General features: G+C 35.4%; 1 long non-coding RNA gene across 1 annotated transcript; it reads left to right on the top strand.

Moving 5' to 3' along the window:
* The first annotated feature begins 32,019 nt into the window (after nucleotides 1-32,019).
* LOC110743244 lies at nucleotides 32,020-41,193 on the top strand. Its single transcript, XR_002521994.2, has 3 exons — nucleotides 32,020-32,389; nucleotides 39,460-39,579; nucleotides 41,153-41,193. It is a non-coding gene; the product is annotated as an uncharacterized LOC110743244 (long non-coding RNA).
* Nucleotides 41,194-64,135: the final 22,942 nt, after the last annotated feature.

Here is a 64,135-nt window from a genome sequence, read left to right as displayed (position 1 = left end):
TCACATAGTTCAAAATGACATAAAATTGTATAATGTGTGTATTTGAGGTGTTACAAATTTAGGCATGCTATTTTCAGTAAGTTATTGTTAGGTTTTATAAGCGTATTTCTTCAATTCATTTTTGTATCACACAAGTTACCTTTTGGTAGACTTGTTTTAAGTATTGTCATAGAGTACAATAAAATTGGGTCAGCTATAAGAGGACAGATTACTGAATTTGTCATTCCATCCTACTGATAATAATATTAAACACTCCAAATACTGTAGTTCTTAGAATTTCGTCAAAACTTAGTGGGAAGTTGTCAGGGCCTCTCAGTCAAGAGCTCCTAAAAGGTAAATAATTTTCAGTTGATTGGGAAGTGACTGTGAATAAAATGGAAATAATTTTATATTTTTGTCATAGCATGTGAATTTTTTTTTTTTTTTTGAAATGGAGTTTCGCTCTTGTTGCCCAGGCTGGAGTGCAATGGCATGATCTTGGCTCACTGCAACCTCCGCCTCCCAGATTCAAGCAATTCTCCTGCCTCAACCTTCTGAGTAGCTGATATGACAGGTGTCCTCCACCACATCTGGCTAATTTTTGTATTTTTCTAAGTAGAGACAAGGTTTTGCCATGTTGTTCAGGCTGGGATTACAGGCATGCGCCACCATGTCTGACTAATTTTGCATTTTTATTAGAGACGGAGTTTCTCCATGTTGGTCAGACTGGTCTCGAACTCCTGACTTCAGGTGATCCACCCACCTTGGCCTCTCAAAGTGCTGGGATTATAGGCATGAGCCACCGCACCAGCCAGCATGTGATATTTAAGTAGGAAACTATACTTTAATTCTAGAGGAATTTACTATAAAAGATGCTTTCATGATTTGCATAAATCTTACAAAACACTGTATTCAAAAATCATGACAAAAGACTGGCAAAAGAGAAAGTCTATTTCATGTGTCAGCAACCACCTGTAATTCTTTCCCAGACAAAATATTCACATCTTATTAATTTATATACTTACTTATTTACCTTCTTTTCTTCATAATCTTCTCTTTCTCAAACGGCAGGTGTATTAAACAGTAGGGCTTCACATAGAAAGATTACACCTTAATGTGATCTTTGCCTCACTACTGGATTTCTTTTCTTAAGTGGTACATTTTATTGGATCTTATGACTTAAAACGATTCCAGTATTATTTCCTGCAATTTTATACAAAGTGGTCCACCTGAGACCTCAAAATCTGCACTCTATTTCCTTTCAGTTTTATCTAGCAAAGTGGAACATTGTTGTCTGAGTCAATCTATTCCATGTAATAACTTGCTAGACATAGTGAAGAGCTAACAATGCACAGTAACATGCTGGTTCTTTCCAATCACTTTCCTTAGAAATATAGACTCAGTAAGGATGGGTTTTGCCTTCCAAAGTAATAGAGTCAAAAGGTTTACATCTTCCCAGCCTGGACCAGTTATTTCCCTGTTGCCTACTACCCAACTAATTACCTAGCCACTGCCAATTGATTTAGATATTACTTTATTCATATAATTTTTTTCAAATTAAAAATTTATATATTGGTTAGTGTAGCACTAGCAACTACAATAAAGAAAATATCGGTGGAATTTTATTTATTTCTAATATTTCTAGCCAGTGGTTACTTTTCCTCCATAAGATGATTTGGGGAATCAGAATGCTTACATTTGCTGGCACTTTTACCAATGTCATGCAATTTTCAGAGAAGGAGAAAAGAGAATAAGATGAAAACACATTCACATCTTAAATGCCTTAACATTAACGTGTCCCATTTCACACATCTCACATCTCATTGGTAATAACTCATCACATGACCCATCCATATGCAAGGGGCTGAGAAATACAGAAAGTGACTCGTCAATTACTTTGCAGTAAGATGCTTATTTATGGATAGAGAAGCAAAATGTTAGTAAATATGTAATTCTTCTGAGGAGATAAGTGATGCAGCAGGTGGGAGGGAAGTTTATTTTATGTTGGTCAGGGAAGAATTGAGAGAATATTACACATGCTATTTGGAAAAAAACAGATACACTTTGAATGAGAAAACTTTGTATTTCTTCCATACAGACAAAAAGTATTTATGAGGGAAAACAAATTTCATATGGCTGTTAAATGTTTATGAAGGAATTTTACATATGTGAGCTATGATTCTGTTCTATTTTTTTCTTATTAATATAAACAAATGTTTTACATATGCAAAAGTATTGAAATATCAGCAATCACTTGTCAAGTTGATCAAATGTAGCAGACAGGATATTTTGGTTCCTATGAATTTTGCCCTTTCTTTTTACCACTGTAAATGTAACATTTATATAACAAAACAGGTGTGGTAAACAGGATTAAAGTTGGTAGTCAGCTGACCTTAAAATAGGGAGGTTATCCCAGATTATCCATGTAGGTCCAATGTAAACACGTGGGCCCTTAAATTCAGAGGAAGAAGACAAAACCATCAGAGAAAGAGAGGTGGCAAAAGAGAGGCATAAGCCAGAAGTCATGTGAAGGACTTGATTTGCCTTTGCTGGCTTTGCAAACAAAGGGGCTAGAAGCCAAGGAATGCAGGTGGACTTGAGAAGCTGAGAACAACCCTTGGCACACAGACAGCAAGAAAACCAGGACCTCAGTTCTGCAACCATATGGAACTGAATTCTGTCAATAACCTGCTTGAGCCTGGAAGAGAATTCTTTCCTAGAGACTCCAATCAAGAACTCACTTCTTCTGACATTATGACTGTAGTCCAGTGAGACTCATATCCAACTTCTGACTTAAATTAAAAAAAAAAAAATACTGTGATATTATAGATTTGCATTAAGTCCCTAAACTTGTAATTTGTAGGACAATAATAGAAAACTAATACATTCAACTTCATAATACATTCTGAGACTAAACTTTGACCCCATCATTTCCCTGTGTAACAGTCACTGTTCACCTTGCTCTTGCACTGCCACGGAGTGAAAGCACTTTTCCATCTGGTAGGCTGGATATTTCCTTAAAAATACGAATCCAATGCTGTCATTCTCCTATCCCAGCTTCTCCACTGGTTTTCATCATAGTTCTTATGTGAATCTAAAATTCTCTTCTTCATCTATAAAACCTTACATTTTCCACCAATGAACAAGGTAATCCAAACACAACACCATTTTTCCTGCTTCTCAAGCATGCTGAGCACATTTCCATCTCAAGAAATTTTCACATGCTCTTCCTATTTTCTCTCTCCAAATATTCAGGATTTTGTTCAAACAGCACACATTCAAAGGTGCCTTTCACATCATTACCATGAAATAATACCTTTTTCACCCTTATTCTGCTCCTACTCATCCTGCTTTATTTTCCTTTAGAGTGCTTATCACTCCCTAACATTATTTTATATGTTTGTTTATTATTTACTTACTGAACTCCATAAGAGCAAAAATTGCATTTATTGCATGTAGCAATGTATCCACAAATCCCAGAAAAAGTCCTAAAAATATAATGGTGTTCAATAAATATGTAATAAGTCAAGGTTGGCTTATGAAACTATAATCTGGATGAAGCATTCTGTATCACATTCACCTTAAAATCCAAAGAGTCAATATGGTGAAATATTGATTAGATAGTATGATATTATTCTGCAAGCTGGAAAACAGCAGCAGAATCATTAGATATGTCTTCTGTCAGATATCTCGTCAAATCTTCGATTTATCTGTAAACCTCTACATTTATATTTTTAGTCGTTGAGTCATTTTATCTACTCTCACTGCGTTCTCTCTTTGAATGATCTCGTGTACAATCAATTTGCAGTGACTTCCCAAACCCACAATTCTTCTTCCTGATTTAGATCTTTGTGCACAAGGTCTCATCATTGATAACTGTACTATAAAAACAACATTGCTTCTTACTTTACGATAGAAAGTAGCCCAAAGGAAAGTCAAAACTCAATATTCTTTTCAACACTTCCTCTACAAACATGACTGCATATACATTCTACCTCAGTGACTGCACCAGAATCCATCCAGAATCCCAATCATAAACTGGTCGCCCACCCTTCATTGTTTCATTACATACTCCACCCTACATCAGCACCCTATCATGTGTTAGTTTTTGTCCAATAAAACTATTTATGTTCTCTGAACTCTGTCTATTTGTTTCCACAACTACCATTTTATTCCAAACCTTTATCTTTCACAGGCATAGCAAGCTATGAATGGACAACCTGTGTATGGGCCTGAGTTTAATCACTACAGTTCATGAAGTCCTAGTATAATTATTTTAGCACTTAAATACAATACAGAAGCATTAGTAAAGCTACATAAATATTATCCTCCTATAATATTAGAATCTTTAGTATTACCATATACATTGTGGGTGCACACATATTACTATTGTTGGATTCGTATTACTATTGGTAGTCATGCTTTGTTTTAAAGATAACTTTGTGCTTATTCTTAATAATGACAGCTTACAATTGGAAATATTTTTAATACAACCCTTTTTTCCTTCAAGCCAACCTACTACTTATGCAAATATTTTTAATGCAACCATAAAATCAAGTTGCAACTATCTAGTTTCATAGAATTTCTCCATCATAATGACAACATTTTCAATACAGATCATCACAGGAATGTTTATTGCTTTTGAATCATCTACTTCATACACTCTTTTCATCATATTCCAAATCCGACTCTTTATAACACAGAAGGCACGCAGCTCTAACATTTTGGAATTTTTCCAAAATTATTTTAACCTTATCTCTCAATTTTTGTCCTTCCCCTTATAGTCTCCCTGCTCCCAGCAGACTCACTTGACTGATTTTGACTATGTATCACTTGCTCATTCCCACCTGCAACTAATTCAACAAACAGATGGCATTTGTGAGACAGTGCTAGACACCATTGTGCATGTGAATTTTGCACACTTGATATTCTTCTATCTCTTTTAAAATCCAGTTTCCCTTCAAATTTCTTCAATATATATTTTTTTAAATCAAATGTTGCTAACTCTTCACACACTCCTTCTGGATGCTTCAGGCAATCATGAGTGTGGTTTTCACCTTGTATATTTGCACTTGTTTGTATTCTGCTTTGTGAGCATGTGGCAAAAGCTCGAGAGCCCCTAGTCTTTATGTACAACTACTTCCCATGGTCCTCAAAACAAATAACTTGCCCCGTATCTTCTATCCATGACCCCTGCACATGGTTCCATATATTGCACAATTGGTAAAGAGTAGTTCACTATCTCTTAAAAGGATATTAAAATAGAGTACGTTTTTCAATATGTGTAATAAATGATGCAGGAAAATAAAGCAGAAATTCAAGAGGTGAAAGAAGAATAGATACTTAAAACAGTAAAGAAGATCATATAGAAGAGAGTGGATTGTACAGTCATGACATGTATACTGTTCATAGCCTTAGTTAAATAGGATTATACATGAATTATGAACCCTGCAAAATTATTAATCACACAAATTATAGAGAAACTGCTTCTTATTTATGTAGATAACAAGTCAGGCTAACTTCATAAGTGGATACTGATTTCCACCTTCTTAAAAAATGGCGGGCGGGTGGGCAGTAAGCATTCTATGTAGAAAGTTTTTGGCTATTCTCAAATACATTTTATAACATTTTAAAGTACTTGAAGGTACTTCTGAGCTTAATAAACTTATGTTGTGCCAAAGTCAAACTAAGATATACTCAAAGTTTAATTTAGAGGCTAATTTAATAACTCAGCATGCCCCTTAGTCTTACAGATTTACATCATTATCAAAACCCCATAGGACATTTCATAATAGAGTAAACAAAATTTAGAAATTATTTAAAACATCTAAGAAGACTGAAAAATCTGTCATATCTAGATCATTTTATCTTTGCCAGTGTTTACATAAACATTGTTATTTCATGTTTTATTGATAAAGAAGTAGGTATAAAACAAGTTGAAAATCAATTTTTAAGCATTCAAATTCACATTGATCTACTGAGAATCATTGTATAATATGCAAAAAAATTATTTATTGAAAAACTAAGTACAGAAAACTGCCAGTTCTCTAAAATAAGAAATTCACATTTAATTAATTTTTATATTTTGTATATTTCAAATTTTACATTATATAAAAGGAATATGATGCTTACTTAAGATTAACACTTGAATATTATATAATTCATAACATCCAAATTAGCATACTAAAAACTAACGGTGATCTTTCTGATTTTACTCTTGACTTTGCTATCCTGGTGGTGGAGCCATAAACCTGTAAGTCATGAAGACCTTTAGTGTTATCATTTCATAACATCATCATTTCATTTTAATTATTTTTCCTGCTCTTCTGGCATTTTTTTCACTTTTAGTCTACACTGGAAATTAAACCAGAAATTATAATTAGCAAAATGGACTTTAGTAAGAGTCTCAAAATAGATTAACTATACCAAACCAAATTATGACATACATCATAGACTGAGTACCAGCTCCTTTTACACCACGTTGTTCAGAACCATATTTGTAAAAATAGACTACAGAAAACTTGAATTAACAGTAATTCAGCATTCACTCAACTATTTTAAAGATAAGTCCACTGACTTCACCAACAAATTTGTTAGTATATAAATTCTGCCTAATACTTGCTAAAACTAAAAATCCTATAAACTAAGGACCTTCTTCTATTGAGAAGCTTTAGACTTCTTTTTTTACTATGTTGTCCTTTGCTGCAGCAAAAAGAATCTTTTTTATTTCCTCCCTACCACAGGCATGTTAGTCATGTCTTTGGTTGGTGTTGTTTAGTTCTAGAATTTTCAAAATTATTTTATTTTTCAATTCGGGTTCTCTGATAACATTTGTTAATTTGTTATCTGATCATGTATTTTCTTGAACCTATTAATCACCATTATTTAAAACTCTGTGTCTTATACTTCCAAAATTGAATTTATCTGTGGAGCTACATTAATTTTTAAAGCATGTTTTCATTTATTTTTATTTTCCATATTTTATATTTATATGTTGTTTCTTTAAATACTTGGCAATTGTTGATAAAGATGTAAGAGATTTTTGCAGAAAAAAAAATGTAGATGGTTTGAATCACATTATTTTCCTTCAGAGTATGTTCAACAAGCATATAAGGCAGAAAGATCATTACAATCTAGTTAGGGATTGAGCTACCTAGATTGTGCTTTGCAGTTTTTGTAAGATTCTATTTACCTTTTTTTTTATTCTTCTTACTAGAATGTATCTACCCAGGATTTCAATTGAAAACATCAGGTGTTTAATTTTACTTCTCTTCATTAACAGATCTTTAACTATGATTTTTGTCTCTTCAGTATAGTGAAACTATCCAGAAGCCTGCTCTGTGTTTGAAAGACTTTCTTCTTAGATTTTTATCCTCTTTATCTGAAGAACTTCAGAAATCAACAAATACCTATCATACGCAGTGAAACCAACACTGAAGATCTCAGTTTGAAGCACTGGAGCAGGCTGATCTGAAGGGTTCACCAGGAAGCTGAAGAAATTCTCAGTTATAGTAAATGCCTTAAGTAGACAAATGTATGCATACTTTATTTGTCCACCAAATTTCAAAGAAGAGAGAAGAAGAAAGATGTGAAAACAATGATGTAACCTATGAAAAACAGAAAAAGGAATATACTATTTTTAATATTTTTATTTAAGATTAGAGATAGAGAAAATGTACTGCCTCCTTGTGTATCCATAAGGAATGTGAATTTTTCCTGTACTCTACAGTCTCACTGCAGCCTCTTAAATTGATTCTCTAGAAATGAGGAGGAATATGTAATTGATAAGAAGCTGAATTTAACCTGGGTATGTACTTATCCTTTGGTGGTGTGGATTTATTAAATATAAAGACACAAGAAAAGAGGTCTAGCCTCATAGTCCTGAATGTTAGTTTTCACATCAAGCTGATGGTCAATCTGAGACTATACTTAGGGTTACATGGCCCACTTTAGCAATCCAACTTAAGTGAGCCAGAAGAGACTTTCCCCACATCACATGTTAGGCCTCACTACTAAAGCAGAAACAGTTCATTCAGCATTCCATAAATTTTCATTCTTTCGGATTTTCTGCTTAACTAATGGGAAAATCAAGTTAGGTATGGAATGTGAGCCTGTCTTCAATTCTGAGGATGACCACTGCAAGCCCCTACTCAATGGTGAACCACAGTGATATTTTGAGATTTATAGAATTAGTATCAGTTCAGAGCTGGTGATCCTCTCCACTTGAGTATTAGTAGAACTATGACTTGCTTCTAGCCAGTCAAATATGACAATGGTAATGGGATGAATTTGCCAGGACTATGTCAAACAGTATAAAACTCAAATTTAGCCAACTGGGTAAGGCTTACTCTTCTGCTGTCTTTGAAGAAACATAATTGGCTCACACAATGATGGAGGCTGGCAAATCCAAAATCTTTATGGAAAGCCAGCAGGCTTGAGGCCCAGTGAAGAACTAATGCTTCTGCTGAAATCCAAAGGCCATCAGGAGGGTAGAATTCTATCTTGCTCAGGAGAGGTCATTATTTTGTTCTATTTAGGTCTTCAGCTAAAAGGATGAGGCCCATCACATTATGGAGCGCAATCTGCTTTATTCAAAGATCACTGATATGTTAATCTCATCCAAAAATATTTTCACAGAAACATTCTGGATAATGTTTGACCAAATATCTGGGCACCTTGGCCAAGCAAGTTGACACACAGAATTAAAGATCACAGCAGAGAACTATGGGCAGCCTCTCAGCTATTTGCCAGCAACCTTGGGAACTGGCAAGAGAACCTTGAGCCTTAGATGAGATTGTAGCCCTAGCAAAATGGTGTCCAATTTATGGACCCAAGGAAACTGGGTGATAATAAATGTCTGTTGTTATAAGTCACTAAGTTTGTGGTAATTGTCACACAGTAAATTAAAACTAATATAATATCTAATCTGAATTAGTCATTCAGATCATTTGATCTAATGACTAATGATCATTGACTAATCATTCAGATGATTAGTCAAACATCTAAAAGAGTTTAGATCAAGCAGATGGTTTGAAAGTAAAATCTAGCTCTAAAATTCATGAATTGTATGATCTGACAATAAATGGGTTTTAAGTACTAAACTAATAAGTAGATCATTCTAAAATGCATTGAATTCCAGGATATTTATTTAGTCTATATTGAAACAAATAAATTTCAGAGTAACAAGTTACAGATACGTTAGCTGAGTTATAGATGAATACAATGTATTATGAATAAAAAATACATTAATATTTTTAATTCACATTTGGAACAAGGCAACCAAAAGGATCATAAGCCAATCAAATCAGAGTTTGAATAAATTTTTATGAGAATAAAGTATGTATCACTCCCTGTGCTCAACACAGATATTTCCACAAAACTGGAATCTTGTTATGCAATTTTCAAAGCTCATTTCAATGATTGTGAGAGTATAAAATCAAGATAGAAATGTTGTAATTTAGAAAGCAGGCTTGTAAACTATTACTGTGTCATTTTTAAATATTTAATTTGATTTTCAGATTATTACTATGATTCCTTTTTATAGTAAGAAATTGCTCCTGTAAAATAACCCTGATAATCAGTCATAATTCTACATATTCACAAATTAAAACTAATTTTCTGAGAAAAAATTATGTAAGAAAAGCAGGCACAAATTGTTTTTCTTTTAGAGAGTTTCAGGAAAATAGTTACATTCTATTTCTAGCAAACTCTTTTAGAAAACTGCATTATTATCGCTTTATTATATATTGTAAACTGTATGTAAGTAACTTAATATGGCTCATTATGTGTGTGTGTATGTATATAAAATACGTATCTATACCTATAGATAGCCTTTCCCTTCCCTTCCCCTTCTTTCCCCTCCCTTCCCCTCCCCTCCCTCCTTCCCCTTCCCTCCCCTCCCCTCTCCTTTCCTCTCCTTTCCTCTCCTTTCCTTTCCCTCTTTCTTGGAGTCTTGCTCTGTCGCCCAGGCTGGAGTGCAGTGGCGCAATCTCGGCTCACTGCAAGCTCTGCCTCCGGGGTTCACGCCATTCTCCTGCCTCAGCCTCCCAAGTAGCTGGGACTGCAGGTGCCCGCCACCACGCCTAGCTAGTATTTTCTTTATATATATCTTTAGTAGAGATGGGGTTTCACTGTGTTAGCCAGCATGCTCTGGCTCTCCTGACCTCGTGATTCGCCTGCCTCGCCCTCCCAAAGTGCTGGGATTACAGGCGTGAGCCACTGCGCCTGGCCTCTTCTCTTTTTTCTTTTTTCTTTTCTTTTCTTTTCTTTTCTTTTCTTTTCTTTTCTTTTCTTTTTTCTTTTCTTTTCCTTTCTTTTCTCTTCTGTCTTCTCTTCTCTTTTCTCTTCTTTTCTTTTCTTTTTCTTTTTCTTTTTTTTTGGATCTCCCTACTTTGCCCAGACTGATCTTGGACTCCTGGGCTAAGATAGATAGATGGATAGATAGATAGATAGATAGATAGATAGATAGACAGACAGACAGACAGACAGACAGACAGATAGATAGATAGATAGATAGATATAGATATAGCTATGTAAAGAAATTTCTTTCTCTTTACACACACATATATATTATATATATATATATATGTATATATATATATATATAAAATCTACCTATCCATATATAGAGAGACTTTTCTATAGAATATGTGGAATAACAAATGAAGGTTAGAGTGTTTATGAAATAATAAACAAATACTTTTAAATTTTCATACCAATAATATTCAAATATATTGGCCCGGCGAAGTGGCTCATGCCTATAATCCCAGCACTTTGGGAGGCCAAGGCAGGCGGATCACGAGGTCAGGAGATCGAGACCATCCTGGCTAACATGGTGAAACCCCATCTCTACTAAATATACAAAAAAATTAGCTAAGGTGTGGTGGCAGGCACCTGTAGTCCCAGCTACTCGGGAGGCTGAGGCAGGAGAATGGCCTGAACCCAGGAGGCAGAGCTTGCAGTGAGCTGAGATTGCGCCACTGCATTCCAGCCTGGAATGTATTTATATGTCATCTTATTATCCTTTTAAAGATTAGTGGAATCAGAAGGCATAAAGTTACACTACCAAAAACTTTGGTGTCTATGAGTTCCCCTCTCCAATTCTCTTTTTGGACAATAATAAGATGGATCTATTTTAATATTTTACTTGATTTTCAAGATATCACTATGAAGAGTCTGTGATTTTATAGGATTTTTGGATCACATGCAGAACCATCTGAAGAGTCCCAGGATGGAAAAATGAGGAACTAAAATTTTTCATGGGCTCTTACCTAAGTTCTCATGTTCTAAGTAGAATTTAAGCTCCTTGGATTCTTCTTAAGAATGTAATCCATCATTTACAATGTAGGCTTAAATCTCCTGGCATCTACACCTCTGGAAGATCTTATGCATCTTAGTAGCCACCTCAGTGCTTAGCATATAGTGAACAGTGAAAATATTCAGGAAAACTAATTCTTGTTTTACATTTTCACTATATTACATTTCATTAAATTTATATATAATACAAACATGGTCGATTTTGTCCCCTGGAGGACATGTGACAATTCTTTAGACTGTTCTGAATATCATAAATATGCAGGTGCCACTGACATGTAGTGGAGACCACGAATAATGTTAAACACCCTACAATGTATAAAATTGTCCTCTAATGCAAAATTATCTGGTCCAAAATGACAAGAGCGCCATGGTTGGGAAACTGCTAAAAACAAAGAAAATTATAAAATTATTTAATAGCTTGCAAAAGATAGACAGGATTGGGCAAAATATTTATTAAATGATGATAAAAATGCATTTGGTTCATTAGGCATTCTTTTATTGAATTAGACAGACAATTTTGTATCAACACTGCTTGATTTCCTCAAGTCCCTGAATCTGTTCAGCTGTAGATATATCATTTCACAAAAAAAAGGTTAAATGTAAGGCTGATGAAAATGTAGTGGGAATGGAGAATGCATTGGCAAATCCTCTAATTCTAGAATGACAAAACAGTTCTGATTGCCCTGATGAGAGATTAATTGAAAACGATTTGGGTCGAAAAATAAGATAATTTATTGATATGAATATGCTAATATGAATAATTTGGTATTCACAGCAATAATTTGAGTGCTGTGGCTTTTATGCTGAAAGTTTCCCATTAAAATGTGAATCTAAAATTTTGAATGGCTTATAATGTAGTGAGAACTCGTGACTACATGACGCAGATAAGCTATTCTAAGGGGTCTTTTCAGGGACTCCAAATAAAATTAGACTCAGCAGGATTCAAGCTAGAAATTTGATTAGAAATATAAATAGCCCAACCCAAACTCCTTTTATTTGAAATAGTTGCATAGTATTACACAACCATGGAGCACTTCTACTTAGTTATAGGCAGGATCAAGGAAATTCCAATGTTAATACTTTTCATTTATTCAAGGACAAGATTCAAAATACAAATTTAAACAGGCATTTCTTATCTCCTTCGTCTCTTATTTTAAAGGAAGAAATAGTAAGCTTATGTTTAATATTTTATTTGAAACATGAATTGCTGCAATTTGAATGTTAAGATGAGGTTATACTGAAGTCAGAAGTGGTGTCACTTGTTACTTTATCCCTGGTAGGTAACACACTGCCTGACACAGTGTCAAATATTTAAATTAATGATGATAATCATGTTCATTCTGCAAAGATTCATCTGCAACTGATATACTTTATACATTTAGAGTTTTTTTAAGTGCTATTGTATTTTATTTTTTAAGACAGTGTCTCGCTCTGTCACTCCCACTGAGCACAGTGATGTAACCACGGCTCACTGCAGCCTTGATCTCCTGGGCTCAAGCAATGCTTTCACCTCTGCCTCCCGAGAAGCTGAGACCATAGGAGTGCTTTACTACGCCCAGATAAGTTCTTTGTTTGTTTTGTTTGTTGTTTTGTTTTGTTTTTAAGAGACAGGGTTTCCCTATTTGGCCCAGCTGATCTTAAACTCTTGGGCTAAAATGATCTTTCTGCATCAGACTCTCAAAGTGCAAGTGCTGAGATTATATGTGTGAGCCACCACACCTGGTCTAATTTTGTTAGTATGTTTGCTTGTTTACTGACTCACAGTAGCCTTAGCAATGACTAATGTTATTTGTACTTTTCTCCTTGGTTTATGGTAGGCCAAAGCTGGTAACTGATCGTCTGTCTAGTTCATTTATTCCATGATTTTCTTGCTAGATATATGTGGTTATAACAAGCTACAATAAACAGATTCCCAATAATTTTGTTTTACATTATGGAGTCATTTACTTTATTCAATTTTAGAGTGCCTGGCATGTTTATAATACATATGAATATAAATATGAGTAGAATAACCCTAGGATCATAATAAGGTTCACTGGTATACCCAATGTCAGAATGTTTCAAGTACTATTTCAGCCATCATATTTTACTATATGGTTCTTGAAACCAAACATCAAAATCAAAAGTTGAATCTGCTCTAGGACCTTGTGAAGACTGCATGAATAACTACCTCTTGGAGTGGTTAACTGCTCTATAAAGAAAACAGTAGGAAAAAACATTATGACTAACATTATGCCTTTTGCTTTAGACATGCCTGTATATACAGACACACACATATATATATACACAGAGATAAAATGATTGTCATAGAGTCTTAGGTGGAAGGTCTATAATTTTTATTGCTATTATCTCCTGCCATTTGGAAAAGAGAGAAAAGAGAGAGAGGATACATTATAACCCCTTTCTTTTTCTCGCTCCCTAGTTTTGGAAAGGATTTTTGAGAATGCTACTGGTTCAGAAATTTTGCTAATGTTTGTTCCTAATAACCTAATTGAAAGAAAAATACAGCCAACTGAAAATTATAATTGAGGAACAACAGAGGCATTCCAATGACATGACACAAACTAGATACTTCGCAACTCATTGGGGATCAATGGGATAAGAGATTAACTTTGCTTGCCATGACATATCAAAAGAGAAATGGGTTATAGTGTTACAGTATTAGAAATTAACTGACACAATTTTTATCACTAGTCAAGAGTGATAAAAAGGATATTTATCATAAAATCTCTGCCATTTGTATGGGGAGAGGTATGTAAGATTTTCTGGAAGGCCAGACACCAGATGAGAGGGAGTAGTTAATTATAAGTGCATTGGACATTGTTCTCTTTTTGATGTTGTCCTCCCATAAGAAATCTATTATACATTTAGAGCAAAAGGAGATGATAGGAAGGGGAATTTCTTTGCAGTCCAATAACCACATGGAGACTCAAATGAATGCTGATAGAAAAGAACATTGAGTAATTATATCTACATTTTCATCATCCCTAAACCCTAATGAAAAATTGTTTATGTTTCTCATTCATGTTATGAAACCTCTTGGAAGTGTCTTGAAGCCTTGAAACTGTGAGACAAAACTATAATAATATAAACGTGTAACATATAAAAATTGGTAAAAATTTGTGGATCTCTTAACAGAAGAGTATTCTCTGGTTCTAAAGGCTGGAATACGAATGTATAAATGAGAGTAGATTCAAAAGTCACAATAGAAAAGACTGCTTGATAAAAATTGAAAAATTGAAGGGGTAGCTGATTCAGGTTAGTCAGTCATGATGACTTGGGGTCTTCAAGCTGCACTTATAAGAAAGTTTTTCTGTACATAAAATGGACATAAAGAAGGGAGTTATAAGAGGAGTGAAATCTCTTTTGAATTGACCGGGATTTGAGCCAGTAGGAAGGGAGTTCAAGGGAGTTTCTGGGCATGAGACACAGGCACAAAGAAATAAACCTTATTAAGGGTGTCAGGTGGCTTTCGGGAGTACAGGAAGTTTTGACCTTGAACTATAGCCGATATACCTGGGAATAATGCCAGACGGACTTTGTTTCACCAAAGATCAATGCAGCAAAAGAATGGCGTTAACTTCAACAGGGGTTGGATGCAAAGGTGAACTCAGTATATATAACCTGAAACCCCGATCAATGTGTGTAGTTGAGTCAAGTTGAAAAACAAAATGCTATCATGCATTCTTCAGCATTTTGTAGCTCCCAGTGTAGAAGAACAATATCTCTCTAACCTAAACGTTTTGCTAGAAACACTGCCAAGGCAATATATTAAATTACATGTATTAGAGACTAGGCTCTGTTCCCATTATAAGGTTCCTACTTTTAGAGAGAAGACTTTCAAAAGGTGAGAGTAGAAAAGTGCTAGGGTTACAACAGCAGCCTTAATTGAATTCTTCCTATATTTTAGACACTGTGTTAAGTGTATTACATACATTATCTTATTTAATCATGTCTACAGGATTGTATTTGATGTATGACAAAAATAAGGTTTAGAACAACGCAGTATATGTCCAAAATCTCAAATACTTTTAATGACAAAGATGAGATTAAAAACAAGATACATCTGACAAAGTTGGCTAACCTCCAGTTTACAGTAACAAAAGATAAACTGTATGAATTTATGGGGCACTGATCTGTAGAAAATGTCAGCTAAGCAATGTACCTGTCAAAGTATAAGATGGAGATATTTCATGACCAAAACAACTCCCTTCTGTATAGAGTGATTGGACATAGAACTTGTTTGCATTTGTAGTTTACACCTTCCTCTGCTTTGTTAGTGTTTCATAATTAATTGCATCCTTCATCTAGTTAGTAAAGCTTACTGGGAAAGATCTCTGATTTTCTGACTCTCTAACAATCTGATCTTTGGTATGAACGCATACACTGCTTATTGTCAAAATTTTTCATGTATGAAAATGTAATGGTGTGATGCTTTGATAGACTAACTAAAGAGTGAATATGAAAAACAGCAAACTTGAGCACTTAGGATCCTGTTCAGGATACTCTTGCCAGGAAAAGGAAATGGTGATATTGCTTAAATGGCTATGTCAGTGTTAACGTAGGAAACACACAGGATGATAATGCTGTCTAGAATGACATCCTCCAAGCAAACACTGAACACATAAAAGTGGATGTTTTACACATTACAATAATTGGTATTATTTTTCTCTGACTTCACGTGGAAGGCAAAATTTAGGTCGTCAGTGCTTGGTGTCAGTCTAAGAAGCAGTGAGCCATCAACCTTATGTGTCAGAGAATGAGATGCAGTGTTTAACTGTACTTCATCTTCAACATCCTTTTAAAAAAATGATGACTGGTAACTATCATTTGTTTTTAAGTTGCTTATAGTTTTTTTGAAATAATACCAAAGAGCTTTTAAAATGGTCTAGGTTTTACAGTTTAAAATGTTTCAGCCAATTTTTGAAAATTTAAACTGATATTTCTGTATAGCGTGTTATTTTTGTTTTTTATAAAAATAGTCTTAGCTGTTTCTTTATCTCACTGTTTATCAGTGTTTTACTCTGACCCTCAATTAATCAATGTCTTCTTTCTGGATGTTAATGACACTATCACAATCCACTGTCCTGTCCACTAACTTGAAAATACTTTACTTTCATCTTTATAAATTGTTGAGAACTCTTAAAATCTTTCAAATATTCTTTATAGATCTTATGCCAAAATTCATTAAAATGTTCAGACTTGATTTTATTTATTGTCATTTTAATATAAAGAGGCAAAGATTAATATTTAAAGACTGGCAATATTCTATCACTTTCAGATTCATAGCATAGTAGTGTAGAATCTAGAGACTACAATCCATAAACATCTGACTTTGAAAACTAAAATCAGACTTTGTTGGAAAACATAGAAAGTGAAGGTGATAATTTCCAGCTAGATGTGTAAAGAAAGTATCAACCTCTTGGCTGGGCAACGTGACTCATGCCTATAATCCCAACACTTTAGGAAGTTGAGGAGGGTGGATCCCCTGAGGTCAGGAGTTCAAGACCAGCCTGGCCAACATGGAGAAACCCTGTCTCTACTAAAAAATAAAAAATAAAAAATTAGCTGGGCATGGTGGCGGGTGCCTGTAATCTCAGCTACTCTGGAGGCTGAGGCAGGAGAATCGCTTGACTCTAGAAGGCAGACGTTGCCGTGAGCAGAGATCGCACCACTGCACTCCAGCCTGACTCTGGAGACAGACTCTGTCTCAAAAAAAATCAATAAATAAATAACATGAAAGAAGGTATCAACCTCTTTACATGCATATTTTAGTTTTTCAGGGGGCCAGAAGCATTCTATAAGACTAGTGATATTTTTAACTGTAACCGTTTCTCTTCTAGCATACCTAATGAGACATTATAGCACCAATGTAGATGTAAAACTGCTGTCATTATAGTTTTTGTTTGTTTGACCACAAGCGCAGAATGCACATTTTTAAAATGACAACATAATTTGTTTTCTTTCCCTGCATATATGTATGCATTTATTTATTTGTTTTTGGTGCACATCTAGTCATATTTGAGTAAGTTGAAATAATATAATTTTACAGCAAAATAGATACACTTTTCTTAAATTCATTTTTAAAGTTTTTAAAAACTTTTTAAGGAAAATTGTTACTGTTTTAAGCTATACTACTTAATTGTTTACTTGCATCATAATGGAGCTCCAAGTGTTCAGGTGATTAAATACATTGTCCTTTGAGGAACAGAAAACCTGAAACACAGTTGTGCCACTTCCTTAGACTCCTAACCATACAGTGAGGGGGAAGAAATGAAACAAACAAAAGAAGACTACCTTCATAAAATCACCAAAGCCAACCGAAGACAAATAAATTCAGAAGGAAAAGAAAAAGAAACATCTTCAGTATTTGGATAGGGTTAGGATTCGAAAGCTTGCTATGAAATAAATGTTGATTCTCACTGGATACTTTTTACATTAGGCTGGGTGGCTTCAGGCTTCGTTGTAGGCTCCACTTTTTTTTTTTTTTTTTTTTTTAATCTTCTGAAATTCCAGTAGACAGATTTATGCTAATTATAAACTTGTATTTTTATATTTTCAATATACATATTTCAGTATATATTTATTGAGAACTATTTTACGCCAGGGAATTGGGCTTGAAAATAACATTAAAAACTAATATTAAAGAAACACTCAATATGTGTCAAGCTTCTATTTTACTGGCATTAATTCGTACCCTTATTGTGAAAAGCTTCAGAGGTAAATGCCATTATAATTCATTTTAAAGATAATAAAACTGATTATCGGATCATTTATAAATTATTTGTTCATCAAGACAGTGAAATCTTGGCAGGAACAAGTTTCAAACCCATGCATGTTATTTTGGAACTTTGCTCTTAACTAGAGAGCAAGACACAGTCGTCAAAAGAAGGCTCTAGTTCGGGCGCAGTGACTCACGTTCACTTTGGGAGGCTGATGCAGGTTGATCACCTGAGGTCAGGAGTTCAAGACCAGCCTGGCCAACATGGTGAAACCTCTTTACTAAAAATACAAAAATTAGCCGTGTGTGGTGGCAGGTGCCTGTAATCCCAGCTACTCAGGAGCTTGAGGAAGGAGAATCACTTGAACACAGGAGAAGAAGGTTGCAGCGAGCTGAGGTCGCGCCACTGCACTCCAGCCTGGCTACAAGAGTAAAACTCTGTCTCAAAAGAAAAAAAAAAAAAGAAGAAAAAATAAAAAAAAAGAGATAGCTCTAAAAGAATATAACACAAAAAATATAACAAACGATCAGCTCTGGTAGAGAAAGTGTCTACTCGGGTAATAATTACTTAGAATAAAAGAGTAGGATTTTGCCAGGAAAGAAATTTGAATACTCCAGACAGATAAAGCACCAAGGTGCCAACAGTGTGCAAAGGCCACACAAAATTAACTTGGCTTGAAAAGGGAAGGTAGGAAATTGTATGGGAAGAGTAGTGTGACTGACGTTGAAAGGATGTGTGCACAAGAAAGCCAGGGCTCAGTCATTTGTGTGAGAATGTCGTTGTGACCATCTGGGCCATGTCTTTCTCCTACATTAAACTTGAAGTGCCATGATGGCAGAGAATATTTCTGTAATATTTATATTTGTTTCTCAATGTCGATTTCAATGCCTTTTGCTACCCAATAAATATATGTTAAATGAATGAATGAATGATTTAAATATGGTTTGATGGGTAGGTTGGAGTTAGATTTTGTAGGACCATTAAGGTTCTTTGGATGTTTATGGAGGAAAGTGACAGACTGCACATTTTGTGTTTCTCGGAACAACTCTGGCATTCATTTAGCCTTCTGTGGAGACAAATGATAATTTATAAATAAGGGGTAAGTTGCTAAAGCACTTCTGTTGCTGATTTATTATGTCATTCTGAGGAAACAATGAGAACTTTCTATTTTCTTCTCTGTAAGATGGGAAGATGAGACCATCAGCCATCCTGCCCAGAAAGTGTGTATAATGTTTTAGAGCCTGAGAGCCTGGGTAGTACTGCACGGACATTTATGCAGTGGAAAAATGTGCATGGTAGGGCTGGAGTGTAGAAAGTATGGGGAGTTGAAGTAGAGGTCGTTTCTAATAAAAACCACAAAAAGAACTTCAGAGCTGTTATACCTGGCTTATTTCCGCCACCTAAATAAAAAGCTTGAGATAAGGGGAGAGGATGAGTTTTGTACATTGGATACATTTTAGAAAAGAATTTCCCTGAGGGAAATATCACTAACTAAAAATCTTTGAAAATAGAATTTGTAGTCTGAGCTGTAGGCCTCTTTATTCTAGCAGTTCACTGATATATTGCATGATAACCCTAGTTTGTCCAACTGGCATACTTACCCTGTCACAGCTCGCAATTATTTCAATACACAGAAGTGGTTATTAAATAGCTAAGGAAACTAGAGCCCCCAGAAGACAATAGAGGAGTTAACATTGAGAGAAGTCAGAATGGTTTCAACGGTGTGAGTTATAAGATTATAATGGTTATGATTCAAAACACAAATTGTTTTCCAATAAGTAAATCTTTCCTAAGCGAATTTAAAATAGTTAATTCCTGAATATATAAGAAAAAAAATGAGTAAAATTGACAATAATATTAATTCTAGAAAAGTACAATGTGGTTTATAGAATACCTACCATTACGTTATTTTCACAGACAGCCTGTAAGAGGGCAGGTTCTGTATTTATTTTCTCATTGTATAAAAGACTACACTGATAAATTATTCAGAGTTTTGCCTTAAGTTACAAAGACACAATAAATTTCAGAACTAAATACAAAATTTACAACGTCTCTCAAAGAACTAAAATATCATTTCTGTCTGTCTAACTCTAGTTTCTACTTCTTATCAATACATTTTTTAAAAATATTGGTATTCCCCTTGAGTTGTGATACATATTCAGAATGTGAAGCCTTTGGCATTGCTCACAGAACCAGCAGCTGGAGTGCCTCTGGCCTGATATATCTCAGCAGCTGCTTTCAGAACTATTGAAGCCAGACTCCTTTTCCTCTCTACTTCTGCTTTTCTTTGGAACTGTTGATGGGATGTTATCTTTTCTGCAAAAGCTGCAATGCATCTTTCCATAAATAATGCATTTATGGTAAGGCTTCCACTTGACTTTTCCTTAATCTTCTTGTTTATTCTCTTCTCCTTCCCCAGTGACACCTAGTGGTATTGTATTTACTTCTGACTGCCCCAGGGATCAAATGATTCTCCTGCTTCAGCCTCCCGAGTAGCTGGGATTACAGGCACCCACCACTTCTAGCTGCATATTCTTGCCATCTATAATTTTTTTAAGACCTTAATTATTTCAGTCTACAACCTGCATCTAGCAGGGCTACACAGACAGCAGTTGTAAAACTTCTTTTAGCTACTTGAAATATTAAATATTTCACATGTATTAACAGTTCTATATCCCAGCAATGAATTCCAAAGTAGTGGCATTGCTACCACTCAGTACTTTTGATTGTAAGTAAAATTACAATAGAAAATTTCTGGAAGTATTCTTAGTTGAGTGTTAACTACAGGTATCATGATGTATTTTTTAACCTAACTTGAGTTGTTCAGTTGAATATCTTTTATATTATTTTAACATTTTTTCACTAATCATTTTCACATATTTTTATAATTCTTATTAGATGTATTGAAACAAATAATTATTAAAATTAAGAATTTTTTTTTTACTTATTGATGTATCCTTCAAATATACGTAATATGCCAATGTAATGGACTCTACATTGGTTATCTACTGCTACAATAATGTGTAATCAACAACCTCACATCTCAGTGCTTAAGACAATAAGCTCTTTTAAACTCACACGTGTGTGGGTTGGCTAGGGGATAATCTGGCCTCAGTGACCTATGATGCTCATGTGTACATCTGTGATTAGTAGTAGGCAGGTAGGTGGCTTCGGTTAGCTGGTTTCTCACAGGTCTGGCTTCAACTAACATTTGGTCTCTCATTCTCCAGTAAGCTAACCTGAGTTTGTTCTCAAAGTCTAGTCAGAGAAACAAGGAAGAGAAGGACATAAGCATTCAAGGGTTCTTGAACTCTGATTTGGAAATAAAATACTGTCACTTGTTTCATATTCTATTTTCTCAAAGTAAGTCACAAAGCCATTCCAAATTCAAGATTCAGGAAATAAGATCCAATACTTTCAAAGGACCTACAATGTCATTTGTCAAGGGCATGAACATAGGAAAGAAGGGTATGGAGTCTGGGACATTTTTACAATGAATCATTTTTTTCTGTTGTTAATTTTACAAGTTTTAAATGTACACTCTTTGAAAAGGAAAAAAAAATAAGCTTCTTTCTGACAGTTTTTATGGTTACATGTCTGTGCGCAGATTTTGTTAATTTCTACTCTATTTTAAAATTATTTGCATTCCGCCATTTTTGAGGCATTATTTTAATAATAGTTTACAAGTGTCCAGTTAGATGCTTAGTTCTTAAATTTTTGTTACTTTTTCTTATATAGAAGCAAATATTTAAATTCCTTATATAATAACAATTTATTTTTATCTGCAAGTTTTGAATATTTGAAGACTAATCATTTTAAATTCTTTAATTATAAATATTAATTCTAACCAATGGTTCTTTTTATTTATATATATTATCAATGTGTTTTAAATTAAAAAGATTTTATAAAAATGTTAACTTTTAGATAGTGTTTTTTAACATAATAACATTGTGTTCGGGGAATGTAGACTGATTCACGACATGGATGACCTTCACAATCATACTGTGGAACAAAGGAAAACAGACACAAAAAGAATACGGACATATGACTTCAGTCGTATAAAGTTCAAAAACAATAAAACTGTTATTTATCCTTCAGAAGTGTGTAGCAATAAGATGGGGGCATGAAGTGATTTCAAGAACACCTGGTAATACATATTTTTCTTGATCTAGGAGTTAGTTACATGACTTTTGGTGAATTAGGATATTTCCCTGACCCCTTTACGAGATTCGTGACCAGGGTGTATTAACTCAGCCCTTCACTCTCAACTCCTCATGGGAGGGAGTGCACAAGCAAATGAGGTGGGAACTGGAGTGCAGGAGCATTGGAACCACCAGCTGCTTCAGCACTGGCAGGAGCAAACTCCGTGTGGGTCCCGCAGCAGCGTCCAGGTAGGGGTGCCTGGGACACCGAAGCCCTAGAGGGCGTGTTACGGTGTTCTTTTAGCTCTGCCATCAACAGATGGCTTAAGTGTTAACAGCTCAGTGGGCCCTTTGCCTCATTGTGTGTGGCAGCTGCCCTCCACCAGCGAGGGCAAAGGGCCAGTGTCACAGCCTTTTGTATGTACACTCCTGGCTCTGGAGCTCTTGTCTGGCATCCAGGAAAAATAAGGTCACATGAGCGAATTGAAGGATAGTAAATGCAGGGCATTTTATTGCTGATGAAAGTGCATCTCAGTGGGAAGGGGAGCTGAATAGGGGATGGGACAAAAGTAATCTTCCCCTGAAGTCCAGCCACATCCCACCGGATTCTTTTCCAAAGTTATGCTATCAACCTCTCCCTCTGAAGTCACACCGCTTCTTTCTGACATACAGCTGTGGCCCATCAACTAGCTGAGTGTGGGGTTTTTACACGCACAGGATGGGGTAGGGTGGGGCCATGTGTGGTTTAGGAAAAGGACATTTGAGAGGGAAAACTGGGCTATAAGTTCCCACTTTGGGCTGTGGTTTCAGGCTTTTTGGCTTGTGTGTGGGATTTTTATCTGGGACTCTTTTCTGACTAGAATTTCTCTGCCTCCTGTTCCTATCATTGCTAGTCTGTGAATAAGCATAAAGCTGTATTCTTGTGATGTATGAACATTCCTATATATTTTTGTATATCAGTGAGAAGCTGCAAAATCTTAATGAACCTGCTTAACAGCAGATTACATAGAACTCAAAAGAGAATTCGTAGAATAAGTATAAATTAAGGTAATCACAAGCTCATATGACAGACATCCAAAGAGAGAAATTTATAAATGGGAAGTTATAAGACATGAAGAAAGTGAGATTTCAACTATTACACATACATACCCCTTTCTAATGTGGCATTGTCACTTCTCCCATCAAGACAAAGGCTACCTCATTGCGTGCATCTGGTATAGCTCTGGAACATGCTTTGACCATCAGAATGTGGCAAAAATGGCAGTCTAACCTTTGGAAAGCTTTGCAACTATCAAGTAATTGTGCAGTTCCTAAGCAGCCAGGTTGGTTTACTACACTTTGTTTTGTTTTGTTTTGTTTTGTTTTGTTTTGTTTTTTGAGACGGAGTCTCGATCTGTCGCCCAGGCTGGAGTGCAGTGGCCGGATCTCAGCTCACTGCAAGCTCCGCCTCCCGGGTTTACGCCATTCTCCTGCCTCAGCCTACCGAGTAGCTGGGACTACAGGCGCCCGCCACCTCGCCCAGCTAGTTTTTTGTATATTTTTAGTAGAGACGGGGTTTCACTGGGTTAGCCAGGATGGTCTCGATCTCCTGACTTCGTGATCCGCCCGTCTTGGCCTCCCAAAGTGCTGGGGTTACAGGCTTGAGCCACCGCGCCCGGCCCTAAGCCACCGCGCCCAGCCCGGCTTACTACACTTTGAAAAATTTAGTCAGTAAAGAGACAGCCAAACCAAATGGATTTAGACAGTTAATTATTTCTGGTATTGCAGGCAGCTTGAACTTCATGCTCTCATTGAAATCCCAGGGGGATAATGCAGAATGAGCCCAGGTGAATATTCAGCACACAGCTAATCTGTGTTCAGCTTTGGAGCTCCAAGGTTACGAAACCCCCATTTTTTTTTTCTTATAGGTGCTAAGAACAATAACAAAACTTGCCACATTTTGGTCTAAATGAGACATTGGATTTATTACTCTGGAATGTAAAAAGTTCTTCTTCCAGGAATAGGAGACTTTACTCCCTTTCACCGTCTTATGCAAAAATTCTTAAATTGGTCATAAACGCCTAGCCGTGTAGAAATGTCAGAGATGCATGGAATATTGTCTTTCAACAGCTTCTGTTCCGGTTTCTCAAAATGGGTCTACCAGCAGGGCACAGTGGTTCGTGTCTGTAATCCCAGCACTTTGGGAGGCCAAGGGGGGTTGGATCCCCTGAGGTTAGGAGTTCAAGGCCAGTCTGGTCAACATGACGAAACCCCAACTATACTAAAAATACAAAAATTAGCCACACATGTTAGTGGGACCCTGAAATCCCAGCTACTTGGAAGGCTGAGGCAGGAGAATCACTTGAACCCGGGAGGTGAAAGTTGCAGTGAGCTGAGATTGCACCATTGCACTCCAGCTTCAGCAACAGAACAAGACACCACCTCAAAAAAAAAAGTGTCTACCTTCTTGTAAAAAGGACTGTTCTATAATTTAGAAGATGAAAGGACATGCGGAAATGTCAGAGCCATTCCAACTGAAGACCCTTATAAACAAGTAGAAGAAATACTAATTTGAGTCCAGCCAAAATTGTTGATTTACAGATTGTGACCAAACAAAAACCTAAATTTTGAGACTATTTGTTATAGAACATTAGATACAGAAACAAACATGTTGAGGTAAGAATCATAATAAAAATGTCAAAGCACAGCTGGCTACTTTTAAGAACAGTCATGGGTTGTTTGGTACAAAATGATTTTCCTTCTAGGACTACTTTGGTAAAGACACATTTCTGAAGCTATTTGGGAAAAAAAAATCTGTTCCTGTAAACAAAATATTTTACATCCTGATTGATCAGTGGTTCTTTATGATTAGTATCAACTTATATCTACAGAAACACATTTTTATAGTTATCACCATTTTTTTCAATTTTCTTTTCATTAATAGTTTGAGTCAGTGACAAATGGCATTAGAATATCCCTAACAAGCCAATGCAAATATTTGTGAATAGCACTTGCATTCAGTTGATATGGACCTGGCAAGTCCACCTTTGAGTTTTCCTTTTGTTTTGAGGTAGAATGAAGTGGAATATTGAATATTTTCACTATGGTGTTTATTCTTTTGCTCATTCCACAACCACGCATTGTTTATAGTTAACGAGTTACATTAAGATGAAACCTGAAGAGCCTACAAGATCCTCCCCTACCTTTAAGTTTTTATCTTCATTGTTTCTCCCCTCTGTCACTTTGCTCCAACTATGTTGGCCTACTTCTTGTTCTTTATGTTAGAATTCTGTCCCCTTTCTGGAATGTTCTTCTTTCATATAACTGTATTCTAGTCTTCCTTTTCTCTTTCAGTTCTTCAGTCAAATACCATTGTATTAGGAACTCATTCCTAGACTGTGTAGCCGAACTTCTGCAACTTACTACTACAGTCTCACTCAAGCTTTTTCCTCATGATTTTCATCATTAATAGACTAATTTTGAGACAGGAGATCTCCTTTGACTGCCTCACGGGACTTGCAATAGGGGTTGCTCATGTACTCAACTGCTGTGCTCAAACCCCTGTGGGAAGGGGAGTATGCAGGGTACAGGAGCTGGGAAAAGCACTTTTGGACACTGGCAGCAATGAATCCCATACCAGCCCACGACAGAGTCTAGGGGTTGCCCCCAACCATTGGAACCCTGGAGGGCATATGTTACCAATGATGCTCTTTTATATTTGCAATCCATGAACGACTTAAGTGTTAAATAGCTCAGTGAAGAGTCAGTATTACACTCTTTTTGGGTTCCCACACCCATTGCATCCCAAATTTTTGTCTGACATCCAAGAATAATCAGGTCACATGAATGGACTGAAAGGTGGTGTATGTAGAGGATTTCACTGAGTGAGGGAAGTGGCTCTCAGTGGGATGGGGAGCTGCAAAGGGGATGGAATAGGAACATAACCTTCCCCTAGAGTCCAGCCATCCCCAGTCAGACTCCTCTCTAACCATAGTCTCCAATGTCCAGCTGCCTCTTTCCCTCTCAACGTTCAGATGCTTCTTCTCTTCTCTCCTTCTCTGGCATGCCGCTCAGCTCTTTGCTAGTGGAGCTTAGGGGTTTTATGGTTACAGGGTGCGGAGCTTGTCGGGCAAGACAGGATGGTTTTGGGAAAGGAAACATTAGGGCAGGAAAACAGAAATCAGGTTCTCATTTAGGGCCGTGGTTCTAGGGTTCAGGGTGAAACCCTCACCAGGGACCCTGTCCTCTTCTACCCAGTATTTCCTGCTTCCTGTTTGTATCAATTTGGTTATTACATTTGTGTTGATGTTTTCTAATTACCTTCTTTCTTCCTGTAAATAATCTTTAAAAAGTCACGGACTTGGCCGGGCGCGGTGGCTCAAGCCTGTAACCCCAGCACTTTGGGAGGCCAAGACGGGCGGATCACGAGGTCAGGAGATCGAGACCATCCTGGCTAACCTGGTGAAACCCGTCTCTACTAAAAATACAAAAAACTAGCCGGGCGAGGTGGCGGGCGTCTGTAGTCCCAGCTACTCAGGAGGCTGAGGCAGGAGAATGGCATAAACCCAGGAGGCGGAGCTTGCAGTGAGCCGAGATCCGGCCACTGCACTCCAGCCTGGGTGACAGAGTGAGACTCCGTCTCAAAAAAAAAAAAAAAAAAGTCATGGATTTTTCTTTTGCTCATTGTAATGTTCCTAGCCCTTAGAGCAGTTATTACTATTGGGGAGCATCTAAAAAACAGTTTGTTAAATTAATGAATAAACGTACAATTAATGCCCTGCTTCCTATGTAAAAGAATCCCCAACAACTTAGTGACTTCCAAAAAATGTATTCATCACATTAAGGATTTGATCCATGTCTTCTCACTTGAGGAGTTACTAGAGCCTCCACCATCAGGAAAATTGGCTGTCAGTATGGCAAAGAAAAGTAATTAAGTAGACCCCACACTGACTCTTAAACTTACCCACCCAAAAATGATAAACAGAATGCAGTCACATTACATTGGCCACAGGTAGATTAGCCTGTGCCTACCATGTGTCAAACGATAAGCTGTGAAAGTAACAGAGATCTCTCTAATAAAGTAACATTAATAAACCCAGATCTGATTTATTATTAGAGGCTGAAAACTCAACTATTCTAAAATATGAATTAGATCCCAGATCTCCGTGATCTATCAAAAATTAATACATTGCTCTACTTCAAATGTTGTTGCATTGAAAGAGATAGTTCACATAGAGCACTTAGCAAAGTGTCTGGAAACTAGTTCAAAACTATCATCCATCATTACTATCATTATCACTACCCTTTAAAATCCCTTTGAATTAAATTATAAATCTCCCTTAAACAATGCAATTAAAAACATATCTAAAATGAGTAGACCAATATTAAGTATTTTTTTTTATTCAAATGTCATTTATCAGTGTAGGACCATCTCGTCAGAGGTAATTTTTGAACCATGTTTGATTGAAGCATGGCTACTCACTGATTGGCATGTAAGTGATGCTCTAAATCAGAGCAATGGTGTAAGAGTACATAGGAATACGTTCAAAGCAGTAATTTCTCAAAGACCAAGCAACCAAGTGCTGCAAAAAATATACAAATTTATATCCATAATTAATATTCTATATGTAACCCACTTACTAACCAACTGTTGACTGAGTTAGCACTATGACTGTATTGCTCAGTAATAACAGATAATGCCAGAAACAGAGAAGAACAAAGTGTTGTTCTTGATTACTTTGAGGTGAATTACAAATTAAAAACAGCCCATGGACGTGTACTATAAACTGGAATGTTATGAAAAGAATTTGAAAAGATGCAGATGGTAATTTCAACAATTAGATAATGCCAAGGGTGTTGACTTTACCAACTATTAAAGAAGAAAAATCTGAATTCGAAATCATAGTTTGGAAGTAAGCATTGACAAGGATTCATTTACAACAGAGAAAGGTGACGATGAACTCACACAAAAATAGAAGTAAACTGCTCTATGACATTCTGTATATTCTTTATTGTTTTAACCTCACTAATCAAAGTTTAAGATAATTAGGCATGATGATTAAACACATGCTCCTCATTAATAGAGTAATTACCATCGATTTCCATAGTAAGATAAAAGTGTATACCTTAATGCCTGATTTATTAAGCAAGGACATTACATTGTTTAACTCGTTGTTGTAAGTGATGATAATTGCTAGAATTTAGCTCTTAGAATTACTGGAAAGCCTACTTAAAGTTATCCATACTAAGAAGAATTAAGATGGAAGAATAAAATCCAGTATGGTTGCCTACAATCATATGGAACCAACTAGTGTTTCACTAACACTTATTATTAAGGAGCTCAGTGCAATTTACATTTTCATTTTTATTTAACACATTTAATCTAGGTGTTTAGTTGTTCACAGGTATGAGAATTTATTTCGCTATTCACTGAGATCTCAGCTGTAAGCCTGATATTCCTGACTTGTCTGAGATTTTTTCCACCTCAGGTTTAAGAAGAAAAAAAAGTTACCATGCCTCAAGGCACTAAATTACTTTTAGTATTTCAATTCCTAGTACTTTGTCTCTCCTTGATCCTCTGACATTTTTTCATGTCTCCTCTTGTAGTGTACTTAAGCAGAGCTATGTTGATTAAATAACTCTCCAGAGAATGGAGATTATAATACAATAGTCTTCCAAACAGGTTATTCTTGAGTACATATTGCTATTATGCAGTGTAGATATAAAATCAGTATTTCATAAATGCATGTTTCTATGAAATCTGCCAAGTAGATGAATATCTCTTTCATTGTTCCTGACATCATTGAATTATAAATAATAATATGAAGCTCAAATTGTTTATTTGTAATTGAACAGCTCTGAGAAAATTTTCAGTTATCAATGATATAGTCACCTCTAAAAAAGACAGTAACTTTAAAATTACAGTGAACAGTATCTGAAATAATTTCCCTTAAATTGGGCAATTGCTCAGAATTGCCGTAAATCAATTCTCAAATCCAATAGAGTTAAAACGAGTGGCGAGCCCATTCTTATTCAATTCTTTTTTTTTTTTTTTTTTAGATTCAATCTGCTTCAGTGTTTTGGACTTAAGGTGGCATTAGATAGGCACAGTATTGTTAATTAGCACTGTTACACCCAGGTGAAGTATTACTAATTAGCATGGTTTCACTCAGGCAGAGAACCCTTCTCTACTAGTCAGATTCTTTACTCTTCTCATAAGTTGGTTTGTTCCTCTTTAAAACAGTTCCCAGGAAAAGCACTTTACTTTCTTGATGTCAAAAGATCACTATCATTAAGCAGTTAGAACATTTTAAATATTAAAGTTAAACATAGGACAATTTAATTGAATCTTCAGAACTTGACTTTTTAAGTAAAATACAGTCAAAAATAGAATTTTTATCAGTGTGATTAATTATTCATCTTATTCTATTTTTCATGTAGCTAGCCTTTCAATAAAGACCATTGTATGTTAAATCTTTGGCACACAAAAGTCCCATGAAACCTAATTTCAGCGTTAAAGTTTCCATTTCCCATAGTTATCTCACTCTGCTCAGAAACAAAGATTCTTCACACCATTAAAAAGGAATCAAAATTGTAAATTAGTGACGAAGTAAAAAAAAAAATAGTTTTGGGGGAACAAATCACAAAAAAACAGAATGTCTATTATTAAAAAGCCAAAAGTTAACAAGTGTTGGTGATGATGTGAAGAAAAGGAACCACTGTACACTGTTGGTGGAGATATAAATTAGTACAACTACTATGGAAAACAGTGGGAAATTCAACAAAAAACTAGACATAGTATTACCATAGGATGCAGGAATCCTGCTGCTGGGTATTTATCCAAAACATCTGAAATCAGTATGTCTAAGAGGTGTCTGTATCTGCATGTTCATCATGGGGCTTTTCACAATAACCAAATTCGGAAGGAACCTACACCTGTCCATCAAAGAAAAGGCTAAGGAGTTCAGTACCTTTCACTATCACTAAGAAAGAAAATTTCTAATATTCTCATCACAAAAATATGTGATGTTAAATATTTGAAGTGATGAATATGTTATTTAGCTTAATTCAATCATATTAATTATATGCAAAAATCATAATACCACATATACAACTACGATTTGTCAACATATTAATATAATAAATTTTAAAAAGCTATTTTTTAGTAGATTTTTTTTTAATTGTTTCTTTTGTAAAAAGCAAAAATTCTCCAAGAAATACCTTTTGACACAGCAATCCCATTACTGGGTGTATACCCAAAGGATTTTAAATCATTCTACTATAAAGATACATGCACACGTATGTTTCTTGTGGCACTACTCACAATAGCAAAGTCTTGGAACCAACCCAAATGTTCATCAATAATGGACTGGATAAAGAAAATGTGGCACATATACACCATGGAATACTATGCAGCCATAAGAAGGGGTGAGTTCATGTCCTTTGCAGGGACATGATGAAGCTGGAAACCATCATTCTCAGCAAACTAACACAAGAACAGAAAACAAAAGACCACATGTTCTCACTCATAAGTGGGAGTTGAACAATGAGAACTCATGGATATAGGGAGGGGAACATCACACACCAGGGCTTGTTGGGGGTGGGGGGCTAGGGGAGGGATAACATTAGGAGAAATATCTAATGTAGGTGATGGGTATATGGGTGCAGCAAACCACCATGGCATGTGTATACCTATGTAACAAAACTGCACGTTCCACACATGTATCCCAGAACTTAAAGTATAATAAAAACAAACAAACAAAAAATCTCCATTTTTTTAGTTGATTAATTTGAGTAAGACCCTACTACTAATTTTGATAGATTTAATATACATAAGAGGTTAGAGGCTTAGATTTATTTTATATCTTTTTCTGAAATTAGGGCTATACAACACAAACCAGTGAGAATGATAGCAGAATTGTAGAGCTTGTTGAAATAAAAATGTCCTTTTTAAGATATAGCTAATTTAAGCTAAAAAAAAATTTTGGAGATTTATTTTACTGGTAATTTCTTTTACTTAAATCTACCAAGTTCATCATGGTTGGTGATCTAACTAGGTTTTAGCATGAAATAATATACTTATTAAATTATGTATTTCCAGATTTTTATGAGTTGAGGTTGGGAGGCTGAACGCATTCTGATTTTCCCATTGAAATATATGTCAAGTACATTTACCTAAAAATATTTGAAATGGAGACTTACTTTCTAGAATTTCCTGAGCAGGGAGTTCACATTAACAATGAATAAGATCAATAGTAAGGAGAAAAAAAAAGAAAGTAGTTGCCTCAAGGATAAAATTTTCTGTCTTCCTTTTGGAAAAAAATTTAAAAGAAGAGGCTGCTGTAACCTGATTCATCTCCACTGACAGGCCAATACCAAAACCGATTTACTTCACTTTCACCAATCCTTCATCATTTTTCCTATGATCACACAGCTATTACAATCTCTTTTGACTTGACCAAACAAGAACCCTAAAAAAGGACATTTACTGTATATCTAAATTAATGAACACAGGATTAGCAAAAGAATCATGGTGCCCCTTGAGATATTTTTGCTCTTATAAAAGATAGAGGCCCTCCTGAGGTCAAGAGATCTTTTGGTTATAACTTCCAAGCATTCTAGAAAAAAAAAAAGTTATATATTTTACTGTACTTCTTAAAATTCTTTTTTCTTTTATACTATTATATGTGTAATGCTCTTAAAAATATGCACAAATATCAAGTTTCACTTTTACCTTAGCTGAATAAAAAATTCTGAATATTTTCACATATCTCTTTCTACCATTTTTCATTTTGCTATCTGTCCGGAGCTGCGCGCCCCGGCCATAGCGAATAATAATTAACGATTAAAACGCCTGAGCTCTATTCATTTCCACCTCTCACCTCCTTCCTAGATTTGTCTTTTTCCCCTGTATTAAATACCTCACACAAGATGGCGCTCTTCCTGCTTCTTCTTCACCCATCTTTCCCGCGCGCGTGAAAATTGTTACTTTATAGCGCAGGCGCAACATGACGTCCGACCGATGAAACCAAAACCTGCCTGGCCACGCCCTCCGAAATGAGATCATTTCCGCCTTGGCCCAACCCCTTCCCCTCCAAGTGTATATAAGGCACTGCATTACCGCCATTAAACGAGACTTGATCAGAGCACTGTCTTGTCTCCATTTCTCCTGTCTCTTGTTCCCCAAATTCCCACTCCCTCCTCCAGGGCCTGCATCGAGGATCCCGCAGGCCGGGATAGCTATCAGTCTTGGTAAAACAGATATTATATATTTTGTACATGATAGTATATGTTTTCAGTATATTTTGCCTTTTTTAATGCAAAAATGCTCTTTTTTTTTCTCATTAACTTATTTCACACTAACACAGAAGTATATCAAGAAAATTTAAAGAAAATGAAAATGAAATATACATAGATTAGGAATATGTATCATTTGATATTTCCATTGTCATTGTTATTGCCAAGTTGCTTATAATTTTACCTAAGGCTATTTCTAAAACAAATTGCTCCTCTATATGAAATATGGCATAATCTCATTAATCTTAATGAGAGAATTATTTTAGTTTATTAACACTACAAATCCAGCATATTCAAAATTGTAGGATTTTTATTACAATGTTGTGATTTCAAGTTTTTTATCTATTTGAATTTAAAATAATCTATACCTTTAAATATCAATATGAATATGTTAAGTCAAAATTGAAAATCAAGATCAGAAATAGAACCTCAAGTTATCACAATTTACCCAATTATCAATGGCTATAAGTAAACGAGATTAAAATGTGATTTTTTTAGGGAAAATAATTCAAGTATTTTCAATGAACTTAAGAATGCCATTATTAGGCTGTTTCTAATTCTTTGTCGTTATTTTATTCTCTCTCTATCCATATTTTCATTTTTTTTGATTCTGAATACATTATATGGATATAACTCCAATTAGAGTTATATAAAGTAGTCCTGTTTTCACAATGTTTAAGGTTTTATAAATGACATCTACTTATTTCTGACACAATTCAAATTTTTTCTCCTAAACACTGTAAGTATATAAAAATAGTAAGGCAACACACTTTTATAATATTATCATTGTTATTGTCATTATCATAAAAACACCATATAATAATGCATTATACTTAATTTTTTTTATCACATCACATATGTTTACATCCTAAGCAAAATTATTTTTTTACACATGCTTTTCAGACTCGACACTCCTGAATGCAGATTTTACATTGTTACTTCCCATTGATACTTTTATTTTCATTTTTTGTTTGACCACCATCATATCTTCCCTTTATTTTGATTCCTATACTTGGTGTACTGATTTTTCAGTTTGGATTTGCCCATTAGGAAATCTCATTACCGTCAGACCAGCTGCAGAGTAGCAGCATTTTCTCACAATGTCAATGAGCATTAAAATGCCTTTCCGGCCAGGTGCAGAGGCTCAGGCTGTAATCCCAGAACTTTGGGAGGCTGAGGCAGGCAGATCACAAGGTCAAGCATTCAAGACCAGCTTGGCCAATATGGTGAAATCCCATCTCTACTAAAAATACAAAAATTAGGCGTGGTGGCCAGTGCCTGTCATCCCGGCTACTCAGGAGGCTGAGGCAAGAGAATTGCTTGAACCCAGGAGGTGGAAGTTGCAGTGAGCTGAGATTGTGCCACTGCACTCCAGCCTGGGTGATAGAGTGAGACTCTGTCTCAGAATACAAAAGAAAAATAAAATGTCTTTTCATTTCACATTGATTGCACATTGATATCTATGGGTTAAGTTATTACGTCTACTACTCTGGTATTTACAGTCTTCTGATATTATTTTCAAAGAAATATACAAAAATTAAACCCATTTCTTTATACTGCCAATAAAAACATGCATTGAATTTAAAAGTACCATTTACGATAGCATCAAACTATAAAATACTTAGGGATAAATTTGGTTATATATGTAAATGTGTATGACCTTTATACTGAAAAATGTAAAACAGCTGAGAAAAGTTGAAGACGCTCTAAATAAATGGGGAAACAACCTCGTTTTGTGTTAGTGTTCCCGGACTGAAATGAGAGTCAGGCTACTTGTTCTCGTGGCCCAATTACATGATGCAGGCGAACTGGGAAACAAGAGTGTTTATTTTTCTAAGTGGGTACAGGGAGAAAGCCAGGAAAAGATCACCAGATCAAATGAAAATTCCAGTGTTTTCTAGAGCTTATATACCTTCTAAGCTATATATCTATGTGTAAGTGGGCATTTATCTAAAGACATAAGTGATTAACTTCTAATCTATAACTAAGGTCTGAGCCCTAAAGATCTTCCTCTGGAACCTCAGTAAATTTACTTAATCTAGGCAGGTCCAGGTGTCAAGGGTGACTACCCAATGTTCCCTGCTAAATCATAGAGGTTTGTGGAGTTCCTTTAGATCCCAGTAAAACTTATTTAGACTTAAATGTGGCCTGGTAAGAATTTCTTCATTATCTTGTCATGCTTCGATGCCAAGGAAAGGCCTAGGCAAAACTCTTGGTGGGCTTTTGTTACTTATCAGCCTTTATATAGAGCACTGGCTCTATCAACTTTTAATATTTAACCACTCAGTCAGTGTGGAAACAGTTGTCATGGAGGCCTGCCTGTTCAGCTGTTAGTGAGAACTGGCCTGCCACATTAGGAGACAAAATATTGTTAAGATGCCAGTTCTCCCCACGCTGATGTATAAATCCAAGTCAATCCCAATCGAATTTCTAACAAGCTTTTTTATAGAAATTGAAACTGATTTTAAAATTCTGAATCAGGCAAAATACACAAATTAAAAATCACTAGAATAGTCGAAATTACACTGTAAAGGGATAAAGTGGTTGGGTTAACACAACCTAAGTTTTAGACCTGTTATAAAACAATAGCTATCAAGACAGTGTGATACTGACATCAAGATAAACGAATAGATCAACAGAAAAGGAAGTTTGGAAATAGACTGCCATGAGGGTCTATTTCTGATTTAAAAAAAAAAAAAAAAAAAAAAAACTTTGACAATTGATTTAAGTAAAAAGATAAGTCAGCAAGTAATTCTAGTCTTTTCAATGAACAATGCTTAAATCTTTAAATAATCATTTGCAAAAATGAGAAATTCACACCATATACAAAATTAACTCAAGATAGGTCATAGACCTAAGTGTAAAATATAAAGCTATAAAACTTCTATACAAAAAAAAAAAAGGAGAAAATCTTTGTGATCTTAGATAATGAAAAGATTTTAAAGATATGACACCAAAAGCACAATCCATATTTCACAATATGAAAATAAATGATGTCTGCTCTTTGAAAGCCACTGCTTAAAAGAATGAAAAGAACAGCTACTGACTCCTCAGGAAAAAAAAAAAAAAATTGAAAAGCATATATTGGATAAATAAATGACCCCCAAACTGTATAAAGAACAATCAAAACAAAAATGGCAAAATATTTAAATAGACACTTCACTATAGAACATCTCTTTTATATTTCTTAGGGTTGAATCAAGGAAGCAGTACACTATATTCCTAGAACTTCAGGTGATTTTAATTATTTTCATGTCATTTATATCTAAAAATTAAAACATAATTTTACTTATTTCTTTTTTGTTTTGTCTTGTTGTGAGACAGAGTTTTACTCTGTCGCCCAGACGAGTTCAGTGGTGCAATCTCAGCTCACTGAAACCTCTGCCTCCCGGGTTCAAGTGATACTTGTTCCTCACCTCCGGAGTAGCAGGAATTACAGGTGCATGCCACCATGCCTGGATATTTTTTTTATTTTTAGTAGAGACAGGGTTTTGCCATGTTGGCCAGGCTGGTCTCAAACTCCTGACCTCAAGTGATCCACCTGTCTCAGCCTCCCAAAGTACTAGGATTAAAGGCATGAGCCACTGTGCCCAGCCAATTTTACTTATCTCTTAACGGACTTTTTAAAAGAAAGATCACTCAAGCAGATTAGTCTTCAAAAAGATAACTGGATATTAAAATAAGCTGGCTTATTAGTTAGTAACAGTCTACCAAATTATTAATTCATATAAAATGTCTGTGACTCTATTAAGCTTTCACAGAGACACTGGTCAGCTGGGAAAAAAATACCAAATCAAATCAACCCTACGTTTTCTTGAAACAGTGCAATACCCTATTTACATTGGTTTATATGGTGTAACTATCCTTTCTTAGTTTTATTGGCAATATAGACATTTTAATGTGGCAGTGGCTAAACATAAAGTAAGACATTTGGCAAAGTTACCAAGTGGGAAATAATTTGTTGCTCAAAGTTGTATGTTTGATCAAATCCTTTTAAATTAAATTGGACTAAAAAAAATGCCATTATTGTTTTTGTTCATCATTTTTACTTGGATAAATTTTAGTTATTTAGAAACACAAAATGCTAATGTGTTTCCTAGAGTTTGACTTATCACAGACCTTAACCATTTGGGAGGGATTTGATTCTCTTATTCCAGATATAATTATGTTGATGCTATTTGTCATAGACCAAAACTGGACAGCTTAGTGTTTTAAAACTATCCCTTCCTATCAATCATTTCTAAAAGAGCAATGACATTCACACTACAGGCTTCATGTTACTGATTGTTCTTAAAGTTATAATCCCAAAATTTCATTGTGATAACAAAACCCTTCTTCACCAATAAAAAGGTTGAAGGAGAAAGATTAACACTTTCATCAACTCGCCAATTTTTGGCATAGACAAACTGCATATGTATATTCGTATACTATTTTTAGCATTCATTCGAATAGATTTTGGGATTTGTAAACTGTTAAAATCTAAATTGTATTTAACTTTCTTTTAATAAGTCATTTGGATATGAGGCAGCAATAAGAAGGGATGTCATAATCCTAGTTTATTTTGATTGGTCTAAGATACTCAAAGTTGATTGCACAAAGTTAAATATTTGACTTTTAAGCCATGTTTTGAAAGAATATTTACGTTAGTGGCATTGTCAATAAATTACACGGTTCTTTCTCCCTATTCTACCCCTCTAACATACACAAAATCCAGACAGTCAATTCTCCAGGTATTTTCTTTATTAATAATAAAATTTTAATATTCTGTAACCACAAGATTATGTCTTATCCACTTGTAACACAAGATCTATGAAACATAATCCTTAAACACATATATACAAGCAACAAGGTTACTCTTCGATGAGTTAGATATCAAAACACACCAAATTTCAAGGAAAAAAATGAAAAAGGCCAATGTAAAGTGGCCATCTAGTTTCAAACTTTTGTGAAGGACATTACAGCATACAAACAAAGTACTATTGCCATTGTTTCATAAAATCAACAGGAAATTATTAGACCAAAAAACTGGGAAGAATGCAATATCAGAAAATATAAATTCTATTTAAAACTCAAATAGAATATTTAAATAAAACTCAAACTTATTGTTCTCCTTTTTCATCATACTAAAACAAATAAATAAAAGAAAAGAACAAGTAAGCAAAATGTATTGCCTTTGATTAGCACTAATCTTTAGACTAGCAAAGAAACCAACAGCAGTCATACTCTAATCATGGTTTACAGAGTATAATAATCAAAGCCTGACCCAGGTAAGCCTTTTCCCCACTGCCTTGCTTTTACAGTTCCCAAATTGCATAGCTATCTACTGTAAAGGTATACTATGTGACTCTATTGATTTAATTTGGTTTTCATTGAATGGTTTTAGATTCACAGAAGTACTCATCTTTACTGAATTAGACCATCTTGACCTATCTCTTAAATTTATGTTATTCAGCATAGCTGGAAATAAAAACAATGAAACATGGAAACTCACACCTCTAATAAATAATCACAATACGTATCACGCACTATGTCATCTTCTCCTTGCTTCCATTTCTAATACTGATTTTTATATTCTAGTTATGATTTGCATTTATGAGACCATCTATTCTGAGTATAAGAACTTCTATGAATTTTATACTTTAGAGCTGGAAAGAACTTTATAAACATTAAATAATTAATTCTTACAACACTGAAGGCAAGGTTTGATATCCTTGCTTTATAACCAAGAAAATGACAACAGAATGCTAACGTTATTTGCTGAATGCATGTAAGTGTCTGTCAGGCCTAGGATTAGAACTTAGAGTGTGAACCCAGATTTGAAGATGCTGTAAAAGAAACTAGTGTTGAAGATCTAAAGAATATTGTCTTCAATTAATATGCCCAGAGTTCTTGAAAGCATTGTATCTTGTGCTTTGTTATAAGCTGTTCAACAAAATGGTCTAACTTTTTTGAAAAATTGGAACTTTGGTAAAATTCATTAGTAGGTGACAGAGACCATAAGCTCTTTACACTTTTTCTCTCTCCTTGTATTTTTAACATATGTGTGTGGTTTTTTGAGCTGAGTTTTACATTTCATTGAATTCCAAATTCCATAGTTCATATTTCACATTCATGGAAGTAACTCAAGTTTCTTGCGTAAAGCTCATGCTAGTAATGAGGTTAAAAATAATATAGTAAGCTATATCAATATGTGTGATTAGAATAGGACAAATCTCTTTATAAATCCTATTTTCTTTCTATGCAATGCAGCTATGGTTACAGAAAAAAACACGTAATGTGAAAAATCATCTTAAAAACAACTGACTCAGTGCTGACTTAAGAAGATGGAAATGCTACTGTAAATGAAAAGCTAATATAGGAGGGTAAAGTTTGGAAAGCATTCTTTATCTTATTCTACATACCACACAGCTGATCAGAGGATAGAGATTTCACTAAAGAGAACAAGAACACAAAATTTTAATAAAAAGAATATGGATTTGAAATTACAGTTGGCCTAAATGTCTGGGTTTTCTCAATACAAATGTAACGCACTCCTGATTTCATACTTTTTTTGCATGTGTATTTAGTAATTGAGGGAGGAAGGGAAAAGGAATCCTGAATGTCAGAGAAAATGAAACATAAGCTGAGCTTTGGACTCTAAACTTTGAGAGAAATTTTTCTATTTCTCTTTCCTTTCTAAATTTCCTTCTATTTTTCTGAGACATGAGCATATATCCTTTTGTTGATGAGTATAGGCATATCTAGATTATCATGATGCATTAAACTAATTTATGTGCAAGGATTTAAGTACGGGCTCTTCTTTGCAGGCATTGTCTGAGCTTTTAGAGATTAACAAAAACTTTTTTTCTTAGTTACAGTAAAAAATACAGTAAATATAAGGCTCTTAGTAAGAGCCTTATTTTCAGTATTGTTTTTTGCTTCAGATACAGAACACTTGCTGTCATTTAACTTTAAAGACTATTTGAGAGTTTTTCTAGAGTTATGTTCTTGCACTACTGAATTTTTTTTTTTTTTTTTATCTCTAGGCTTCCATCATTTTGTTACATGAAGAGGCATCTTCAAAGAGCAAACTGATACAACTTTAAATTGAAAAGGACAAAGTTTGAAATGAAATATTTGCCCAAAGATTTGTTGTGTTTTGCAAGGTAAAACAGCTCAATTCTATCCTGACCTTTGGTTACATTTCTAGATAATTTTATAGGCACCTTCAAATTCAGATATCCTAAGATTTAAACAATACTAGATTTATAGCTCTTATATATTGACAGTGCTTACCAAAAAAACCTCTTTAAAATTAGTTAAATTTACGTTAAAAGCTGATATTCCGAGTTTTTATTCCAACTATACTGCATTAGTCAGGGTTCTTTAGAGAAAGAACCAATATATACAAATAGATAGAAGATGATAGATAGATAGACAGACAGATAGATACAAGTATAGATAGATAGATACATAGATAGACAGATAGATACATACATACATACATAGATACATAGGTAGATATAGATAGATAGATAGATAGATAGATAGATAGATAGATAGATAGATAGATAATTTATTAGAGGAATTGCCTCACAGGATCACAGAAACTGACAGACCACACAATAGATCATCTGCAAGCTGGAAAACTAGGGAAGCTGGTAGTGTGGTCATTTTCAGTGGGACAGGGGAAATAAATTAATTAACCAGCAATTTAGATTATCTTCTCTGTAGTCTATGCTCCTGATAATTAACGGGTGACATCTTATGAGGTAAATAATATTGTTTACGAATATCCAATCTCAAATTAAAATATTTGCAATTGATTTAGTAAAATAATTAGTAAAAATAATTTATTTCTCAGTTAAAATAGGTAAAATAAGTAGTAGTTGATATATTTTAAAACTGCACTGGATAAATTATATTTCATTCCAATCCCAAAGCATTGGCAAAATTTTCTGGCAGCATTATTTTGAGAAGACCATGAAACTTTTATTTGCTCAGTGTAACAGAACAACCTGATAGAAGTGATTGCTATCTTTCCAAAATAAAAGAAAAAAAAACAATGAAATCAATTCAACTATCAAGAGTTCATGGTTTAAAAAATGAAGCTAATATATCACTACAAATGGCAGCCTATCCTTTGATTATATGATATTTGCCCAATTGCTTGGATATTAAAACTTGCCACATAAGAAATTGATAATAATTGTTTTCTGTAAAGTTGCATCTATAGTAGCATATCCTTAAATATTGGTTTCTGCTATAGTATGAGTTTTGCAAGGAGTGAGATAAAAGCATGTCACTGAAACACCAGGGGTTTGGTCTAGGTCCTGTTGCTCACAGAAAGCCAATTTGCTGAGATGGACATTGCCAAGGAAGAAGGATTTATTCAGGTGCTGCAGCTAAGGAGATGAGAGATCAGTCTCAAATCTATCTCTCTGATTAATTAAAATTAGAGATTTATATAGCAGGGAAGAAATATAACTATGTGCGGAATAACGGGAACTCAGAAGGGGTATGGAAGCAATCATGATGAATGAGGGGTCTGTCATCTTATTGTCTGGATATGGTTTTAGCTGTTTGATACTTTTAAAGAGGCCTGGGGGTCCATTCCTGAGAAATAAACTCAGATAAAACAAATGTAAGTTTCAGGTTTAAGACCAGTGGGGTCAATTTATTTATTTTTTTTCTTTACTTTTTTTTTTTTTTGATATTGGGTCTCCTTCTGTCACCCAGGCTGGAGTACAGCGGTTTGCTCTTAGCTCACTGCAACCTCTACCTCTCAGACTGAAGCCATCCTCCCACTTCAGCCTTCCCAGTAGCTGGGACTTACAGGTACCAGACACAAAGTTATTTATTTATTTATTTATTTATTTATTTTGTATTTTTTGTAGAGATGAAGTTTTACTGTGTTGTTCAGGTTGGTCTCCAACTCCTGAGCTCAAGCAATCTGTCACCTTGGCCTTCCAAAGTGTTGGGATTACAGGTGTGAGCCACTATGTCTGGCCCACAAGGGTCAATTCTATGTTTATCCAAAAGTGACAGATAAAAATGATAACAACAACCAAATAAATACCAGTTCCCCATAAGCAGTTAATTCATCAGTTCACGTGCTTCTGCCTCTAAAATATCCAATTCAAAAATTCTGGGTGGGTGAGGGGGAGCAAGTAGAGAATAGAGAAGGCCTTTTTATCTTTTTCTCACAAAAATAAAAATACAGAATTCAATGACACATCAATTTTATATTTATGGGTAAATAATGTTAAGTGTGAGTAAGTGCAACCTCTTTTTATCAATTTAATTTAGTTGTATCCACTGTCCGCGATTAATCATAAGAAAAAGTATGTATTTAGGGGTTGATCTGTATAAAATGTTTTAAAAAATGTTTCCTAAGACATACGTTAAGCAAACTCCATTAGTGACCTGTGTTGAGCTCAAGCCCATCAAACTTTGTAAAATATTTTAAATGTTCTGGGATGTGAGAAGGCCATTATATGTTAATTTAGTATGCAATATTTTTGCAAATCCATACAACTTCTATTATTTTCAGGAATTAAAAATCATTCATAAAAGTGGTTTACATAAAACAAGTTTAATTAAGTTATTTGTTCTTCCCCTGTGACATTCTTCACACATGAATGAAGACACAGGCTGAATAAGAATAATCATTTTTAACAATTTCAACATGTTCTGCTAAATGCAAAAAAACCCATATGTAATTGTGATAAAATATTACAAAAGTTTCTGTGACATAGTATTATTGAAATACGGTATTAAAAATTAAATACACACTTGATGAGTGATGTCAGGTAGACACATTTCATAGTTTAAAACCAGAGTCAATAAAAGACCAAAACGTTCAGGGTGTGTAAGCATGGACTACATTGGGTTTCTCATAAAAGGGACATGATTTCTCCAGTGCAGCAATAATTATGACCACTTAGACAAAATATGAATATTGAAAACAAATTTACCAAAGACATCCTTTTTTAATAATGTTTTTGAATATTAAACATGTGTTACTAAAGTCTCAAAAAGAAAAGTTTTAGCCAAATAGCCTCCAGATGAACTAAGCATAAAATAAAGGCATACTCTTTTTATGATTAATATAGGTTAATGTGTAGTTATGCAAATAAACAAATAAATTAAATATTAGTCCAATGCTGAGACCAGTTTGGTAGGGGAGACCCTAACCCAGGGGCACTAGAAGAATTAAAGACACACACACAGAAATATAGATGTGTGAAGTGGGACATTAGGGATCTCACAGCCTTCAGAGCTGAGAGCCCTGAACAGAGATTTACCCCCATATTTATTAACAGCATGCCAGTCATTAGCGTTGTTTCTATAGGTAGTCGGTTAACTAAAAGTATCCCTTATGGGAAAGGAAGGGATGAGCCGAAATAAAGGGGTGGCTCTAGCTAGTTATCTGTAGCAGGAACATGCCTTTAAGGCACAGATCACTCATACTATTGTTTGTGGTTTAAGAATGCCTTTAAGCGGTTTTTTGCCCTGGGCGGGCCAGGTATTCTTTGCCCTCATTTTGGTAAACCCACAACCTTCCAGCGTGGGTGTTATGGCCATCATGAACATGTCACAGTGCTGCAGAGATTTTGTTTATGGCCAGCTTTGGGGCCAGTTTATGGCCAGATTTTGGGGGGCTAGTTCCCAACATGTCCCCCTTCTTTGATTTGCAAATTGATAAATGCAAAGGCAGCTTTATGACGGTGAGCTACTTCTCACAAGAGTCAGGATCCACATCTGCAGACTATGCAAAGACAAACAACACAGATTAAAAGCACAATCATCATTGAAATCACAGAGCTTCCAAGTGTTTTTATCCATTTTAATGGGTTACTAGTTGCTAATCTGTCTGCAGCTCCTTTAAGTACTACAGTTCTTGGCATTAAGGTCAGGTGTGCCTGGGATGCTTTAAATATTTATACTTTTAATTTTGCTATATCCAAAAACAAGTTTGTAGTGTGTTCGTTCTTCTAGATGCTTTTTTATTCTTTCTCAAATTTTGATCTTATTAAGAACTATTAATAGTTTCCACAAATCCTTAATGTTTAGTTCCTACAGTGGGCCATATCGTGTTCGTTCTTCTAGATGCTTTTTTATTCTTTCTCAAATTTTGATCTTATTAAGAACTATTAATAGTTTCCACAAATCCTTAATGTTTAGTTCCTACAGTGGGCCATATCGTTTGAGGTTGAGGTGCCACTATACTGCCATGGTTCCAGATAATAGGAACTTTTGTCGTACTTCTTATTATATCTACCATCTGACTGTTTTGTTCAAATCAGCTGAACATAGTGTGGCCATGGCATGCAGACTAAGAAGTGCAATTTAAGCTAAACATCCCCTTAGGGGACCAATTAATAATGATTCCATAGGAATCATTGCACAGCACCTCTGCCTGTTCTTCAATACAATCTTCCTAAACAAGTCATTCATTTTTTTCTGGCCAGGTTCAATTTTGTTTACAAATAGGTTTTTGAAGACAGTATGCCTCAATTATAGGAGCAGATTTATTATGGTAAATACTGAGATCAGAAAGCTTGTGTAATTGCATCATAGAGTGACTACATCTAGACATTATTGCCCTCCAAGATTGATAAATATGCCCAATAAGTATAATTGTTCCCTGTGTCAGCTCTTGTTGAAGGAATACTCACAGCAGTGGTGATAACCGCTATCATAGCTACCATTAAATTACTCATTGTGACTGGTTGTCCTGCTTTCTTCAGCTTTTCTTCTGCTATCTGTGGCAGCTCCTTAATCTGTCCCTAGGTGGGTGGCGGTGTTCAACAGGTGTTACTAGTGAAAGTTGGGGTCCTCCTCAGCATCAGTTCGACATGGCTGCAACTGGGGGACCCTCAAGATCCTCCCAGAATCTCGTCCTCGGCATCTGGTTCATGATAAGGTTTCAGGTGTCTTGATGGTATCCAAATAGGCTGTTGATTTTGGCCTCGAGAAACACAAGCATAACCTCTACCACAAGTTATAATTTTACCTATTTCCCAACTTTGTGTTATTGCATCTCTTCATCAAACCAGTTGTTCTGCTTCTGTCTTTGCAGCTGGGTTCTGTAGATACTGTTCAGCTGCTGATAGCATCTGACTTTTGGGCAGGCTCACAAAATGTAAAGTTAATAATGCTAGGTTCAGTTGCATCTATGGGGTACCATATTGTCTATTTCCCCCTTTCTGCTTTTGCAACTGCTGTTTTAGGGAAAGATTCATTATTTTCACTATGGCTTGTCCTTGAGAATTGTGTGGGATACCAGTAATATGTTTAATATTCTACACAGAGAAAAATGTAGCTAGAGCGTGGCTAGTAGAGCCTGGGGCATTATCTGTTTTAATAGAGGCTAGAATGCCCACCACAGCAAAACAATGCAAAAGGTGATGTTTAACACAGGCAGAAAACTCTCCTGATTGACACGTAGCCCAGACAAAGTGAGAAAAGGTGTCCACATGTACATTTACATAACTAGTCTCCCAAACGAGGGAATACGTGTGACATCCATTTGCCAATGAGAGTTAGGTTCCAATCCTCGAGGATTAACTCCTCCTGTAAAAGATGAGGAATGTATCATTTGGCAAGTTGGGCATCATTGGATAATAGCTTTAGCTTCTTTCCAGGTAATGCTGTATCTGCATTTGAGAACAGAGGCATTAACATGGGTTAAATTGTGAAAGTGTCTAGCATTAGATATTACATTAGCAACTAGGCAATCAGCCATTTGATTCCCTTCGGTCAAAGGTCTTGGAAGAGGTGTATGAGTCCTAATGTGAGTGATGTTAAAAAGGGCTCATTCTACTTCTAACTGCTGTTTGAAATTGGGTAAATAAAGTAATCAGTTGTTCATCTGTATGAAATTATAACTGAGTATTTTTAATTAACTGTGTGGAATGAACCACATATGAAGAATCAGAAATCACATTAATAGGCATATCAAAAGCAGTCAATACCTCAATTATAGCTATAAGCTCTGCTTTTTGAGCTGAAGTATAGGGTGTCTGGAAAACTGTACTTTCCGAGCCAGAATAAGAAGCTTTACCATTACTAGACCCATCTGTAAAAACATTCTCAGCACCTTCAATTGGTTTAAATTTAGTTATTTTAGGGAGAATCCAATTAGTTAATTTCAAGAAAAAATGAAACAGTTTCATTTTAGGAAAATGATTATCGAGAATACCCACAAAGTCAGCTAAATGGGTTTGCCAGGTAAAACTATTTATGAAAGCTTGCTGTATTTGTGCCTTCATGAGAGGGACAATAATTTTTCCAGGATCGTATTCATGTGATTTAACAGTCCGAGTTGTCCCAATCCCTATCATAGTAGCGATTTGATCTAAATAAGGAGTTAGAGACCATGAATTAGTATGTGGAAGAAAAAGCCACTCTACTAAGTCCTGTTCTTGAACAATAACACCAGTAGGTGAGTGCTGAGTTGAAAAAATTAGCAAATCAAGAGTCTTCTCTGGATCTATTCTACTTATCTGAGCTTTATGGACTTGCTTCTTAATTAGTTGCAACTCTGCCTCAGCCTCCTTTGTTAATCGCCGAGGTCTAGTGAGATTAAGGATTTTAGGATAGTATATCCTAAAATATACTAGTGAGACTAAGGATAGTATATCCTCTAAGGATAAAAACCGGATTACTCATGGCAGAGGTAGGAATGCCTAGAGCACGTCATATCCAATTAATGCCCCCTAGTAATTTTTGAAAGTCATTTATATATTTTCAATTGATCCCTACGTATGGCTACTTTCTGTGGCACACAGTGTAGTGTCATTTACTAAGGTCCCTAAGTAGGAGTGAGGAGTAGGAGTGAGGAGTAGTAGTCTGAATTTTGTCAGGAGTTATAATTAAACCAGTGCAAGAAATCAAATTTTGCAAGTGATCATAACATTGGAGTAATATTTCTTGAGTGGGGACAGCACAAAATATATCATCCATATAGTGAGTAATGTAACACTGTGAAAATTTTTTATGAGTAGGTTCAATTCCTTGCCCTACATGTGTCTGGCAAATTGTTGGATTGTTTAACATACCTTGTGGCAACACTTTCCAATGAAAACACTTAGCAGGCTGCAGGTTGTTTACTGCAGGAATTATAAATGCAAATCGTTCACAATTTTGCTCAGCTAAAGGGATAGTAAAGAAACGGTCTTTTAAATCCATGACTATTAAAGGCCAGATTTTTGGAATTATAGCGGGAGAAGGCAATCCAGGCTGTAATGCTCCCATAGGTTGTATAACTGAATTGATACCTCTTAAGTCAGTTAACATTCTCCATTTACCTGATTTTTTTCTTAATTACAAAAACTGGAGAATTTCTAGGGGAAAATGTAGGAGCTTTGTGCCCATTTTCTAATTGTTCAGGAACTAATTTTTTGAAAGCCTCCAGTTTCTCTTTACTTAGCAGCCATTGTTCTATCCAAATTGGCTTATCCGTTAACCATTTCAAAGGTATAGGTTCTGGAAGCTTAGCAATGGCTGCCATCAAAAATTATATCCTAAACCTTGGTGGGAACTTTGTCTTTCCATTTGAAGTGGTTCTTTCAAACCTTGCAAATTTTTTCTAGTCCCATACCAGGGACATAACCCATTTCATACATTGTATGTTGACTTTGAGGGCTATATAATTGTTCCAGTATTAGAACTTGTGCTCCCCATTGTTGTAATAAATCTCTCCCCCATAAATTTATAGGTACAGAAGTTATAATTGGTTGAATAGTCCCAGATTGTCCATCAGGTCCTTCACAATGCAAAATATAACTACTTTGATATGTTTCAGGGACTTTACCAATTCCAACTATGTTAAATTGAGTGGGTTGAATTGGCCACGTGGATGACCAGCGCTGTAGAGAAATGATTGCAATATCTGCTCCTGTAGCTACCAAACCTTTAAATTTCTTTCCCTGAATAGTTATTTCACAGGTAGTACGTTTATCAGTAATTCAATTTACCCAATAAGCTGCTTTGCCTGGTTTATTTGTGCTTCCAAATCCTCCTGTTCATTTAATTTCACTTTTTTTCCCCCCATTTCCACATATGGCACAATCAGAAGCTGTGCTATACACTCTCCTGGCTCTGCTTCCCAGGGAACATAAGTAGACACAACAGTTTGACTTTCCCCATTGTAATCTGAATCAATGACTCCTGTATGTATTCGTACCCCTTTTAAACTTAAACTAGACCTTCCTAAAAGTAATCCTATTGTCCTTGCCAGCAAGGGTCCACAGACTCCTGTTGGGACCATTTGAGGGGGTTCCCCAGGCAGAAGGCTCACAGCTTTTGTGCAGCATAAATCTACTGTGGAACTACTGGCTGTGGCAGGGGACATTGTATAGGGGTGAGGGAATGGCCTGAGCTGGAAATGCCCCAGTTTAGAATGGGGCCCAGGACGGTCCCCTCATGGCATTTCCGGAAATCGGGTTCCCATCTTTATCAAACTTAGAGTGACACTGATTAGCCCAATATTTTCCTTTTTTACATTTTGGACATATTTCAGGCTCAGCACTTTTCTTTTTTCCCCTATCTGGTGGCCTGACTCACTGATTTTTTCTACATTCTTTTTGAGTATAAATACTTCATTTAAATTCTTTGAGTAATTTAAAAGGAAAAGGTTCAAATGTAGCTGTAATATTTCCCTGTTGATCTAGGGGGTATATTCTAACAGGGAACTGCCAAGCCTCTAAATCACCCTCTCATCTAGCTTGGTGAATCACTGCCTGAATAGAACTAAGAGTGGTAGCTCGAGGCGATGCTTGAACAGTCACTGGGGCAACTGCTTTTCACCCAGTGTCTTCTGGAAAAGAATGATCTGGAGAGTTAGGCCACTCTTTTCTTCAAAATAATAATGAGGGGCTGCAGAAGGGTAGGGGTGAACCTGTCCCTTATGGGAAACAAAGGGATGGGCCAAAATAAAGGGGTAGGTGTGGCTAGTTATCTGCAGCAGGAACATGCCCTTAAGGCACAGATAGCTCACGCTATTGTTTGTGGTTTAAGAATGCCTTTAAGGGGTTTTCTACCCTGGGCGGACCAGGTGTTCCTTGCCCTCATTCTGGTAAACCCACAACTTTCCAGCATGGGCATTATGGCCATCGTGAACATGTCACAGTGCTGCAGAGATTTTGTTTATGGCCAGTTTTTGAGCCAGTTTAAGGCCAGATTTTGGAGGGCCTATTCCCAACAGTCCAAAAGCTCTCTGTAGTTTCATGACACTTGTTCTTAAAGCCAGCCACTCCTATATGATAATATTTTGGGAAGTTCTGCAAAGACTATTCCCTTTATCTCATAGTTTTTCACGCAATATATCATTAGTGTCTGTCTGTCTATTTGTTTGTTTGTTTTGAGCCAGGGTCTCCCTCTGTCACCCAGGCTGGAGTGCAATGGCACGATCTCCACTCACTGCAACCTCTGCCTCCTGGGTTCACATGATTCTCCTGCCTCAGCCTCCTGAATAGCTGGGATTATAGGAGTGCACCACCACACCGGGCTAATTTTTTGTATTTTTAGTAGAGATGGGGTTTTGCCATGTTGGCCAGGCTGGTCTCGATCTCCTGACCTCAGGTGATCCAACTGCCTCGGTCTCCTAAAGCACTGGGATTAAAGGTGTGAGCCACCACGCCTGGCCTCATCATTAGTTTTCCACAATATTATCAGAATTTATGCCTTTTCTTTAGTTCTCTATTCTAATATGTTGTATCTAGTATTTAAAAAAGAGTTATATACAAATTTCACACAAATATGTTAAGCATGAATCTGTTTGACACTTTGTTGGAAGGCAGAGATTGGAAAGGAAACACCATCCTCACCACAAACAAAATCAGTACTCTTGATACATCTTGCTGGGATTAATCTTGTCACTTGTAACCTATGTTTCCAACGGCTTAAATTTTCACTGAATCTAGAACTTCATTTAAAACAAAAATTATATTTTATTTTTCGAATTTTATAAATTTATAGTTCTGGTAATGAAAATATGTTTTAACAAAACATTTATAGTCTTGCTCTAAAGCACATGGACCAAAAATTTCCCCTAGATAAAGAAATAACAGAATAATAAAACAACTTAGGCAAAATTAATACAAAATCAGGGGCATTTTTATGAATATTAAAAAAAAGCCATTGACTAAGGTCTTCTCTATACCAGGCACTGGGCAAAGTTTTGTGTGTTATTATCTCTTTTAATTAACATTATACTTCTACGACACAGGCAGGTTTATCACCAGTTTTTATGTTTTATATATTATATTTTATATTTGCAGTCTGAATCAGAAAAACCACTGGGCAAAGTCATACATTAGTACATTAAAATACAACTTTGTACCGAGTCTAATTGGCATGAACATCGATATTTCATAACATCTTTAAAGTATAAACTCTCTTTTCCTATCTCACCAAACTTCTTAAAGTACCACTTTTTAAAGTACTTGACACAAATGTATTTATTTGAACAAAAACAAATTAGAAAATTGAGTATTGTGAGCTCATCTAAGTTTACTGAGGTGATATACTTTATAATTTTTCTTGAAATTCAAATTAAAAATTAAAACAAAATCATATTAAAATAAGGATTTATATTCTAAGAAGACATATATAGCTCTTTAGAATATACATGTATATGTAAACATACACATACACGCATATATAATCACATTTAATAGCTTGGTATTAGTACAAGGTCATCTTTATATAGTGTCAAATCCAAACACCACATGTCATATTCTTAACATTATTTTTATATGTTTAATCATGCTCCCATAAATGAAAGGTGAAGAAGAAATGACATCTTTCAAGCACAAATGGAAATATAAATATCAGATTATATGTATTGTTACATAATATAGGATAGTGAACTCATGAAAAATTGAGCTAGTGTAGAGTTATATCATTTAAGTTACTTAATGCATGCTGCTAATGTAAGGGGAAAAGATAAAAAATGTGGCTTTTATATTAATCAGGTTTTACATATGATATAATATCTATAACCAATTACTAAAGGATTAATACCAACTTGTTATTAGAATAAGATGAATAATTGTATATTTCCATACAACAAAGCATTATGTATTCATAAGACTTTCAAAATGTAATCATCTTCAAGTTGATAATTCTTTGTTTCTCTAGTGTCTTTTGAACAATTTTCTCCATATGCCATAATTGACAATGAGTTATCCCTACATCTACAATAGTTTAGTCAAAATTAAAATACATGTATGTTCACCATGCTTGAAATTTCACTTCTCCATTTTACTGTTTAAGCTTTATTACTCCATTGAACTACAATTTAATCTATTTCTGAGGCTATAAAAGTGAACCCATGAATGCCTGCAAATTTAAAAATAAGGATAAGAAATAACATACTAGCTTAACAACTATTTATGGAGCAACTAAAATATGCAAATATTTTACCAAGCATAGTAGCTACCAAGATAAAAAAAGACAAATATAGTACATGACTCGCTGATAGAGAGGGACCAATGAAAAAATAAATAATAATAATAATGTAATTAATGTGCCTGCCAAATGACATTGAAAACATAAACAAACAATGAGACAAATATTTGCAGATGGAAAGTTAATGTAGTCAGTATCATTATGATAGGATTACAGGAATAATATCCTTTATAAAAATTTTTATTCAAGATTTTTGGTAATATGAATAGTCATTTTTCCCTGTGATAATACCAAATTTATATATAAATATATCATGATTGGATGCGAACATTAAAATCGCAGTAGAGTTTTTTCCTATGTTAAAAGGATAGGATTATCAGCTTGTGTATACCACTTTAAACTCACTGCAGTAGAAAATGGTTTCCATAATTCTGATGAGAAAAACACAATTATATCTATTTTTATCATGTCTGAGTGATATAGAACTTTTCTTAGCCAGATATGCTTAAGGTTAGGTACTTAGCTCAGTTTTAACCTAGGTTTTTTGTTTGTTTGTTTTTGAGACAAAGTCTCTCTCTGTCACTGAGGCTGGAGCACAGTGGCATGATCTTGGCTCACTGAAACTTCCACCTCCTGGGTTCAAGCAATTTTCCTGCCTCAGTCTCCAGAGTTACTGGAACTACAGGCACGCACCACTATGCCTGGCTAATTTTTGTATTTTTAGTAGAGATGAGGTTTTGCCCTGTTGGCCTGGCTGGTTCTGAGCTCCTGACCTCAAGTGATCCACCCACCTCGGCATCTCAAAGTTCTGGGATTACAAGAGTGATCCACTGTGCCTAGCCATTTTTTACAAACATTTAAACTCTATCAATCAAATATAATTATGCAAGAGCAGGATAACTGACAATATGTACAAAAGCCAAGTGACTCTTGGTTATAATGCATTTTTAATGCTCTGGAAATTTAAATTAACAAACCAAATATAAGCAAAGTAAAAATATGTTTGATCTATTTCTATTTTAGGCTGGATATATTTTAATAGTAAAGTGATAATCACAGGCAAACATAAAAAGTTCCAAAAGAGTGATTGGATCACATAACATTGATCCATAAAACATTTTGTTTCAATGTATGTGATTTTGTTTTCTCTTATACTAGTTAGTAGGATTATGCATTTTATTAGTCTTCCAGAGAAAACTGGTAAAAGCTGAAAAACACCTGATAAAGTAACTCTTCTAACAGAAAACAAAGAAAAAATGAGCAAAAGTTAAAATAACAATAACAAGTACAGGATAACCTAAGAAATATTCAGATTGGCATGTGACATCTCAATGGAAATAACAAGTTTCAGAAAGTGATGGAATGATTTAGTCAAGAAGCTGAAAAATACCTGCCTACCTACTATTGTATATTACAAGAAAAATATTTTTAATGAAGACAAAAGTATTGCACTTTCAGGTAAAAAAAAAATGTGGTAGATGCTAGAAAGAAAAGTGTTTCTGATGCAATGTTGTATTAGTCCCGTTTCATGCAGCTGATAAAGACATACCTGAGACTGGGCAAAAGAAAGAGGTTTAATTGGACTTACAGTTCCATGTGGCTAGGGAAGCCTGACAATCATGCAGAAGGCAAGGAGAAGCAAGTCATGTTTTACATGGATGACGGCAGGCAAAGAGAGAGAATAAGAGCCAAATGAAACCGGTTTCCCCTTATCAAACTGTCAAATCTTGTGAGACTTACTCACTACCATGAGAACTGTATAGGGGAAACCACCCCTGTGATTCAATTGTCTCCTACAGGGTCCCTCTCACAAGTTGGGAATTCAAGATGAGATTTGGTGGGTACACAGCCTAAAAATATGAAATGTCAATATGTAGAAAGAAATAAACTACTTTGGCCGGGCATGGTGGCTCACACCTGTAATCCTAGCACTTTGACAGGCTGAGGAGGGCAGATCGCCTGAGATCAGGAGTTCAAGACCGGCCTGGCAAACATGGTGAAACCCCATCTATACTAAAAATACAAAAATTAGCCGGGCCATGGTAGTGCATTTCTGTAGTCCCAACTACTTGGGAGGCTGAGGCAGAAGAATCACTTGGACCTATGAGGTGGAGGTTGCAGTGAGTCAAGATTGCATCACTGCACTCCAGCCTGGGTGACAGAGGGAAATTCTGTCTCAAAAATAAATAAATAAACAAACAAACAAATAAACAAACTGCTTCAATGTGGTAAATTTGTAGTTATATATAACATAACATTGATGGTACAAATCAAAAATTAATATTATGGAGGAATATTAAGTGAGTGGAAAGAATGGCATATATATTGGTAGCAAATAAAAGTAAAGTGTTCTGTGGTTCTTAAATTGTCTGAGAAGAGAACAATGGTAACAAATGACAATAATGTTTGTTAAATGAAGGTTGTACATTTTGGGGGATTGCCACTAGAAGAATGGAGTGTGCATATAAGTATTGAAGTGTTAAGAGAAAGTGAAAGTATAAAAATATAAAACAAACCAGATAAAAATATAAAACAATCCAGATAAAAATATGAAAGTACAGAAAAGCAAACATAAAGTAAGTGGAATGAAGAGAAGCCAATGCAAACTTGAAGATTAAAAAAGCTGGAAGATTTGCAGTAGCAAATTTCAAAAAGTTTTAGAGAGGCACAATAATTAGCATAGTGCAATGATGGTAGAAATACAAAGAAGATCTGTCAAACAGATTAGAGGAATAGAGAACAGAAGAATCAGAAACTAAACTACTCATCTTTTACTAAAGCAAAAACATCATACAATTCAGTTGATAAAAGATGTATTTTTCAATAAATTATTCTTGCGTAATGGAATATCTTAGAAAACAAAAGTGACCTTTGACCACCTATCTCTCATCTTATGCAAAAGGTATAGTTTACATGTAAAAATAAAATACAGTCATCCCTTGGTATCTGCAGGGGACTGGTTCCAGGATACCAAATTCCTTGAATGCTGAGTCTCTTATATAAAATGGCATGGTATTTGCAAAAAATCTACACACATCCTCCTGTACCTTTTAAATTATCTTTAGATTACTTACAATACATAATACAATGTAAATGCTATTCAAATAGTTGTTACATATTTTTTTTAAAAATTGTATTAATTTTATTGCTTTATTTTTTTCTAATATTTTTGATCTGTGATTGACTGAACCCACAGAGGTGAAATGCACAGCTAAAAAGTGCTGACTATGTGTATGTCAACAAGAGCATTTTCATGACATTAGGGTCATCAAAGTTTTGTTAAACAGTATAAAAATAGTGCTGACCATAAAAATGAATGATAGAGTAAAATTAAAATTGAGAATGACTTAATAAAAAAATTCAGAAAGAGAGAAGACTATTTATTGGGAGAAAATATTTGTAATATGTGTATCCAATAAAGAACTTATGTCCATTGGATAGAAAGAAATTATATTTATTAATAAGAAGATGGGCAAAATACTTGAACACATCAAGGAAAATATGCAATATGAAAAAGTTCTCAACATAATTAAATATTGGGGGAACGTTAATCAAAACTACAATGTATACCACTACATGTTGATCAGTACAAAAACATTTAAAGAAATGAAATGATATTAAGTAAGGAAATGGAACAACTACAAAATATGTGTATTGGTAGTGGAAGGGTGAATGTTAGATACAATTTGAAAATGTTTGGCAAATATCTATTAACATAATCCTTTTAAACACTGGGAACCTGGCTATGTACGTGATATGGTTTGGCTGTGTCCCAGCCCAAATCTCATCTTGAATTGTAACTCCCATGATTCCCAAGTGTCATTGGAGAAATCTGGTGGGAGGTGATTGATTTATGGGGGCGGGTCTTTTGTGCATTGTTCTAGTGATAGTGAATGAGTCCCATGAGATCTGATGCTTTTAAAAATAGGAGTTTCCCTGCACAAGCTCTCTCTCTTCCTGCTGCCATCCATGTAAGACATGACTTGCTCCCCTTTCTGCCATGATTGTGAGGCCTCTCCAGCCATATGGAACTATAAGTCCATTAAACCTCTTTCTTTTGTAAATTTCCCAGTCTTGGGTATGTCTTTATCAGCAGTGTGAAAATGAACTAATAAAGTAAATTGGTACCAGTAGAGTGTGGTGCTGTTGAAAAGATACCTGAAAATATGGAAGCAACTTTGGAACTGAGTAACAGACTGAGGTTGAAACAGTTTGGAGGGCTCAGATAAAGAGAGGAAAATGTGAGAAAGTTTAGAACTCCCTAGAGACTTGTTGAATGGCTTTGACCAAAAGGATGATAATGATATGGACAATGAAATCCAGGCTGAGTTGGTCTCAGATGGAGATGAGGAATTTGCTGGGAACTGAAGCAAAGGTGACTCTTGTTATGTTTTAGCAAAGAGACTGGCAGAATTGTGCCCCTGACCTAGAGATTTGTGGAACTTTGAACTTAAGAGCTATGATTTAGGGAAATTTCTAAGCAGCAAAGCATTCAAGAGGTGACTCGGGTGCTATTAAAGGCATTCAGTTTTAAAAGGGAAACTGAGCATCAAAAATGCAATAGAAAAATGCAATAGAAAAAAAAATAGAAAATGCAATAGAAAAAAAAAATTCTATTTTCTGATGAGCAATTCAAGCCAACTGCAGATATTTGCATAAGTAACAAGGAGTCCACTGTGAATCACCAAGACAATGGAGAAAATGTCTCCAGGGCATGTCAGGGACCTTTGCTGCAGCCCCTCCCATCACAGGTCCAGAAACCAAGGAAGAAAAAAATCGTTTCATGAGCTGGGCCCAGGGTCCCTCTGCTGTGTCAATCTACAAACTTGTTGCCCTACATCCCAGCCACTCCAGTCATGACTAAAAGGGTCCAAGGTACAGCTTGGGCTGTGGCTTCAGAGGGTGCAAGCCCCAAGCCTTGTAAGTTCCCACATGGTGTTGAGCCTATGAGTGCACAGAAGGTAAGAGTTGAGGTTTGACAACCTCCGCCTACATTTCAGAAGATGTGTGGATATTCCTGGATGACCTGGCAGAAGTTTGCTACAGGTCCAGGGCCTTAATGGAGAACCTCTGCTACGGCAGTGCGGAATTGAAATGTGGAGTTTGAGCCCCCAGACAGAGTCTCTACTGGGGCACTGCCTAGAGGAGCTGTGAGAAGAGGGCCACAATCCTCTAGACCCCAGATTCATAGATCAACTGACAGCTTGCAACATGCACCTGGAAAAGCTACAGACACTCAATGCCAACCCATGAAAGCAGCCAGGAAGGAGACTGTACCCTGCAAAGCCACAGGGGCAGAGCTGCCCAAGACCATGGGAACCTACCCCTTGCATCAGTGTGACCTGGATGTGAGACATGGAGTAAAAAAGATCATTTTAGAGCTTTAAGATTTGACTGCCCCACTGGATTTGGACTTCGTGGGGATGGTAACCCTTTGTTTTGCCTAATTTATCTCATTTGGAATGACTGTATTTACTCAATGCCTGTACCCTGATTGTATCTAGAAAATAACTAACTTGCTTTTGATTTCACAGGCTCATAGGTTGAAAGGACTTGCCTTATCTCAGATGAGACTGCACTGTGGACTTTTGGGTTAATGCTGAAATGAGTTAAGACTTTGGGAGACTATTGGGAGGGCATGATTGGTTTTAAAATGTGAAGACATGAGATTTGGGAGGGGCAAGGGGCAGAATAATGTGGTTTGGCTGTGTCCCCACCAGAATCTCATCTTGAATTATAACTCTCAGAATTCTCACATATCATGGGAGGAACATGGTGGGAGGTGACTGAATTATAGGAACAGTCTTTCCTGTGTTGTTCTCTTGATAGTGAATGAATCTCACAATATCTGATGATTTTAAAAATGGGAGTTTCCCTGCACAAGCTCTGTCTCTGCCTGCTGCCATCCATATAAGACGTAACTTGCTCCTCCTTGCCTTCTGCTATGATTGTGAGGCCTCCCCACCCATATGGAACATAAAGAGGTCCATTAAAACTCCTTCTTTTGTAAATTGCCCAATCTCAGGTATGTCTTTATCAGCAGTGTGAAAACTATGCAACAAAAAAAAGTGAAAATACACAATGACATGAGTAGTCTTATTGACATAAAGTTGAATAAACTAAAGAGAGAGACAAAAAGGTACCTGCTGTATGAGTTCATTAAATTAACTTCAAAATCATACAATATAAATATCTGTTGCTAGATATCAGAAGATTTTTGACTGAGAAGGGGTATGAATTAACTTCTTAGGACATTTAAAAATCATATATTTCAATCTATGTGGAGGTACAAGCTTTTATACATAATTTTAAAAATTGGCCAGAAAGGGTGGCTCATGCCTATAATCCCAGCACTTTGGGAGGCATATGTAGGAGGACTGCCTGTTCCCAGAAATTCAAGGCCAGCCTGGGCTACATTGTGAGACCCCATTGTGAGCTGAGTGTGGTACCTGTGTTACCAGCTACTCAGGAAGCTGAGGTGGGGAGATCACTTGAACCTGGGGTCCAGGATATAGTGAGTTGTGATCATGCCACTTCACTCCATCCTGTGAAAGACCTTGTCTGAAAGAAAGAAAGAAAGAAAGAAAGAAAGAAAGAAAGAAAGAAAGAAAGAAAGAAAGAAAGAAAGAAAGACAGACAGACAAACAGAAAGACAGACAAACTATACTGTATGGTTAAATTTATATATTTTACTATATTAAGATCTAATTTAATAATACTATAAGATAAAAGTGGATATTATAAACAATACATTGTAAGCATTTCTTTATGAAATATTTAAACTTTCTTTTTTTAGATGAGAACAATATATGGCCGTCTATCAACATTTCTATTTAGCATTGAATAGTTGGATTGGGTTGCCATGAACATTTCTACTTAACGTGGAATTTGATTTTATGACTTAGTGCAGTGAGTTATAAATAAAAACAGTATTAGGCATAATACCTGGATAAGAAAGAATACACGCTTATTTTTTTACAGCAGAAAACTCATTAAAGTGAATTTGAGTTTCAATGTAATCACAAGGAAAGAAATGACAATAACATTATTTGTGAAAATTGAAAAACCAAAGTTACATTAAAATAGGCAAGAATAACAAAGACTATCTTGTAGTGAACAAAATGAGAATGAAGGATTCCTCTACTAGATTTTAAAACTTATTATAAAACTATAAAAAATAAGGTAGAATGTAATTGGAGCTGGAAGAAAAAGAAATAACCACTGGTGGAAAACAAACACCCTAGAAAATCAGTCAGATAGATAAACTTCTTAAATGATAAAAAGGTTACACTGTAGAAAAGTGAAGAGATAATGCTCATTTCAGTAATTTATAATGGATCATTTATGCACTTATTTGATACCTCTACCTCACACCATAAACAAGCAAAAAGTTAAGTATATATTTTACCAGTACAATGAATAAAGTTGAGTATACATATGTATATTACCTTGCAACAAACAAACACTTGGAACATTTACAGAAATTGAATATATATTAAATCTAATTAAAATCTTTAGAAACTTGAAAGAATTAAGATGACACAGATATTACTTAATCAAAATGTAAATATAATTTAACATTAAAATATATGTATAATATAGAAATGTGTATATTTAAAATATTTATTTAAAATAAATACTTATTAAAATAACATTGTTATATATTAAAATAATGTAGAAACAAATATAGTTAAAACAAAATATATGTTAATATATTTATCTTAACAATTAAATATCCATCACCATCTTTTATTTTTAGTTGTATTTTTATGACATAATATTGTTCAGGAATACTGAGAGATAGAACCTGAAAATTCTTATACAACCTAATTATGGTATTTTTTTTAACTTAGAAACAGCAATTAAAATTGGAAAATAGGTTCCTAATGATTACACTGTGATTTGAGTGACGAGAACTTTCTGTTTGGGAAAATACCTTATATTTATCCGCGCAATTTTATCACTATTGGAGACAAAAGAATCATGATAGGAAAGTTAATTCCTTGATAATATCAAACCAGTTTTTACTTATTTTATTGTCCACTGTAAGTAAAAATTGAGAATTTTACAGCTCTTCAAGTCAGCTTTATTTTCAGTACATTTAAAATATTAATAAACTTTATTTTTTAGAGCAGTTTCAAGTTTATAGACAAATTAAATAAAAAGTACCCAAGCGTTGTTACATACTGGACTCCCCTCACCTCCACTCGGTTTCCCTCATTATTTACATATAGTGTTGGTGTGATAAATTTCACTAAATTCCGTTGTTCATATTACAATTCAGTCTTTGTGTTGAACAATTCTATGGGTTTTGTCAAATGCATAATGTTGTATATCCATTACAGTATAATATAAAACGTTTCACAATCCTAAAATCCATTGTCATATACCTATACATTCTTCTCTTCCTCCCCCAGCCCCTGACAACCACTGTTCTTTTTACTATTTTTATAGTTTTGCTTTTTCCTGAATGTCACATAGTTGGAATCATATGGAATGTAGCCTTTTCAGACAAGCATTTAAGATTCTTTCATATCTTTTCTGTGGCTTAATAGCTCATTATTTTTTAGCACTGAATAATATTACATTGCATGGATGTACCAGTTTTTATTTATCCCTTCACACATTGAAAGATATTTTGTTTGCTTTCCATTTTGGGCATTTATCGATAAAGTTTTGTAACATTAATCAGCAGATTTCTGTGTGGACATAAGTTTTCAATCCATTTGGGTAAATACTTAAAAGAGTGATTGCTGTATCATATGGTTACCATATGTTTAGTTGTGTAAGAAACTGCCAAATTATCTTCTAAAGTGACTGTATCATTTTGTGTTTCTACCAGAAGTGAATGAGTGTTCCTAATGCTCTGCAAATTCACCAGCAATTGGTATTTTTTTCCTCTTAAAATTTTACCCATTCTAATAGGTATATAGTGCTATTCTATCATTTTAATTTGCAATTCCCTAATCATACCTTATGTTGAACATCTCATGATTTATTTTTCAGCTGTATATCTTCTTGGGTAACATGCCTATTCATAGTTTCTGTCCATTTTTTACTTGGGTTTTTAAAAACTTATTTATTTGCATATATCCTTTGTGTATTTTGAATACAAGTCCTCTATCAGATACGTTCCAATTTTTGTCATTGTTCCAAGATTCTCAATATTCCATTTCATATTTTCCATTTTTTTCTTTTTGCTTTTCAATCTTGAGATGTCTATTGTTACATTTTCAAACATTCTAATGCTTTCCTTGGCCTTGTCCTCCACTGAGAGGCCTATTAAAGGCATTGTTTATTTCTGTTACAGTGTTTTTGATCTTGTAGCATTTCCTTTTGTTTCTTAATGTTTACATCTTTTGGTTTACATTATTCATATGTTCTTGCTTGGTTTCCACTTTGTCTTAGAGTTCTTAACATATTAACTATACATTTTTAAATTCCCATTCTAAAAACTCTAAAAACTCTGACGTATCTGTGTCTGGTTGTGATGCTTACTTTGTCTTTTCAAACTGTGTTTTTGGTCTTTCAGCATGAACATATTTAGATCTGTATTGTGAGATTTTATGTTTGTTTGGCTAGGAGTTAGCTGGCATTTAATATGTGCTTTATCTGTGGATGTCAGAGGCTAAAAATTTCCCTTATATCCTTTTATTTGTCTTTGTTGCTTTCTTTGCAATTTCCTTGGGATTCCTTAAATAAGGTCTTCAGCTTGTAGTTTTTATACTTGTAATCCCCAGTTATTATAGAGGACCCCTACTGGTATAGTGATAAGATGTTAGGGGAAAGGAGTGTTCTTGATAGTTCTATGATTAGGTCTCAGTCTTCAATGAAACTGAATTGGGTATTTCTCTTTCTCCTCACCAAAAGCTAGAGGGGATCGGAATTGTATTTTTCTCCTTCTCAAAGTTGGTTGGGCTCTAGTAAGACCATTTTCTTTGAGGACAATCTTTGCTAAAGATAACTGAAAACATAATGCTATTTCAAAATGGCTACTCCCGCTGTCCTCCTGGCCCCCTTCTGCTAGAAGCAAATTATTTTCTCCAGTCTTCACAGTGAGAACCTGGTAAGCCTCTTGGTGGTAAATCACAAATGTGTGGGACCCTCCCGAGACTGGGCTTCCTCTAAGTTTTTAAGTTACAAACCTATTGTACACAAAACCTCCAGTAATTTATCCATGGCAATTTAAAGTGTTTTTCTTATACCGGCTCTACCTGCAGGCTCCTGCACTTCTCCTCCTTGTAAGCTGTGATCTGTGTAAGGGCCTGTCTGTCTCTCCATTTTTCATTTTTCATGACAGTACTGTGAACCCCCAAAATCTGAGACAGATCTCAGTGAACTTAGGAAGTTTATTTTGCCAAGCTTAAGAATGTGCACCCATGACAGCCTCAGGAGGCCCAAAGGATGTGCCCAAGGTGGTGAGAACACAGCTTGGTTTTATGTATTTTAGGGAGACATGAGACATTAATCAACATATGTAAGGTGAACATTGGTTTGGTCTGGAAAGGTGGGACAACAAGAAACAAAGGAGAGACAACTCAAAGAGAGGAGGGGGCTTCCAGGTCATAGGTAGATAAAAGACAACTGGTTGCATGCTTTTGAGTTTCTGATTAGCCTCTCCAAAAGAGGCGATGAGATATGCATTTATCTCAGTGAGCAGAGGGATGACTTTGAATAGAATAGGACTCAGTTTTGACCTAAGCAGTTCTCAGCTTGGCTTTTCCCTTTTGCTTAGTGATTTGGGGGCCCTAAGATTTATTTTCCTTTCACGGCACTTTGGCTTGTGACCTCAATTCTCTGATGGATCTAAGAAAAGTTGTGATTTTCAGCTTGTTCAGCCTGTTTTTCTTGTTGGAAGGATGAGTGATGAACTGCAAACTCCTTAAATGTCAGATTGAAGTTAGAGAGCTTTCTGGATGGAACTAATACCTTTTCTTTTCCCTACAGGTTCTTCATTTACAATGATAATGTTGGGTCACTTTGTGTCTTCTTGTTTACATAGTGACTGGAGGTTTGGAATAATTGTTTCTTATTGTATTATTTGCTAAATATGATATTTCTATTTTGAATTACCTCAGACCTAGTTTGAATTAGCTCAGTGAACACTGCTTTATGGAATCAGAAAAGTTTCAGTCTAGAGAAAATATTGTGCAAAATTATGTATGTGTCTTTGCATGTGCATGCAGGCTCGTCTATTTTTAATAACACAATTATAAAGTAACAATTTAGAAAAAAATTAGTGTATGATAAGACATTTTACAAAGAAATGTATATGTATGTTTTCTGACATATGTATAAAATTTCCTGGGTATATTCATACAAATAATAACTGATTTCCTCCAAATTTTCATTTAGATTATTAATACATAGTAATACATTATTTACTTCTCCTGTTATGGGTTTCTTGTGATAGTGAACCCTTTATTTGTTGAAATCACATCTCTTGCTAGAACACATTTTCAATTAAGAAAGAATTTTTAAAATACATATATGGGGCTAGGCTCAGTGGTTCACGCCTGTAATCCCAGCACTTTGGGAGACTGAGGCGGGCGGATCACGAGGTCAAGAGATCAAGACCATCCTGGCCAACCAACATGGTGAAACCCCATCTCTACTAAAAACAGAAAAATTAGCTGGGCGTAGTGGCGTAGATCAGTAAGTAACTATCTCTGTTGCAGATCATGCCATGTCTGCCACAAATCACACTAGCAAATAGATACTCAAATTCTCTCTTGTGATTCAACTTGATTCCAAATCAAAGTCATGTTCATACAAGAAAACTATGTGAACATGGGTTAAGAAAAATGTATTAAGCCTGGCGCGGCGGCTCACGCCTGTAATCACAGCACTTTTGGAGGCCAAGGCAGGTGGATCATGAGGTCAGGAGATTGAGACCGTCCCTGGCTAACATGGTGAAACCCCATCTCTACTAAAAATAAATAAATAAATAAGTAAATAAATAAATAAAGCCAAGCGTGGTGGCAGGCGCCTGTAGTCCCAGTTACTCAGGAGGCTGAGGCAGGAGACTCGCTTGAACCTGGGAGGCAGAGGTTACAGTGAGCCGAGATCACGCCACTGCACTCCAGCCTGGCGATACAGCAAGACTCCATCTCAAAAATAAATAAATAAATAAATAAATAATAAGTAAATAAATAAAATACATATATGAAAATTTGAGTTTTAGAAGATTTGTTTTAAGTAGAAATTAGGAAGGAATGGAAATGGAGCACCATTTAGGTTTGGACACAAAATGAAAAACAAACCCAACATAATCCTAAGACATAGAAAAGAGGAAATTGAGACATTATTTGTATAAAACAAAATCAATGAGATGAATCGTGTGTTAAAAGAGGAAAAATGGTGGTGTTTAGAGGTGCAGGACAAGTTTTGTTGGTGTCCAGCAGGTCAAGGAAAAGTTTTCTGGAGTTAATGATGTTTGGGTTTAAGGTTAATTTCACTGAGAAGGAGAGTAATAGCAGTCTCACAAAGTCTCTGAGGTTGAGGATGTGAAACAACTGGATTCCTAGGAAACAATCTCACAAAATCCCTGCAACCTCAGACCCAAGGAGCTGAGAGAATAGAGAGGCATAGAGCATCTTTGCTTTTTTTCAGAACTGTCCCTGAAACCTTCCTTCATAAAATGAAAAACAAAAAAAGCAACAATCACTGTGCTGCCACTTTCCCAAATGATTCTGCCAACCTGCTGTCATGATTTGATAGCAGGAGGTTACTCCAGATCCTGCACCCTCAATGCAAAACAACTCCAGAGATTCCCCTACCCATATTCTCAGTCAGAATTGTGGAAGAATACTTTATGATCCTGGAGGAAGCAAGCTTGAACTTTATCAAAATTAAAACATCTGCTTTTTGAGAGACACAATTAAGAAAATGCATGGGCAAGATGGGTGCAGTGGCTCACACCTGTAATTCTAGCACTTTGGGAGGCCGAGACAGGTCGATCACCTGAGGTCAGGAGTTTGAGACCAACCTGGCCAACATGGCAAAACCCCATCTCTACTAAAAATACAAAAATTAACTGGGTGTGGTGGTGGCGCTTGTAATCCCACCTACTCAGGAGGCTAAGGCATGAGAATCGCTTGAACCCAGGAGACAAAGGTTGCAGTGACCTGAGATCATACCACTGCATTCCAGCCTTGGCAACAGAGCAAGACTCTGTCTCAAAAAAAAAAAAGAAAAAAAAAAAAAAAAAAAAAAAAGAAAGAAAGAAAGAAAAGAAAAGAAAAGAAAAAAGAAAGAAAGAAAGAAAAAAGAAAATGTATAGGCAAGCCACAAATTGAGAGA

This window comes from Papio anubis, chromosome 3, assembly GCF_008728515.1.
Source record: "Papio anubis isolate 15944 chromosome 3, Panubis1.0, whole genome shotgun sequence".
NCBI lineage: Eukaryota > Metazoa > Chordata > Mammalia > Primates > Cercopithecidae > Papio > Papio anubis.
The sequence above is the reverse complement of the archived record's forward strand: the minus strand, read 5'-3'. Positions and strand labels throughout refer to the sequence as shown.